Below are 72089 nucleotides of genomic sequence, written 5' to 3'. Positions count from 1 at the left end.
TTCTTAATCACATATTTTAATCCCTTGGTTATATCAAGCAAAACTGTCTCAAAATGTGCATCTGCATGTAGATGCAATTATATGTCATGTTGTTCTCTTTGGTTTTCACTAACACATATAAGATCTCATCATCTTATATGCCTAGTATTTTTAATTGAGGGCTGAACATGGTACAAGAAAAAAAAATTGAAATAATTTGAGGCTCTCAATGATGTAATCTTTCTCTAGAGAGGAACAAAATTTGCTTCTGGTTGACTGGTACTTGAGGGACAGTTGCAACATAATCTTAATCCAATCAATACTTGAAGTGATTCAAAACTAGCTTTAAATTTCTGCTTATTGAATTTCCAGATCAGTTTTTCTTAAACATCTGCCTTGTTGGGTTTACCAAATCTTTTTGGTGACTCTGAAATTTACTTTTTCTTCTTATAGTTCCATGGGTCTTCTGAAACCTAAGGTCAGTGTCTAGTCTCTTGGTATCTGCTTCAAATTCAATAAAACTATCTGGAGGAAAAACAGCTCCAAATGCTGGGTTAACTGCTCTGGGTTATCTATTCTAATGCCTGATTTGTTCAAAATATAGTGTCTGTACTAGTTACAACAGGAAGGTTAGCCCGAACCGTTTCATCTGTCAATGCTCGATATCTTAGAAAATCCTGCCTTTTCATCTTCAAAAAAAATAATTTTTGTGTCTGTCACTTACTTGGTTAAAGGTTTCACATCTCGCAGCCAAAAAATAACTAATGTACTTTACTTAAAAAAAGGGGAAAAAAAAGTCAATTGTTTCAGACTTTATTCTTTAGCAGCAAGACTTTGATATTTCAGGTTTCTCTTTATCACACCATCGAAGTGGAAGGAAGACATACAGGGCTTTATATATTCCACTGATACAAATTATGCTATCTGGCAGGAAGCACAAAGAACCGCAGTTTATTGGTTTTGCTGCTAATAGAGAAACCATTTCTGCATAACCGCCCCCCGCCCCCCATATATCAATGGTAAATTTATCAAGGGCAACGGTTGTTTCTTATTGCTTCTTTTTATGTTAACCATCTGATAAGTGGCTGTTGAATAAATAAACAAATGAAATGAAAACTGAGGCAATGCTACATGCCAAGAGCACCACTGAAATAGTATTTTGGATTCCCAGAGCACAGTGAGTTGGAGATTATTTGATTGCTTTTGAAATGCCACCCATGAAAGGCAACCATTTCCTTCTTTTAGGAAATAAAAGAGAAATCAGGAAAATACTCAATAATCTGATAATTAGATAGTTTGATATTTTTTATGTGGTTAGTTACATCATGTGAGTGATATAACCAGCAAATAATTTTTCTCTTCTTTGGCTCAGTGACAATTATATATAACTTCACATTATGTTAGGTATTTGTTTATTTCCACATCAAGGGTTTCATAAGGCATATAGTTGTAGAAGGAAGAAGAATTTTTAAAAGTTTTGGGTAGGTTAATACATAACTTTATGTATATAGAGTTATGCAAACTTGGTTAAATACAATCTTGCTGTGTGTACTTCAGGAATAAGTAGGAATACCTAACATCTAAATTGAGGCAAATAAATATGTGAAAGTACACAAAAAGAATAAATCTCAGACATTAGCCTGAGCAGAATTTACTCTGCTAATGTCGTACATATAGGTTGCTAAGGCATGCTCTAATGCAATCAAATAAAAGAACACTATTTCAAACCTACTCACAATGCCAATTCATTTGTTATTTGAAAGTCTTTAAATCAGAATTTGGGTGCATTGACAGGCTTAGGGATAAAATTATGGTGTTCTATCATTTCTTAGAGAACAGAAAAAATTTTAGAACATGACAGCATTTAGTTAAATGACATAGTATCCCACTTAAGCTTAGGCTTGGATATGTTAAGTCTGTAATTAAAGCTTGGTTTATGATAAGTATGCCTCCCCACATACCCAAATTATCTTATGGTGTTTTTCAACTTTGTTTCTACTGTGATATGGAAGTTGAAGTTTATTAGTGACAAGAGAAATACAAGGAGAGAAAAACAGCATACATAGTATCATGATGTGATGAAAAGACGACCTGAGATCTTCTCTAGGATTATTTCTAACTTAAATGTGGTAACTGAAGCAAAGGACAAGTATTGGGCGTTCAGATCAGATCAGTCGCTCAGTCGTGTCCGACTCTTTGGGTGTTAGGACCTCAAATTAAAGAAAAGCCAGATGATAATATTCTTGCCACTTTTGCTTTTCTAATATCCAAATCTATTATCCACAATAAAATCCCTTCCCTAAGTAAAAATGTCATCTACTCAAATTTAAAAAAATTTTCTTTTTCTGTAAGTTCTATAATGATGCATATTCTACAAAAATTTTATTTAAAAAGCATTTCACTTGCTGATCTTATTTTGATTATTTTTAAGAGTGAAGAACACAAATAAATGAGAATCTGTCTCTAAAACTTCTTGTCCATATTTATTTAACCTTGGTTAAATGAATTTAACCAATAGTCCACATTCATTTAACCTGGGTTATTAATAAAAATGTCAAATCTATCAAGAAACATACCCTCATTTCTTTACATAAAAATTATATTTGAGGTAATTATAATTATCTCTTCAGTGTTTCCACATGAGGAATAGAACAGTAGCAGACTTTACACAAAGTAGGAACTTATTCAAGCAATTATTTATTTGATTTTAAAATGCAACAAACCATTATTTATTTTTTAGCCAATTTCTTCTATTTATGGACCGTGCCCATTTTCACAGATTAGTTTTTCAAATACCCACCAAATGATAAAAGATAAAAATATTCTGGAAGGATATAAGCTGCCAAATAAAGCTGGTGTACAAAATTTCTTAATTTCATAGGAAGTTATTTTATACTGTGGTATTAAAAGTAAGTCTTCTAGATAGTAACATTTGCTGAAAAAATTATCTGAAGAACTGTTGAAGACCTTTTAAGGCAAAAGGAACTTTTGAACTTTTGTATCTATATCTGTAAAGATGGCCACAAATGCTCTTAAGATTGAGGGAGCAATCTTTTAGTTCTTTCTTTTGTGACTAAAATTCTGCTCTTGCATTTTTGAGGGACTGTAAATATTGGCTACATTGGTTGTATTGTATAATACATCCTCCTAGCCTACCTCTTACTCCCCTGTGCCTATGTTGCCCCTCCAATCCCTCTCCCCATGGCAACCACTGGTTTGTTCTCAATATATGTGAGAGTCCGCTTCTTTTTATTATCCTCACTGGTTTCTTGTATTTTGTAGATTCCACATATAAGTGATATCACCGTATTTGTCTTTCTCTGTCTGACTTCACTTAGCACAACGCCCTCCAAGTCCATCGCCGGTGGCAAGATTTTGTTCTTTTTTATGGCTGAGAAGCATCCATTGTATGTATATGATTGGTTGGTTCCTTATCTTGGCAATTGTAAATAATGCTGCTCTGAACACAGAGGTGCACATACCTTTTCAAATTAGTGAAGTTTTTAAAAAGATATATACCCAGGAGTGAAATAAGAAACATCTCTTTTTAATATTGACTTCTGCCCTGCTTTAGATTTCTAATTCCACAGCTATTGAACACAGCACCTGTGTGGATTCATGTTGATGTATGGCAAAACCAATACAATATTGTAAAGTAAAACAAAAGAAAACAAATCACCATTTAATAGAAAAAAATTATAATAATTTGTAAATTATTCTTTACTCTCTGCTTGTTTATACCTTTCCATAAACTTCCACTCTCAAAGTACTTAAGGGGTGATTAAGTACATGTAATATGTATTTGTAAAAATTCTTTTTTTCTGGGATAATTACCTAGCAAATGGCTCTGTTAAGGTATAATATTAAAAGGTGGTGCTTCATTGGAACATTTATTTAAAAACAAAAAACTTTGTCCTCAAAACTGTGCTCTACCATAAAGCTCTCATAGCTCATTTGGACAGCCTCTACCTTGCTTAGTTTGCAAGATTTGTTCTTACACACTAAAACATTAATAACACATAGTAAATTTCCACTCATTTGCAAGCCTTTCTCGTAGGTAATAATGTTTTTGCTCTATGATTTTAATTGCAAATTGTGTCCTTAGAGCCTCTCTGTAAATATTTTCTTAATGAAGTACTGCAAGAGAATATGCATCTATCTTACCAGTCAGTATAATATTTGCATTTAAGTAATATTATATGTGATAGAAGCAAGCAAATTTGTGCACTGAAATTTTTTTGTTGTCACTATTTTTCTAGGAAGCCCAGTCATACTAGGAGTCTTGATAATTTAATTCAAAGAGAAACTGCTCTTCTAAGGAAAAAGACCTGTGCCAGATGTGATACATGACTAGGTAACTAGATATTTAAGTTTACTCAAGACAGTTGTGGTTGTTGCCAGATGTCTTGGCATAATTATTAATAGTCCTCTTTCGACTCCCCAGAGCTCATCCGCGGCAGCCCGCACCCGTCCGCGGCAGCCCGCACCCGTTGGGCCTCACGTCGCGAGCGTAGCGGGAGCTCGAGGCCCTGTAATTAGAAGAAAAAAAAAATAGTCCTCTTTCATTCATAAAGTATCTAGAGCTTGCACAGTAACTTATATAATCATCCTGTACACAACTACAGTATTTGAACAAGATTAATGACAAATCATATATGAAGGTCTACTTTCAAATAGATCTCAGGCTTAAATCATAATAAGTTTATCTAGAGCTAAGCATTTCTTGGAAGAAAAAATTTGTAAACCATATATCTGACAAAGGGTTAAAGTCCAAAACATATAAAGAAATAGTAAAACACCCAGTCAAAAAATAAAAACAGGCAAAGGAGATGAATAGGCTTTTTTTTCTTTCCAAAAAGACATACAAATAGCCAAAAAGACATAAAAAAGATGTTCAACATTACAAATCATCAAGGAAATGCAAATCAAAATAACAATAAGATATTACCTCCTCCTGTTAAGATAGTTATTATCAAAAATCAAAAGAAAAATGTTGGTAAGTATGTGGAGTAGAGGGAACATTTGTGCATTGTTGGAGGAAATGTAACTTGGTACAGCCATTATGGAAAATAGTATGGAATTTCCTCCAAAAATTAAAAGTAGAATTACTATATTGTCAAACAATAATACAAAAAGAAAATAAAATTTGTATATCAGAGATATCTATATTCTCATGTTCACTGCAAAATTATTCATAGTTGCCAGACAATCTAAAGGATCAGTTAACAAATGAATGGATGAAAAAAATGTGATCTACATATACAACATATAAATTGCATATATATGCATATATACATGGGCTTCCCCTGTGGCTCAGTGGATAAAGAATTCACCTTCATTCAATACATTATATGCAGGAGACACGGGTTCCATTCCTGGGTTGGGCAGATCCCCTGGAGGAGGGCATGGCAACCCACTCCAGTATTTTTGCCTGGAGAAGCCTGAGGGGCTACAGTCCATGGGGTTGCAAAAAGTTAGACACAACTGAAGTGACAGCACACACGCATGCATATATACATACATATATGCATATTTACAACTGAATACATATGTGATGAAATACACACACACACACACACACACACACACATATATATATGGCTTCCCTGATAGCTCAGTTGGTAAAAAATCTGCCTACAATGCAGGAGACTGTGGTTTGATTCCTGGGTCGGAAAGATCAGCTGGAGAAGGGATAGGCTACCCACTCCAGTATCTTGGGCTTCCCTTGTGGCTCAGCTGATAAAGAGTCTGTCTGCAATGCAGGAGACCTGGGTTTGATCCCTGGGTTGGGAAGATCACCTGGAGAGGGAAAAGGATACCCACTGCAGTATTCTGGCCTGGAGAATTCCATGGACTGTATAGTCCATGGGGTCACAAAGAGTTGGACATGACTGAACGACTTTCACTTGCAGCTTTAATAATTATATATATATATATATATAAAAATATTATTCAGCCTTAAAAAAGAAATCAGTTTGTTGAAAATATTATCCTTTCCCCATTGAATGGCCTTGATATCCTAGTTGAAAATCAACTGGCCTTAAATATGAGGTTTATTTTGGGGATTCTGTTTTATTCTATTGATGTATTTGTTTGTCCTTATGCTATATACAGTTTTTGTTTATTACTTTTGTAACCTTTGAAATCAGAAAATGTGAGTTTTCTGATTTTGTTCTTTTTCAAGGTTGTTTGACTATTTGGAATCCTTTGAGATTCCACATGAAGATTAGGGTAGGATTTTCTTTTCTTTTTTTTAAAATTTATTTAATTGGAGGCTAATTACTTTACAATATTGTAGTGGTTTTTGGCCATACATTCACATGAATCAGCCATGGGTGTACACGTGTTATCTATCCCAAACCCCTCTCCCACCTCCCTCCCCATCCCATCTCTCAGGGTCATCCCAGTGCACCAGCCCTGAGCACTCTGTCTCATGCATTGAACCTGGACTGGCAATCTATTTCACATATGGTAATATACATGTTTCAATGCTATTCTCTCAAATCATCCCACCCTCTCCCTCTCCCACAGAGTCCAAAAGTCTGTTCTTTACATCTGTGTCTCTTTTGTTGTCTCACATATAGGGTCATCATTACCATCTTTCTAAATTCCATATATATGCATTAATATATTGTATTGGTGTTTTTCTTTTTGACTTACTTCACTCTGTATAATAGGCTCGTTTCATCCACTTCATTAGAACTGATTCAAATGCATTCTTTTTAATAGCTGAGTAATACTCCATTGTGTATATGTACCACAGCTTTCTTATCCATTCATCTGCCAATGGACATCTAGGTTGCTTCCATGTCCTGGCTGCTCTAAACAGTGCTGGACTGAGATGAACACTGGGGTACACGTGTCTCTTTCAATTCTGGTTTAGGATGGGTTTTTCTATTTCTGTAAAAAAATGCCACTGGCAGTCTGGATGGGACGGGAGTTTGGGGGGACAGTGGACACGTGTATAGGTATAGCTGAGTCCCTTTGCCGTTCACTTGAAGTCATCACAGCATTGTTAATCTGCTATACCCAAATACAAAATAAAAAGTTTATAAAATAAATAGATGCCATTTGGATTTTGACAGGAATTTCATGGAATCTGTAGATTGATTTGGGTAATATTGTCATCTTAACAATATTAGGTCTTCCCCTACATACACACAGGATGTCTTTCCACTTATTTATGTTTCCTTTATTTCAGCAATGTTTGTATTTTTCAGTGCAACAGGTTTTTGCCTCCTGGTTAAATTTATTCTTTTGGATACCATTGTATGGGGAGTTGTTATCTTAATTTTTTAGGGGCTTGGCCATCTTACTGCACACACTGAGTAGTTTGTCAAACAATGAACAATTGAGAAAATATTTTCTCTATGTCATTGGACTGTCATAAAACAGAATCCCAAATGGTCATCATTTGAATTAATGGATGAAGTCAACCACAGTTCTTTTGATTTTTAAAAAAAATAAGCTGTTTTTGCCAAGGTAAGAAAACACTAAAAAGACCAGACATTTTATGCATGATTTTATCTTCAACAGATAAATGCATCTTTGAAGAAATTATTCTTGCTGTATATAACCACCAAATTAAAGGAGCTATTTTTTATATGACTCCAGTTAATTTTTTTCAGCTTCATGCATGCAATGAGAAGACTAAAGAATTAAATACACTTTATGAATTAAATAAAAATAAGTTCAAGCCAAAAAAAAAAAATCTATGTTTAAATGTTCGAATGTTGAAGAAGCAATTTATCATTGTGTGGAAGGTTAAACCAGACGACCTCTTCAAATCATTCCAATTCTAAATTCTGCAATTTGAGAAATTGCCATTGTGTTTAACTGTTTGGGAGGATCCAATTATCCATCCTGTCAGGACCTTTGTGAACCCAACAAAAATTACGCAAACTTGTAATGAGCATTAATAAGGAGTTGGGTAACCCCTTTATCGGGCATGAGGAAATTCATTTTAATAACACTAGGGTGATGCAGTCGCCTTAATTGCCTGAGCAATGTCATTTAAAGTTAACCAAGTATGTATGAACCCATAAGACACTGCACAGAAAATAAAGATGAACGAACTACATCCTACACTTACATTATTCACAGCAGGCTAAATATAGACCACCAGTTTCATGGATTTACTGCTTAGTTTTCAGTATAACTAAATGTCAGAAACAAGATGAAAATAATTACACTTTTAGCAAATATGATTCTAGGATGTCTATTTTATGCAATCCATGCAGTTTTCTTGGCACATTATGTGCATGTTTGCATATAAAGCAATTGGTTACAATAGTTTTTTTATTAACCTTATGTACACAAATATAGTTCTGTTTATATAACACAGATGCATAAATTAGTTATCAATCTCTAAAATCTGATTATTGCATGACAATGGCACCCCACTCCAGTACTCTTGCCTGGAAAATCCCATGGGCAGAGGAGCCTGGAAGGCTGCAGTCCATGGGGTCGATAAGAGTCGGACGCGACTGAGCGACTTCACTTTCACTTTTCACTTTCATGCGTTGGAGAAGGAAATGGCAACCCACTCCAGTGTTCTTACCTGGAGAATCCCAGGGACGAGGGAGCCTGGTGGGCTGCCGTCTATGGGGTCGCACAGAGTCGGACACGACTGAAGTGACTTAGCAGCAGCAGCAGTATATTAGAATAACCATGTCAGGTTTGGTATAATGAAATAATACTTTGTCAAAAATGATAACCCGTTAAGAGTAAATATAAAGTGAAGTCTATCTCATGTAAAAGCTTAAGTATCCTTTGAAATCAACACCAAGTAGGTGGTGGAGGCGGTGGTTTAGTTACTAAGTTGTGTCCGACTCTTGCGACCCCACGGACTGTAACCCGCCAGGCTCCTTTGTCCACGGGATTCTTCAGGTAAGAATACTGGAGTGGATTGCCATCCCTTCTCCAACACCAAGTAGAGAAAGATGGAAAAAAATAGCAACGTATGTTGCTGTTCTTACAAATTAGAAAATTCTAATTCTAATGAAGGCCAATTTTGTAATTCTTTCTTTCATGGATTATGTCTTTGGTGTTTTATCCATAGAGGCCCAAGGTAATATAGGTTTTCACTTATGTTATCTTGCAAGAAGTTTTATTCCTGTGTTTGACATTTAGGTATAAGATACACATTGAGTTGCTTTTTGTGAAGGATGTAAGGTTTAAATTCATTTTTTGCCTGGGGATGACCTATTGTCACAGAGCTGTTTGTTGAAGAGACTTTGCTTCATTGTGTTTTCTTGGCTCCTTTGCCAAAGATCAGTTGACTATATTCATGGGCTTCTGGGTTCTTTATTCTTTTCAATTCAATTCTGATCAACTATTACCTGATGTAAACCTGAATTTTTTTCTTTTTTATACATTGTGTCTGTTTAGGACCACAGTGTTATGGACTTAACCATGATATATGATTGGAATTTAGATTTCTTTCATGGTTATAACTTTAAAATTTTCTTTAAATTATGAAAGTATGCTAACATATTTACAGGAGACTTGGAAAATACAGAACAAGGTTACAAATAGTTCCACTATATATTACATATTTTAAGTAGATAAATTAAGTTTCAATATCAAACTCTCAAAAATTAATTGAATATACAGAGAAGTAGAAGGATATAGTGGGTTTTCCCAGGTAGCGTTAGTGGTAAAGAACCTGCCTGCCAATGCAGGAGACATAAGAGATGTAGGTTCAATCTCTGGCTTGGGAAGATCCCCTGGAGGAGGGAACGGCAACCCACTCCAGTATTCTTGCCTGGAGAATCCCATGGACAGAGGAGTCTGGCTGGCTACAGTCCATGGGGTCACAAAAGGGTCAGATATGACTGAAATAACTTAGAATGCACACACATACAGAAGGATATAGTAGATATTTAAAGATGTAAAATATTTAGAGTAAGAGTGGCAGTCTCGGTCAATTGTGTGCTGATCAGCAAGACTGGCCAAATTTAAGCTTATAGAAAAGGTCTTTCAGAAAGTTGAGAAAGCTTTTAATTATAGAAAGCATTCTAAAGAAACTACAATGCAAAAGAGGAGATTTAAAGCCAAAATGGGAGCTGTCTTCAAATAAGAGAAGAGCTATTCTTTGGGAAAACAGAAGAGACTTTATCTACAATGCCTCAAGGGCAGAACTCAAGCCCCTGTGTGAAGCCACCAGTGTGGCTGATGGATTGTTTCAACAAGAGGAAGAGTCAAAATATCTGAAAATAGAATAGGCTGCTTTGCAAGATAGTGAATTGAAGGGATTTAAGAAGCAGACAGGAAATAGGATTAGATCGACTCTAACATTTATTCAAACTCGGAGAATCTGTGCTTCTGTGAAGTTTAAGACCTGTACATTATCTGGTACATATTGTATTAATGAAACAGAGTATTGAGACCAGCAACTGGCAGTATTTTCTTTATCCACATCCACAGGAATAAGTTAATAAGGTTATCACAGTGTAGTTATATTACTGCAATTTATTATGACTTTCTATATTGATGATTTGGGAAAAAAGTTAAGTCCTAAGTCACAGACCGAGAGGGGAATGAGGACGGTCATGCATATATTGTTTGGAGAGATGACACTGTCAAAAAAGGCAGCTATAACTAGGTCATTTTATAAAGAATGCAAATCCTCATTAATCTCATCCTCTCCTGTCTTTTCCTTTATTTTTATAACCCATTATCATTTCCTACCTTCCTAGTCCCAATAACACAGCAGAATGGAAGGAATGCTTTGCTTTTCTCTTGTTATCTGCCCTTTCCTATTAAGCATATAACATCTGATGTTTTAATCAAGCTTTGTTTTATTCAACACATATTTCTTGAGCACATACTATGGGTCCAGAACTCTACCAGGAATTCAGGATACAGCAATGAATGAAACAAACACTTGGCAGTTCTTATATTTAGGGGATGAGAGACAGATAACACACTAAGAAAACAGAATCAATAGGTAACTGATTTATATACTAGAAGGTGTAAGTGCTTTATAAGACAAAGTTAATCAGGGTTAAGGCAGTCAGGAGGACAAGTACATTCTTGTGGGTGGTTTGCTGGGCAGCGGGTAGTAAGTAGAAAGCAGGCTTTTTCCCACTGAAAAGATGAATTTTGAACAAAGACTTAAGGAGAAAGATTTAACCAAGCAGACATCTAAGGGAAGAATACCCTGGGTGGAAGAAACAGTGGGGTCAAATGTTCTTAAAAATAGCCATTTTTGAAACTATAAATTTAATGTCCATTAAATTTACCATGAAATCTATAATGAAATCTCTGCAATGAGAGTAGGAAGGGATCTCTGACTTTGCAGCCTTGGACAACCAAGAAGTTCTTAAACTGATTCACAATATTACCAGCTCTTACTATATTTGGGTGGGTTCTTTGTTCTGACTTGGTCTGAGAGATGGCTTTTTCCTCTGATTCATTGGCCTACATGGTTAATGTTGATCATTTTTGTAAAGATAAATGAATTGACAGATAATTAAACTATAGACATGGGCAAAATAAACCCATACAAACATAGTTAAAGGCATGATTACGTGCATGAGTGCCCATCGGTTCAGTCGTGTCTGATTCTGTGACCCTGTGGACTGTAGCCTGCTAGGCTCCTCTGCCCTTAATCATTGTAAACATGTCAAGTGGTCAAATGGGAAATTTAAATAAATGTAGAGCTACAGATCGAAGAAGGCGATGGCACTCTACTCCAGTACTCTTGCCTGGAAAATCCCATGGACAGAGGAACCTGATGGGCTGCAGTCCATGGGGTCGCGAAGAGTCGGACAGGACTGGGCGACTTCACTTTCACTTTTCACTTTTATGCATTGGAGAAAGAAATGGCAACCCACTCCAGTGTTCTTGCCTGGAGAATCCCGGGGACGGGGGCGCCTGGTGGGCTGCCGTCTATTGGGTCGCACAGAGTTGGGCACGACTGAAGCGACATAGCAGCAGCAGAGCTAAAGATTTAAGAGGAAAAATATACTAATGACTAAGTCATTAGTTAGTCACTAAGTCATGTCCAACTGTTTAGGACCCCATGGACTACAGCCCGCCAGGCTTCTCTGTCCATGGAATACTCCCGGCAAGCATACTGGAATGGATTGCCATTTCCTTCTCCAGGGGATCTTTCTGAGCAAGGGATCGAACTCAGGTCTCCTACGTTGCAGGCAGACTCTTTATCTTCTGAGCCACCAGGTAAGCCCCCAGAAGACACTGTGCTGTGCTGTGCTGTGCTGTGCTTAGTTACTCAGTCATGTCTGACTCTGTGACCCCATAGACTGTAGCCCACCAGGCTCCTCTGTCCACGGGGATTCTCCAGGCAAGAATACTGGAGTGGGTTGCCATGTCCTCCCCCAGGGGATCCCCCAACTGAGGGATCGAACCCAGGTCTCCTGCATTGCAGGCAGGTTCTTTACTATCTGAGTCACCAAGGAAGTCCAAGAATACTGGAGTGGGTAGCCTATCCCTTCTTCAGGGGATCTTCCTGACCGAGGAATCGAACCAGGGTCTTCCGCACTGCAGGTGGATTCTTTACAGCCAAGCTACCAGGGAAGCCCACAATTCTGGGAATATCTGACAATGCACAGATATACATAAGAACCTAGCGGTTATAAAATGAAGAACATAAAACTACAGTGAATAACTCATAGCTAAGAAAACTAGCAAGAGAACTGAGTATGGGAAAACTGTAATTTTGAATTTAAATATATTGTGGTGACCTTTCTTATTATGTATTGGATTTTACAATGAATAAGAACCATGAAAAGCTTGCTATGGCTTGGATTTCATCCACATACAGTTTGGAGTAACTTCTTATCTTTCCACTCTAATTTTCTCAGAGGCTATATATTATAGCTCTGCAGTTGAGTGCCAAAAAGGTGATTAAAATTCAACTAATAAAAAAAGAAAGAAATTTGGAAAATTTGGCCTGAAGAAAGAAGGCTGGGGAATGATTTGATTGCTCTTTATCAGATAATAGTAACTAGATTATTTCTATTTCCTCATACTATACAGTAAGTGGAAGTCTATATATTTTCTCTGTAATATTTTAAAGCAATACATACCTAATGCATTTTCAGATGTAGGCTGAAAGTGAAAGTCACTCAGTCGTGTCCCACTCTTTGTGACCCCAAAGACTATAGCCCATGGAATTCTTTAGGCCAAATACTTAAGTGGTAGCCTTTCTCTTCTCCAGGGGATCTTCCCAACCCAGGAAATGAACTGGGGTCTCCTGCATTGCAGGCAGATTCTTTACCAACTGAGCTATCAGGGAAGCCCGATCTAGGCTGGGTTCAGTTCAGTTCAGTCGCTCAGTTGTGTCCAACTCTTTGCAACCCCATGAATCGCAGCTTGCCAGGTCTCCCTGTCCATCATCAACTCCCGGAGTTCACTCAAACTCATGTCCATTGAGTTGGTGATGCCATCCAGCCATCTCATCCTCTGTCATCCCCTTCTCCTCCTGCCCCAATCCCTCCCAGCATCAGGGTCTTTTCCAATGAGTCAACTCTTTGCATCAGGTGGCCAAAGTATTGGAGTTTCAGCTTTAGCATCAGTCCTTCCAATGAACACCCAGGACTGATCTCCTTTAGGATGGATAGGCTGGGTTGGAGTCTATTAAAAGTTGGGTGGAGAGGAATTTATTAAATGGTCTCTAAATATACCACCCATTTCTGTGACAGAGAGCTACTTTTTCTTAAATCTTTTAAAATATATTGAGTCTGTTCAGTTTTTCAAGATATATTCTTTTTGGTGAAGTTAGTTTTTTGCTCATGTTACTTTAAAATTAAGTTTACCAATATTGAGGTAAAAGTCTCTGACTTAATACTAATACATCAATTTTCAGGTTTCAGCATTATTCCTCTCATGAAATCTTATGACAATAGAAGATTATCCAAAGTTACACAAAATCAATAGTTTCAGAGGACAAGTCTTAACTTTTCAAGTTAATTATCATAAAATAGTTATTTTTAATAATACAGATTGGCACACACGTGGTTGTGTGCACGTGCGTGTGTGCTCAGTCGTGTCTGACTTTTTGTGACCCCCATGGATTGTAGCCTTCCAGGTTCCTCTGCCCTTGGAGTTTTGCAGACAAGAATACCAGAGAGGGTTACCATTTTCTTCTCCAGGGCATAGACATCTGGCAAGCCCTCTAATCTGGTTACCAATGACTTAAGGAAAAATATCCTGAATAAGAAAATAGCTGTCTATATCTATACTTGTATCTATATTTATACAGCCATACATACATTTTACTTGTATGTATATATATTTATATATGTGTGTTACTGTGTACATGTACATATACTTAAAGATAGAAAGAAATGGAGTAATATAAAATGTATCTTTCCAATCAATAGCTTAAGAAAAAATGTATTTTCAAATCCATTCATAGTCTTTTAAAGTCAAATACCAAGAGCATGGAGATACATAGAGTTCACAACAGTAAAAATCTACTTCTGAGTAATAAACATACAAAAGCTGAATATTCACTGGATTAATGACATAAAAGTTAAAGGAAGAGGAGAGATATTTGGAAACACTCCATTTTTAAAATATATGCTTGTTTTCTTCTTATTCCAAGGGAAATAGAGATCTGTATGTTTAAAAGAAGATGATAGCATTCAGATAATGTGAATTATAATCCTAATGGGATTCTGGAATGGTATATAAATATAAAAGTAGTGAAGACCTTATTATTTAGGCTTAAGCTTGAATGGAAAAGAACTGACAGGGTAAGAGCTATTCCTAGAAGACTGTAGTCAAGGAAATAATTTTGTCTAGGTCAATCTCTTATGCTGATAAATAACCTGATCTAAAGAAGGGGAAAAAAGTATACAGTACTACCTACAAGTTGAATACAAACTATGATAGTTAAATTTTATTGTTTATGACTATCCAATATTATATTTAAAATAATGGAAAGTGATCTTTTGAGAAAATCCACTTAAAAGAGTTTTATAAGAAAGAACATTGGCAAGGCTAAATTTTTAAGACTAGTTAACTTAATCTGTGAAGCCCATAATTAAAAAACACTCAAAGACTAGGTATTTGCTTTTATTTTCTTACTATGAGCAAGAGGTCAAATATTTTAAAAAGTGAACAATAATGCTAAAAATAGGTAATCTGAAGAGAGTAAAATCATATGTGAGTAGACAATATTCTTATTTTTTAAAGTAAGTTAATTATTCATATATAAGTGAGCTTCTAACTTTATTATCCAGATTTACAACACTTATTCATTATCAGGTGATATTTTTTCCTCTTTTCTTCCTTCTCTCCTTCCTTCTCTCCTTCCTTCTATAATTTATAATTTGCAATGGGTTGACTGTGTTCCTCCAAAATTCATATATTAAAATCTTAATCTTTAATGGGATGATATTTGGGAGTGTAGACTTCTGGAAGTTATTAGATTATGAGGGTGGAACTTTCATGAATGGGATTAGTACCCTCATCAAAGGGACACCAGAGAGCTAGCTCACTCTCTTCCTGCCATGTGAAAACACAACACGAAGTCCATGGCGTGCAACCAGAAGACTCTCGTCAGAACCTGACCATGCTGGCATCCTGATCAGACTTCCAGTCTCCAGAGCTATGAGGAATAAATTTCCATTGTTTATAAACCATCCAGTTTATGGCATTTGGTTGTGGTGGCTTGAACTGAAAAAGATGTATTCGTATTGAATGATTCCATTTACTAAAGATCAAAAACAAACATAGTCAGTCTATGGTGTTAGAACTCAAGATAGTGGTCATCTTTGCAGGTCATGGGGGTTATGACTGAGAAGCCATGAGCGGAGCTTCTTGGATGTTGACATATTCCTGTTCAATTGAACCTTTTAATATAATTTTATAGGCAGAGGTTACAATAATGGATTATTTTCATGTAATTACTTCAGCTATATAACTTTGACTCAACACTTTTCTTTTTCTTGAGAACCTACTATGTACCATACATTGAACCAGAATTTGGATTTAGGACATCACAGGTGATAGACACTGTCCCTATCATCAGGGATGGTACAACCTGGTAGTTAGAATGTCAACTAAACAGGTCACTACAAAACAGTAGGATCTGTGTACACGAGAAGCTATAGGAGTGGTCCCAGATTTGAATATCGTATGGAATTTAGCAAAAACTTTATGTTAAAACTTGAAATAGTCATAAGATTTTCCCTTGAAAAGCAGATTGTAACCATGTTCCAATAACAGGAAATAACATGCACATAGGCCTAGAAATGAGAGACTGTGTTGGTCTTTTAGCTAAATGAAATTTGTACAGACTTGCTTAAGACTTTAAGTGTTCAAGATACAGAAATACTCATCTTTTTTTTTTCATTTGCAAGTACGTTTGCAATTTCTTCTTAATGTATTTTATACCTTGGAAATGTATAAGCCTTTTCTCTTCAACTGCTCTATTGATTAAATTGCAGGCTAAGATAGTATAACAAAAAGACTCAAAATACAATGGCTTAAAGAGATTAAAATGTATTTATTTCATATTTATTAGTCTGGAATTTGGTGGTGATTTAGAGCAAGGAGCATCTCTTTTTCTTGCTGTACCTCATGGCTTGTAGGATCTCAGTTTCCTGACCAGGGATTGAAACTGTGTCCCCTGCAGTGGAATGGCAGAGTCTTAACCACTGGACCTCCAGGGAAGTCCAAGAAAGTAGCTCTGATTCCACAAGCTTTTCAGTGATCTAGTTTCTTCCACCTTATTAGTCTCAGAATACTGTCTTTATCTGCCTGTTTACCACTGATTCAGCTCCTTCTAGTTCACAGGAAGAAAGATAAAGATTGTGGCAAACAATTTTCTTTGGAGGAAATGATGAAGAGGTTTTATGCACCATTTTCCATTAGTAATCTCATGGTCAGATGGTTACACTTAGCTGCAAGGGAGGCTCGAATGTGTTGCCTCTCTGACGATGGCTCTGTGCTCAGCTAAAACTCTGAGAATAGAAGAACAGAGTAACAGAAGAAGGGCAGAAGGGACTGGGGATTAACTAGCAGCCTATCACAACTAGTCATTGTAAAGCCCCTTTGTGACTGTGAGACAATATCATGAATCAAACATGAGTCAATAGGTGGGAGATCCCGAGAGAACTTTTATATAAAGATTAAATGTTTCTATTTTATTTTAAGATTGTTTGGAGTCATTTATGGTTCATGAAGGTGTGCACATTTTCATTTTAGAAAAGTATGCTATGGATGCAGGTTAGGGAAACCACCAGAGGAAAGGAGACCGATTTTGAACACTGACAGAAGTCTAGTTGGTATATTATGGTGACCTGAGCTAAAGAAATTAGTAGGGAATACAGGGGGTCAAATGGAGGAGAAATATCCAGGGTGAAATGATTAAACACATGCTCATCAATAAGATTCGAAGGTAGAAAGTTTAGGGATAAACAGTAATGACAAGGCTATCTAGGCTGGAAGAGTTGTGACCCAGAAGGAGAGTGAAAAAGATGAGTTTAATGCTGAGCATGGAGCACTACAGTCACTGTGCTAATTACACAGAACTGTGGAAATGGATTTAGCCCAAAGGCATCTGTTCAGGACCTTGTTCTTGAGTGAAGAAGGGAGCCTAGAATGCGATCCCGAGGCAAGTCATCACGTAAGGGTAGATAGAGAAAGCGGAAGCTGTGTTCACTGACAACTATTTGCCAATAATTGATCAAATTCACCTAGACCCATTTACCAAATATCACTTCACAGAAAGTCATTGATTCTATACATACAATTCTCTGTTTGCCACTTTGTCAAACTGAGTTTGCTAAAAATGTTGTCTTTGATGTACCCACGTTTCATAACTGTTTCATTCTGTTGGAGACATCCAGAGAATCAGTGTTTAATTGCTAAAAAAGGATATTGCTACTATGTGGTTTAAAATTATGTAAATTAGAAGGGAAGAAAACTAGGAGCATCCTGTCATGTATTCAAATGGAGAGAGTGTTTCATAGGGAAGTCAAAGCTCAGTGTTCGTAATGACCTTGCGTGATGATGTAGCCTACCAGGCTCTTCTGTCCATGGGATTTTCCAGGCAATAGTACTGGAGTGGATTGCCATTTCCTTCTCCAATCATGGAGAATAGGGATTACTTAATTCCTATCTACATTCTGGTATAGTCTCCGAGGCTACAATGAGATTTCCCTAAAAGTGACTTAGTTTGAGGACAAATGATGGATCTGGCTGTGGGAGCTCACCACCCTTTAATCTTTTGCCAACCACCTTGGTCTATTGCCACTCTCTGTGCCAGGTCTCTCTGATTTGGAGTGAAATGGAATTCTGGGGAGGCAGTCATTTTATCCACTTACATTAGGTGGTATTTGCAGCATTATATGAGTCTATGGGCTTCTGTCTTATAGATATTTGTCAATTTTCAAATAAAACTTCCTACTTTTCACTACCTTCACATTAAAAAACATTCTTTCATCATTTCCATGGGATTATATTTCCAGCATGCCTCATTCTTTTTTCTAAATCTAGTTTTCTGTCTGATATCAGTTTACTTGTGCCTGAAGGACTTCCTTGAACAGTTCTTACAGTGTAGTCTGAGGATGGCACATCCTTGCAGGAAGCTTTTAAATGTCTGAAAATATCTTATTATGATTTTATTATAGAAATATACTTTCACTGAGTTTAAAATTCTAGGTTGAAAACTTTTTCTTCCAGTTCTTTAAAGATGTTTTCTATTCTTTTAGGCACTTTTTTTCCCCAAAAGAAATCTATGCTGTCATTATCTTTGTTTTTCCCTACATAATATGTCTTTTTCTTTTATATGCTTTAGAGAATTCTTGGTTTTGAGCAATTTGATGTTGATTCATCTTGGTATCTTAATCTTCATATTTCTTTCACTAAAGGGCTGAGCTTCTTAGATCCATCTGTACAGGTTAATTTTTACTTTGCATAACAAGACAATGAGGAAGTCCTTATCTGATTGTTGCCTCTTTTGTGAAATAAGATGTTCTTCATCTATTGTGAATGAGCTATAGTTGTGTGTCAGAAGTTTGAAGAGATGAAAAATACTTACTGTGAAAAATGTGAGGGTCTTGTGGATATTAACAACTGCTAATGTGTAGTTTTCATTAGTTTCAAGCTTTTGTTATGTTCACAAGCAGTTTCCCCCTTTTTTGATGTGGGCATCAAGGAGACAGTTGGAAAAATGAAGGTACAAAATTTGCCAGTTGAATGATGTTCTATGCAATTTATATTACAAAGGGAAGAAGGTGAACAGAAAAGGCAGTTGAATAATGAGGAGAAATTTAAGGAGGTTAAAAATGATAGATTCAGAGGTGGTGAAGGAATGAGTATAGATGCACAATTTAGAGACCTGCAAGATTAGGAATCTAGGGACAAAATGTGGAATTTAGCACTTCACAGTTGCTACAGTTCTGTGAGATGGCATGATCCAGAATGCAGCCATGAGTGAGCAATGCTAAAGGTGAGTGGAGATGGGCTGTCCAAGAAGTTAAAAGGCAGAGAATAGAAGAGATGACCCATATGAGGGGTGATAGCACCCCCATGTATTCACTGGTGCTTTGGGGTGAACAGAAAGTCAGAGAACCAGGTGCTGCGTTGTCATAAATGAGGTGGAGTTCTAGGAGTTTAGTAGTTGGTCATGAAGGAAGAGAAGTAGAGTGTGGTAGGGAGAGATGGAGAGGCCCTGAGGGGCCCTGAGGGGCATACTGGTTTTACAGGGTGGTGGGGAAGTAACAGGAGGAGAAATGGGAAGATGAGAGCACTAACGCTCAACATCTCCAGCTAGGGATGTGAGACAAGGCTGAATGAGCAGACTCGCTGGAGGGCGGATCATCACTCAAATTTATGGAAAATGAAGCCAAAAGAATCAGCATTGTTTATCCGTCAATATATATTCTGGGTGGATTGGGTCATAGCACAAATGAATGAAAAAAAGAATGAAAAGGAAAATAAATCATATGGAGAAAAGTACTACTGAACATGGAAGAACTTATTATCGTGCGTAGTTAAGAGGATGGCTATAATTTGGAAAATAATCAAGGTACTATTCTATGAGAAAACATTTGATGTTTTAAAGTGTGATAAGACATGGCTTCTATTAGATAGTAAGGGAAACATTTCAAGGATGCTCCATCCAAATATGAAAACAATTGAAACCCACATTGGAATCAGTAAATTGAATGTATATAAAACATGGAACAGAGAAAGGAGAAAAAATGGTAATAAATGTGAAAGAATACTAATTTCTTCATTTAGGTTGAAAGGGGTCTCTCTGCTCTAGAGGAAAAAAAAAAAAAGTACCAGTAAAAACATCTTTAAAAAGCCTTGAATTACAAGGATATAAGCACCTAAGCAAACTTTCCTTGAAGCTTAGTCGGTAAACAACCCTTCCTGCAATGCAGGAGACCAGAGTTTGATCCCTGGGTCAGGAAGATTCCCTGGAGAAGGAAATGTCAACCCACTCCAGTATTCTTGCCTGGAGAATCCCATGGACAGAGGAGGCTGGCAGGCTACAGTCCATGGGGCTGCAAGAGTCAGACACGACTTAGGACTAAACCACCGCTGCCAAGCACCTAAGCAGAGAATCTGGTCACCCAGATTCTGCGTGTATTCCCAATGTATGCAGGTTTGGCATTTTGGATGATTTTTTTTTTTTTTATGCATGCATTTTTGTATTTTAAAAATCCTGGTTAAAAAACAAACACTTAGTTTACAATTTAAAAACTCACTATTTAAAAAATGAGTTGAGAAAATGTCAAAATTGTAAGTAGGTTTCTACATAAATACTGGAAAAAAATTCTAGAAAACTGCATGTTTATTGTAGGTTTTGTTCAGTGAAGAAAAAAAATGTTTTCTAAACAGTTTAGAGTTGCTGTCGGGTAGCTGTTGAAAGTTCCCTTTTTGAAATAAAAAAGAACAAACACAGCACAAGTTATTAAGTGATGAAGTGGATATGATTGAATAGTCTGTGAAAAGACCTCTTAGTGTTATGGGAAAGTATCTTTACCTAATAGAAATGTTAGCACTTCCTGGGCTCATTTATTGTTTGGGAGTGCACCAAAGTTTACTTCATTCCTATCAGATATCAAGGTCAATACTATTATTTTCGGTTAAATCCTACGGCGTTCTCATTGAACGTTAAGTAAAAGTCACCTTGTTTCACTGTAGCTACCATGGTGATACTAAGAAGGTGGAAAAGTCTAAAACTGAAGCCTTTAAAAAGGTTTGTTTATTTTACTGTATCTGATACAGAACAGCATTAACTTCCAAATTGAGACTTAGGGTGGTCTGAAGACTGGGAATCCAACTCATATGTAAATAAACACTCTTCCGTAAATATCAGAACGGTGCCCTCCTCAGAAAGAAGCTCTTCACAAAGAGCATTGAAAGCATTAGATAAGGGAAAATGTTTTGTATTGTTTAAAACAGAGTAGAAAAATATGCTGGAGGACAGGAGTCTACAGGATCAGTTGGAAATATTTATCCCTACAAAAAATTCAGGTATTTTGGGAAAAGAACCTAAGAATAGAATATAATTGCATCAGACTTGCATGCTGTTAGTGGATAAACTAGATGACCTAAAGCTCTTTTCACATCAGTTGTCATTTCTTGTAAGATTCTTTTGTTTATAAAAATGGCAAGAGCAGAGTTTCCTGTCATTGTTTTCAATGATTTTATTCTATGAGTGAGAAATAACTATCCAAAAAGTGTTTGTAGGAGGAATTTAGAAGGGCTTCTAAATTCCTAAAACACCTAAAATTTCTAAAACACCCCCTCCCAACATACAATCCTCCTTTTTCAGTCAAGAATGTGGCAAAGTACTATGTCAGAAGGGTCTGGAGGTTCCTACCTACCATTTGCTGGAATGTCAGATTTAATGTGGTCTGGCTGTCTTTCTCCTGAGAGGTTCAACTCTCCTTTTTTTTTTTTTTAAACAGTTATATAATCTCATTAATTTTCCCCAAATCCCTGTGAGCTATGATACTGGTATTATTCTCTTAAAAGTGAAAGAATTTGAGGCAGAATGACTGATGATGAAGTGGGAAAGAAAAAAAAATGCTTATGCAACCTCAGACAATTGGTGTGGACACTCAATTAAGGAAACTCAACTTGCTCTTCTTTTTGAATGAGTCCCCTGGTGCTATCTCCAGTCTGTTTTAAAGGTCTCTGGAAATCCAGAGAAGCAAGCAATAACTGGAGATGTAGGTCGGCTCAGGAAAGAAAATGTTATTTACATGATTTCTTTCTCCATATTTCTGTGAAGCTCTTTCTTCTTCCTAAATTTTAGCATGCTATAATTTATAGAGACGAGGTAAAGACCAAACAGGAATGTGTAGATGGGCAGTATAGATAGGCAACTGGAAAGTTACCTATTTTCAGAAAAATTGGTTTTTAGTCTTGTTTTAGAGATAGAACAACTGAAGCTCAGAAGGAGATACCTTTCTTTCCTGGATCCCTAGTTTTACTGGATAGCATTTCATACGGAGGGAAGACATATGAGCTGAAGCCTAGATTAGGAAAAATAAAAAGAGAGGAAAGGAGTATAAGATTCAAAATAGAGTGACTGAAATTCTATTTAGAAACTTTTTCCTATTTTTACTGAAATTCATTTTAACAAATGATAGCTACTACTATTCATTATGTCGCAGGCACTATATTAAGAGCTTTACCCATATCAACTCATGTAATCTGCTTAAATTCCAGGAGGTAGCCATTGTAATTTCCCCCCACTTTACAGATGAGACAACTGAGGGACATGAAACTATGCATCTTGCCTGAGGCTGAATGTGGAGCTACTTAGGCAACCTGACTCCAGGGCTTGCACTCTTAATGACTATGACATCTCTTTAACTCTCAAAGATTATTTCTCTATATTGCAATTAATATTGCTTCTAGTTCTGTGAGCAATGCACCAAAAAACACTGTGATACTTTCTCTGACAGCTCACAGGTTAAAGTATAACTTGGCAGAAATCAAAGGCATTCTCTGGGTGGTATCACCGATGTGGTTAGACTCGACCACTCCACGTGAACCACAGAGAAGAGGATCCAAAAGCATCTTGCCTGTGGCAAATCAGCAGCTGTGATAATTTAATGGGGAAAGATTTTATCAACTATTTGGGCTTCTGGGACATAATGTGAGATGGATATAGATAGATGGATAGACAGATAAATGAAAAATAGATAGGTAAATCGATTTTGTCCCCCAAATTTATTTGGCAGGCATTCACATGAAAGCTCAAATCTTTCTATGCTGAGTGAAAATGCTTTCTTTTATCCATTCACCATTTTCTGAGCCAACTGACCTTGGTTCAGACAAAACAGTATTTGAACAAAACAATAGGGCACCGCTTGCTCCTGGAGCCCCACAGATGTGTGGGGGCCACTTCTACTGGGAGAGGGAGTCAGAGGGCTTGAAGGGTCCACCCACTTGGCCGCTCCTGCTGAGGGACTGAAAGGCATCTTTGTATATTGTCTGTATACAAGTATACTGTATACAAGTATACTTTTTATACTGATCCCCCACTGTCTTTGTGTTCATGGTTCCTGGGGGTCTCGTGGAGTTGCTTCTACTCTTGTGGGCTCTACTTTCTGGAGTCTTATTACAGGCATCTTACTGTTTTCCTCTTTATTACTCTCTGCTCTTAGTATTGTGTGTAGTTCAGGTGCTTTCTGGACCCCAGAAATTTAACTATTATAACTATTTTTTAAAACTATCTTTAAATTATTTTCAGGATTTTGTGCTGAGGAAAGAGAACTCAGTATGCACTAGTTTCTCATATTAAAAGTGTAAACTGGTATCTTCACTATTGAAAAATATTTTTGAAAAATCTGACTTTGACACTGTGTTCAGACCCTGAAATGTTTTCCTTGGAATTTGTGTGTGTTAGTCAGTCAGTTGTGTCCCAATCTTTGTGAACCCATGGACTATAGCCCTCCAGGCTCCTTTGTTCATGGAATTCTCCAAGTGAGATTACTGGAGTGGGTTGCCATTCCCTTCTCTAGAGAGTCTTCTAGAGAAGACTCTAGAACTCAGGGATCAAACCTGGGTCTCCTGCAATGCAGGCAGATTATTTACCAACTGATTCACCAGGGAAGCCCTTGGAATCTATCAGGGTACTTTCTTTTTCACCCTTTGAATTGGTCACAAGAAATTTGAAGTCAATCTTGAGTACAATACATGACTAAATGGAATAAAAACATTTTGAGCAAAATACAAAGTTAACGAGTGGCATGGCTTGTATAGTCATGAAACCAATATTGTTTTTGAAGGCAGAGTTAATGCTCAGCATACCAGAATCCTCTCTTATTTATCTGCTCATTTATTATATTTGTTTAATAAGCATTTTATTATGTGCCAAATATTTGCATGCATTCTTTAAGCATGCATGTTCCCTGATCATTTTGGAAAAATATTGCAATTGAATGTACAATCCCAAACAGAGAGTCTTTATGTGTTCAAAATGTTTACAGATTACTTCTATCTGCCAGAAGCACCTGCATTCAAGGATAGTTTTTAGTTGCAATATTATCTCCAGACAGAACACACTGAGACATTTGTATTAACCTATTATTAACAAACTTACTTTCACAAAGCTATAATGAAATGATATACTTTGTAATTCCAAGACATTTTTCTTAATGCTACCAAAATCTTCAACCACATCTAGATTACAAGAATTATATAAATTTTGCTTCTTTGAAGTTGTCTCAGCTAAACATTAAACTGTTAAATTACTTATCCATGATGTCCAGTTGTTAAGTTGTGACTGTAGAGCTTCTTCTTTTATCTCTCACAGAATCTTTACTGGTGGGTTTGACAAATGCAGAGCTAAGACCTCAACAGTTTCTATTCCATTTTTCTCAAGTGCTAAAATGGCATTTGTGGCCCTAATAGCCTGAAAATTCTGATAGCTGAGTTTTCTGCAGGAAAAAAATTATTCTGCTAAAAATGTTCCCTATCTCACATGCTAGATATGGAATCCAGATGTACAGTACATGCAATAAATAAAGTAGTGTCTTAATAAGTTGATATTTAAGGACATTATTTCTAAAGATACTGTCTTCTAAGAAAGTTTTATAAAGAATATTCTCACTCATATTTCAAGTGATTTGCTAATAGAATTATGCATATATGTATGAATATGTTATGTGTGTATAGTGTTTATATAAACTGTGATTAATTAGCTCTGTACTAGAGTTTAATATGTAAACATTTTACTCCTATTTTCACTATGGTTTGCTACAGAAAGTTGTTTAAAATATACATTAATTGGCTTTCTGTGATAATTTTGTACAAGTTTTCTTTTACACTGTTAACAAAACAGCTTACTCTTGATAAATGACTTACTCTTTATTTGATAAAGAATGACCTAAAAATAATAATGTACAGTTTTAACCACCTACCCATGGCGAAAAATTGAAAGGAAAGAAGTTCAATCTTAATCGTCAATATAATAAGTAGAGTTAAACAATGCCGAAATCAAAGAAATTATTTAGAAAAGTCACATCTTATATGCACTTTCAGAGTAAAAACAGAACAAACAAAAACATTTAGTAGCCAATCTGGACAAGCACAGTAATTCCCTACTTTGCTAGTTCAGGTTTAAGATTCAGCAATCTCTTAACTTTAAAATAATTCTTAAATGTTGTACTTTAAAATCTCCAAGGACACTTCCAAGGATACATTTACATTCAACCACTCAAATTCATGGTTTCAATGTAAATTTGAAGTTACTAATCTATTTCATAATATTTGCAACAATTTGAAGATCAATTTTTATCTTGTTCTTGGCTTGCATTATTTTTAATTTGCTTATGATATTAAACATTTACAGATAGTATTGCTAGCCAAAGGCCAATAGTGTAAATGGGGTATTTCTCTTATTTCAGTGCAGCTATTAACCTATGGCCAACTTTAGCGAACATTTCCAAGGAACTGTATGTAACAGAAAGTACTACTTGGATTCTTTCTTTTCCCTAGTGTTCGTGGACAGTGTCAAGATGTGTAGGGGTTTTGACACTCAGTTACTAGATTTTCTTAATTTGCATCGAAAGAGCACCCTTTTCTCAATACAAGACCTCCATTCCCCATGGGGGCTGAGATAGACTCTTCCGGAATAACGGAATGGCACCTTTTACCATTTAGAGTCAGAGAGAAGGACATAGAGCAAGGAGAGAGTGCAGTGCTCGTGGGGACAGCCTGTCTCCTCGCCTTCCCTCCTGGTGGTGGCGGGGGTCGGGGGTGGGGGTCCAGGGGCGTCCGGGGGTAGGGGTGATGAGAGGATGAGAGACGCAATCACCTGGTTTTCTTCCCTCGAGTTAAGGGATTGAGGCATCAAAGAATTATTCTTCAAGGGGTATGTTGTCATCCCTGCTGGAAAGCTGCTCAGCCCCAAGGCTGCTGGTTTGCCCTGCAGGAGGAGTGACGGATGCAGAGAGATGGCACAGCGGGACGCCCAGTCAGAGAGGAACGAAAGGACTACCCTTGAGTTCTCAGGCTCTGAGGCAGGTGGAAGATGGCTTCTGCTTGTGACACAGGCCCCAGCATGATGAAATCGGGGGCTGGAATTCTGCACGGGAACACTATAGGAAGGGAATACTATTTTGCACGGGAACACTATAAGCCCACCTGGGGCTTCCCAGGTGGCACTAGTGATGAAGAATCCCGCCTGCCAAGGCAGGAGAGGCAAGATACGCAGGTTCATTCCCTCGCTTGGGCGGGAAGATCCCCTGGAGTAGGAAGTGGCAACTATTCCAGTATTCTCTACTCCAGTATCCTAGGGTTAGGGTTAGGGTTAGGAAAATTCCATGGACAGAGGACCCTGGCAGGCAACAGTCCATGGGGCCACAAAGGCAGGACATGACTGAGCGACTAAGCACTGTAGGATGAGAAGGACACTGCCCCCTCAAAAGAATGGGCCGCCCAAAGAGGGTCAGCCTGAGACCTCCTGGGCACTCTCAAGATCTGGGGATGCTGATGAAGATTGAGTCCCTGGCTGAACAACAGGGCCTCTTGAGTCCCCTGCTCTTCCTCAATGGACACGAATTAATCAAAGGGACAGCGATGTAACCATGGACAGTCTCCCAAGGAGAAATCTCTCTGCTCCAATGCCACATGGGTGAGTGCAGGGAAGAGTGTGTGTGAGGGGTGGGGTGAAGGCAGAAGAGCAGACCAAGAAAAGAACTTTGCTTTAAATCTCACAAGCTTGAGATTTTTATATAAAAGAAGCAAAATCTTTAAAGCTAAAAATGAGAAACATTTAAGAAGTGGATTGATTTGTCTCTAAGGAAGTTCAATACCCAGGGAAAGAGAGAATAAAACCAAAGTGGTAACGATTGTTAAAAAAATAAAAATAAAAAACCTACTCCAAATCATGTAGTTATTTTCAAGCGTAGACTGCTAAAGCTGAGAGGCTCTTAGAGACAACACCCTTCTCCTCTTTGAATGACTGCCCCATAGTATCTGCTCAATAGATATTGCTGAACACATGAATCCTCCTAATTTACCAACAAATTAAGTATTTTCTCTAAATTCAGTTAGTAGGATGTGTCAGAATAAACACTGGAGCCATAATACTTGATTTTCAATTCAGTACTTCCCTGGTGGCTCTGAGGGTAAAGCGTCTGCCTATAATGCGGGAGACCTGGGTTCAATCCCTGGGTTGGGAAGATCCCCTGGAGAAGGCAATGGCAACCCACTCCAGTACTCTTGCCTGGAAAATCCCATGGACTGAGAAGCCTGGTAGGCTACAGTCCATGGGGCCACAAAGAGTCAGACACGACTGAGCAACTTCACTTTGCTTACAATTAAGTTGTATCAAAATTTGGATATAAACATTGTTTAACTTACTTTTTCGATCTGAATGAAAATTCTACTTTAAAGACTTAAACTGTGACAATTTTTTAAATGACAGAGTCTTCTGGACTTTGTTTTTCAATCATTGTTAACTTGCATGGTTTAGTTAGAAAAACCCGGGGACCAAATATGTATATTTGTATACATATTTGTATTGTATATTATACAATAGTATAATTCTGAAGAAAATCCTGTGCGTTGTTCAGGGCTTCTCTGACCCCCTGGCTTGTGTATGATCAATGTCTTCTTAAGAAATAGCATCAGTTAACATGACAATGTGAAGATATAGAAATTTTTGGATGGTTCATGTTTAGAAACGTTAGTTAGCATTAAGAGTTCCTAAATGTCCATCACAGAACCTCGATCAAATTCAAAGCTTACAGAGTGCAAAATAACTTTTCATTATATGGGGGGAATAGTTTTGCAGTTCCTTGTTATGTTTTTGAAGAAAGGTAAGTAAACATATTAAGTAAATGGGACTTAAGTATCATCCTGTCGGTGAAGAGAACAAGTTGGGAAGACAACAATATAACCGAACAGTCCTTGATGATATTAGCAAAAATATTTGCCAAGCCAAACTTTCAGGGCCCTAGAGATACTGATGATGAATGATTAATTGACACGTCAAAATATTGCCTTCTGCACTTGCATTTTTGCAGAAAACCACATCCATGGACACTACAAACCCCTTATATGGATACTGACAAACCCCTTATATGTATCCAGCAAAACAAATGGTGTGATATGTCTGTCATGATCGTGGCTACTACCCACTTTCTTAGTCCTAGAAGGAGTTCATGATATGGCAAATTCGAAATGATGGCATATTGTGTGATCTCCTTAGCATGCCTTCTGCTGATAACAACCTGTGCAGAGGTCTACATGCTGTTCTCCTTGCAACGGTGAGTTGATTGCAGTTGTAGCAAAGGTTATACCATGGATAGTTAACAATATAAATGATGCATACACTTATGAATTTTATAGATTCAATTCTACCTTTTAGGAAGCATACAAATAAAATTAAAGTGATAATAAATTTCAGTAATAGATGATTTTGACAATTTTAACCAATTTGCTAGAATGATTTAATTGCAAATGTCCCCAAGGCCATTCTCAAAGCTATATTATGTAAGAGGATGGAGGAAATTTTTCCAATATAAAAAATATATTTTCTTGTAAATGGAAACCCTCAGAAGGAAGAGTCGATTTAAAAAATAAATTTCTAGAACATATAATACAAAATAAAATTTCATGCAATTTGTTCTCATGACTGATTTAAATACTTAGAGTTCCAATCCAGCCACTTTATTTATGAGCCTTCTGCTCTATGGAAACCCCAGGAGAGAGCAGATGTTATTTGGGAAAAAAGGCAAAGACAAAGCTTTCTCCAGCTATATGAAATTCCTTCAAATAAAATTTTGGTCTAGTTCTCTCATTCCTATTTCTTCCAACTTTAAATGTATAGCATTAGGAATGGCATCACTGCTCGTTGTGTGTCTGACACGAGTATCTGAGGACCTTTCCCTTGGAGAATAGGTTTCAAGCATTTATCAAAAAGTTGGAGAAGGAAACGGCAACCCACTCCAGTGTTCTTGCCTGGAGAATCCCAGGGACGGGGGAGCCTGGTGGGCTGCTATCTATGGGGTCGCACAGAGTCGGACACGACTGAAGCAACTTAGCAGCAGCAGCAGCAGCAGCAGCAGAGAGTGAATAATAAAATGTTAGCATTTACTCTGTGCCATATATTTTATTACTTGTGGCGCTTTACCTTTCAGGAAGCACAAGAGAAGTCAGAGATAAGTTGGTGGCAAATACATACGACTATTCACTATGAAAGCATCACTGTTGGGATGGTTATCAAGTACTTTCCAGGTGGAGAGCTGTGTGCTAAAGAGTAGACATGGTTTCATTACTACAAGAAGCTGTATCATCCAAAAAGCAATATAAGTAAGTTAAGTGGTAAGTGTCAGTCATTCATTCATGCCCAATTCTTTGTGACCCCATGGACTGTAGCCCACCAGGCTTCTCTGTCCATGGAATTCTCCAGGCGAGAATGCTGGAGTGGGTTGCCATTTTCTTCTCAAGGGGATCTTCCCAGCCCAGGGATTGAACCCCGGTCTTCTGCATTGCCAGCAAATTCTTTACTGTCTGAGCCACTAGGGAAGCCCCAATATAAGTAAATGGATCAGAAAATTAGTAACAGGTGATTGAGGGACTTCTTTGGCGGTCCAATGGTTAAGACTCAGTGCTTTCACTGCAGGGGGGCATGGGTTCCATCCCTGGGTGGAGAACTAAGTTCCCACATGCCACAAGGCATGGCCACATAATAATAATAATAATAATAAATTTAAAAAACTCTTTCAAAAAATAAAATAACAGATTATTGAAGTGTAGGTCTTATGAACAGACTGCATTGTTAGCTGAATCTATTCTGAAAGAAAGCAAGCATGTCCTCCCTTCATACCACAGTTGAGGGACAAAGCAAGGACTGGTCTGAATAAGATACAGTTGCAACGATCTTTTGTCACTATGTACTGAATGAAGATAGCACGTAATGACAAATTCAACTTTAATGGTTTTAATCATTTGATTAGATATTTGAAAAACTGATATTGAGTACAGTTTACATAGCCAGCACTATGTTAGGTGCTAAGGATAGAATAATAAGGCTGACAAAGCTTAAAACCTAGTGTGTGAGATAGAAAAATAAGTAAATAAATAAACGGTAAAACGTCAGGTACTAAGAAGGGCTCTGCAGAGAAGTAACAGAACGTAATGAAGTAAACAGTGACCAGGAGGCAGCTTTAAGACTGAGTCGTCATGATCCTGAAACATGCTTAATTTGACACCTGAACAGTAGAGAGGACAGCGGTGAATGGGACTTCCTGGAGGACTGGATGGTGTGAAGATCCTAGAAAGTGAAAGTGAAGTCGCTCAGTTGTGTCTGACTCTTTGTGACCCCATGGACTGTAGCCTACTAGACTTCTCAGTCCATGGAATTTTTCAGACAAGAGTACTGGAGTGGGTTGCCATTTCCTTCTCCAGGGGATCTTCCTGACCCAGGGATCAAACCCAGGTCTCCCGCATTGCAGGCAGATGCTTTACCATCTGACCCACCAGGGAAGCCCAAAATTTAAAAAGGAGAGCTGATAATTGATATTTGGACACTTTGATCTGTATCAAACTCAGAGGTAGTTATTACTAACATCAGTTCATAATACTTACATAAAGGTCTAAGTTATTTGGTTTGTTTTGAGTAAGCAGGACTGTAAAGAAACAATTATTATACAGTATGTTCCCCAAGTGAAGCTCTTTGTCCTGGGTATGTTTATATAATAGTGATAATATTCTTATATAAAAAAATAAACCCCAACTTTTCATCAAAGATAGGTTTGGTATATGCTTAGTTCAGTCTGGTGAGATGCTGAAAAATGATTTCAAATTGCACCCATAAGATCCATAGTTATAAAATGTTTCTTTTTTTAAATCATGATCTCAGCTCTGAACTTTTTATATGTAAACAGGGAATGTCCAATTCTCAAGTCCATAATTTCCTATTTCTAATAAGGTCAAGGAACTTTGGTTTGAATTTTCAAAGTGACTTGTTACACTTTGCATTTTTACTGTTAACCTGTTTATTACACCTGCTAAAAATTAAGCAATGCCACTTTGATTTGTCTACATAATTTAAATAAGCTTACCCTCCTCACATTAGGCAAGGAAGTACTTCTCTATAGTTATTCATCATATTCAATATCATCAAAGGTAAGCTTTGCATCACAGCATACTGATATTTCAGTATATCCCAAACACTGTCAACTCAAGCTGAGTTGGTTGATGGCCAAGCCCCAGGCTCATTTGCTCTCCTTCTGCGTGGCTTGCTTGCTGAAGTGGGGGCAAAACCGTACAACAAATCCCTTGGAAACACCTAGTATGAAGGCAGGGAGTGTGAGTTGTAAGAATTGGATGAGGGGTGAATGGTCATCAATGAGGCTGGGTGTGTCATCAAGGGAACCATCCCTGAGGATTATTCAGGATATGGTAAGGAGTTCTGATTTTATTATTAATTCAAAGGGATTCACTGCAGAGGTTTCATCCCAAGAGAAACGAATTTTGATTTAGGCTTTAAAAAGATTGTTTTGGCTGCTTTGAGAAGAATAGTTTGTTGGGGGGACGAGTGGAAACAGAACCAGAATTGGGATGCTATTGCCATAATCGAGTTGAAATGTGAGGGCAGAAGTAGAGATGTTGTTTTCAGTTGCAGAATAGTTACTAAGTGGGATCTGTGGATGAATTAGATGTGGGTGATACAGGGAGAAGAGGGAAGAGGTATTGAGGACGGTTCCTAGACTCTTGGCTTGAGCAGCTTGGGATGGCTGTGCAAGTTGAGCATAACAGGGAATTCAGGGAAGGAGCAGGATCAAAGGGTGGGTTTTGAAATGGAGATGACAGATATACAGTTGAACATATAAGTAATGAAATGAAGAGGTGATGAAAGAACTGGAGAAATAGCGTTGAGAGCCATGTCCAAATAGACGATACGCAAAGCCTTAGCATTGGATATTATTTAAAGTGAAAGTGATACAGGCAAGCAAAAGTGGCATAGGACCATGACCTGGGTCACTTCAACATTTAGCAGTTAAGTAGAAGTGGATGCAGCCGGCAAAGAAGTTGAGTAGAATCACCCCTTCTCTCTTCACTTTTTCCCAATTGCCTTGTGATATCACTTTGGGTCTTGGCCCAGGAGTGGGAAGACCCTACTTCTAATTGCAACTTATCAAGGTTCAAGCTCACTCACAAGATCACCCCTCATGAATTTCCCACCATTTTCATAATGTTTTAGCTCTTGGTTTCTCTCCATTGCTAATGCTTTTCATGTTATCTTCTAGTTTGTCTCCCCGCCTACCTGGTCATGATCACAATACCTTTATCAGAAATGGAGACTTCCTGACTCCCAAATTTCTCTTGTGCAGCCCTGGAGTCCTCAGCTTTGGATGAGTTTTATCACTTGATATCACTGTTCCTAAACTGATGAGCATCCCTGCAGTAATTCATAAAAGCATCTTGGAGCATCCATACCAATGCATGGTATCTGAACATAACTGATTAACTTGAGGTGTGAGCTCTGTCCATTTCTAGGCAGTGTTCTATTTCCGTCTTATCAGTTGTCAACACTACCAATCAATGTCATTTTCCAAAGATATATCCCACTGTTTTTTAGCTCCATCTCAATTACCTGTTCTCTCACTCTCAGAAGATATTGCTTCTGTTTTAATCTGATCATGACAACATTACTTCTGACTCTTATAACTTTATGTGTCTTCCATTCAAATCCTTCCATTCTTTTGGTATTCTATCTTTTTGACCAGTTTCAACCCATGCACTTATATTTCCAATCTTTTATTTTTTCTTAGTAATGTGCTTTGTGAATGACTCTTGCAGATCTCATTTCTAGTGTGTGTGTGTGTATATATATATATGTATTGTTTTGTACAAGTATTGCCACCCTCTGCCTGCAGACACAAGTAGTCCTCTCTCTTGAAATACTCTCTCCTTCAAGGCACCCTTCTGCACCGCTTGTCTTCCTTGCCACACATCTTGAAAAAGGAGCTTACCCTTGCTGCCTGTACTTCATTGCCACCTTTCCAGCTCCTGTCACTTCAATGTCTCCCTCGTCTCCCCAAATCTACCCTAGTTTTCCATGTTTTCCTCCTCCTTCCTTGGTGAGCCTGGTGACCACCTTCGCCTTCCTTCTTGCTGCTGCTGCTGCTGCTAAGTCGCTTCAGTCGTGTCCGACTCTGTGCGACCCCAGAGACGGCAGCCCACCAGGCTCCCCTGTCCTTGGGATTCTCCAGGCAAGAGTACTGGAGTGGGGTGCCATTGCCTTCTCCGTCACCTTCCTTCTTAAGTTTCCCTTGTTTCCAGAACAGTAACCTGTATTTTCCACTTTCTGTTTCTTGTGCTTGATCTTACTTTTGCTACATCCTATTATGTTTTGCTTAAGTTTTTAACTGTGACTGTTGTTGTCATCATCATCACTTCTTTTCTCTGTTCACGATCTGTTCACCCTCAAGTCTCCTCTTCTCAGACCTGTTCTCTGTGGACTGCTTATCTTGCATTTCCAGCTGTCAGATCTATTTCTATATTCTGCTGGATTTTTTTTTCTAGTACGTTAAACTGAACAGATATAAAAGTGACCTCATTCTATTTTCCCCAAACTAATTCTTTCTCTTGACTTTGAAATTTTGATTTATGACAGCATCATTCTTTCAGTGATTGGGGCCAGAAACTGTCGGAGACACAGTTGTGTTTTTTGCTGTTGCTCACACTTCCCAGTCATTTCACCAACAAGTGGCCACTTTTTAAGATTCACAATCCTTTCATCTTTATCTGTGAATGTTGTCTTGCCTGTCTATTATCTTTGCCAATTGCTAGTCCCTCTAGCTTGAATGTGGGCACTGCTTCCTGGGATATATTTGATATTCCCATAGCTTCATGATATAATTTTTATATCCATTCCAATTTTTTGCACATAACATAATTCTCCAAATCAAAATGGTTTTCTATTTCACAATAAATTAAATTAAATACATCCAATCCAAATTATGATTTCAATTTTCCTTTCCAAGCTTACTTCCCATTACTTATTTTGTGTGTGTGTGTGTGTATTTTCCATTCACATTACAATTTGCATCAAACTCTAAATACTCTTTCATTTCTTGAAACATACTCATTTGTTAATTTCTTATACAATTTCCTCTGTCTGGTACATTTTGTTTTCTGTCTCTATTTACTGAAACTTTAAAAATGCCCTTCTGTGTGGGCCCTCCCTGATTTCTCCTGACTTCTGAAACTGTAAGTGTTTGTCTGTCTTGAAAAAGCCACTTTCTAATGAAAAGCAAGGCAGAAACTAGAGATATGCTAACCGGTAAACTGGGTGATCATCTGCTCTGGAAGGATAAATGGTAAAGTCAAGGTCAGTATCCACTGGATTGTCGAAAAAGCAAGAGAGTTCCAGAAAAACATCTATTTTTGCTTTACTGACTATGCCAAAGCCTTTGACTGTGTGGATCACAATAAACTGTGGAAAATTCTTCAAGAGATGGGAATACCAGACCACCTGATCTGCCTCTTGAGAAACCTATATGCAGGTCAGGAAGCAACAGTTAGAACTGGACATGGAACAACAGACTGGTTCCAAATAGGAAAAGGAGTACGTCAAGGCTGTATATTGTCACCCTGCTTATTTAACTTATACACAGAGTACATCATGAGAAACGCTGGGCTGGAAGAAGCACAAGCTGGAATCAAGCTTGCTGGGAGAAATATCACTAACCTCAGATATGCAGATGACACCACCCTTATGGCAGAAAGTGAAGAGGAACTAAAAAGCCTCTTGATGAAAGTGAAAGAAGACAGTGAAAAAGTTGGCTTAAAGCTCAACATTCAGAAAACGAAATCATGGCATCTGGTCCCATCACTTCATGGCAAATAGATGGGGAAAGAGTGGAAACAGTGTCAGACTTTATTTTTTTGGGCTCCAAAATCACTGCCGATAGTGATTGCAGCCATGAAATTAAAAGACGCTTACTCCTTGGAAGGAGGGTTATGACCAACTGGCAACCCACTCCAGTGTTCTTGCCTGGAGAATCCCAGGGACGGAGGAGCCTGGTGGGCTGCCGTCTATGGGGTCGCACAGAGTCAGACACGACTGAAGCAACTTAGCAGCAGCAGCAGCATATAGCATGTTAAAAAGCAGAGACATTACTTTGCCAACAAAGGTCTGTCTAGTCAAGGCTACGGTTTTTCCAGTAGTCATGTATGGATGTGAGAGTTGGACTGTGAAGAAAGCTGAGTGCCAAAGAATTGATGCTTTTGAACTGTGGTGTTGGAGAAGACTCTTGAGAGTCCCTTGGACTGCAAGGAGATCCAACCAGTCCATTCTGAAGGAGATCAGCCCTAGGATTTCTTTCAAAGGAATGATGCTAAAGCTGAAACTCCAATACTTTGGCCACCTGATGGGAAGAGTTGACTCATTGGAAAAGACTCTGATGCTGGGAGGGATTGGGGGCAGGAGGAGAAGGGGATGACAGAGGATGAGATGGCTGGATGGCATCACTGACTCGATGGACGTGAATTTGAGTGAACTCCGGTAGTTGGTGATGGACAGGGAGGCCTGGTATGCTGCAATTCATGGGGTGGCAAAGAGTCAGACACAACTGAGTGACTGAACTGAACTGAACTGAACTGAAGGTCAATTACTGATCTCGAAAACATAAGATGAGTGAGTGAAAGTCACTCTGTTGTGTCTGACTCTTTGTCATCCCATGGACTATACAGTCCATGGAATTCTCCAGGCCAGAATACTGGAGTGGGTAGCCTTTCCCTCCTCCAGGGGATCTTTCCAACCCAGGGATCAAACTCAAGTCTCCTGCATTGCAGGTGGATTCTTTACCAGGTGAGTTACAAGGGGAGCCCAAACATTAGAAACTAAATACTAAATGGGGGCAGTTACTTCTATTGTATTGGGAATAAATATGAGAAAGCAGTAAACTAAATAATGCACCAGAGATGATGTTGATGTCTTGTCTTGAATCCTGGTTAACTGTGTCATCCTTGTTTTCATCCCCCCGCCTCCCATTTTTACAATAATAAAGTAAAAAATTCTGATATCTTAATCTACCATCAGTGACCCATCATGGCAGGGATTCTCACTGGTTGAGACAGGAATGGGTCAGTAGCATCTTCACAGCAGGGAACATATTCAAATCTTAGTGAAGGTGTCATGGTCATAGATTAAAAGTGTGCAACCCCCTCTCCCCACACACACTCAATTCTACCCCCACCCCTCAAAAGTCAAAATACTCCCTAGGGCACATTATCTTTTATACAAAATGAAAAACTTTGTTTGTTTTGGCTGGGCCACAAGGTATATGGGATCTTGGTTTCCCAACCAGGTATGAAACCTGAGTTCACTTTTAACCACTGACCCACCAGGGAAGTCCTTGATAAACGTTTTGAAGGCAGGTATTATTCATTATTGCGTCTCCCAGATCACATCATATAGCATACATATGTGAGTGCTCAGTTGCTCAGTTGTGTCTAACTCTTTGTGACCCCATGGGCTGTAGCCCTCCGGGTTCCTCTGTTCACGAATTTTCCACTCAAGAATACTAAAGCGGGTTTCATTTCCCACTTCGAGGTATCTTCCTGACTCAGGGATCAATCCAGCATCTCCTGTGTTTCTTGCATTGGCAGCAATTTTTACCATGGTGCCACCTGGGAAGCCCGTATGGTACATGCTATGCTAAGTCGCTTCAGTCGTGTCCGACTCTGTGCGACCCCAGAGACGGCAGCCCACCAGGCTCCCCGGTCCCTGGGATTCTCCAGGCAAGAACACTGGAGTGGGTTGCCATTTCCTTCTCCAATGCATGAAAGGGAAAAGTGAAAGTGAAGTCGCTCAGTCGTGTCTGACTCTTAGCGACCCCATGGACTGCAGCCTACCAGGCTCCTCCGTCCATGGGATTTTCCAGGCATATGGTACATAGTTGAGACTAAAGAAATTTTTTATGATTGAATGAATAGGCAATTTGGATAAAAAATAAAGTTCCACATAGTCTCCTTAATTACAGAATTAGGGTAATTTTTCCTACTTGAATATAAAGTAAGATCCTCTTCATTTATAAGGCTTGGGGGCTGATACCATGATTTCATACTTCATTCTGAGAATTATTTAATGAAATATCGTATCCTTCTCTCTTACTTATTAGAATATTGAAGCCTGGAAAATCATAATTTTAATCATCAACAATGGAGTGTAGTTTTATTCCAGACACTAGAGTGCTCTAACTTTTAAATTACTTTTCTTTGGTGAATATAATGAGACCTTAAGGAGGGAAATGAAGAAAATATGAGTAAGTATAGCTGGTTGCTTAAAATTCTTATTAAAGGAAAATTTATGCCTTATAAGGGTTGTTTTGTTAACAGACAAAATGACATATTTGACAAAATACCTCAGCCAATATTTCATTTTCTTTTTTAAAAAATTGATATCCATCAAAAGGCAAGTCTAGGAAAAATATAAAAGAGACTTATTTTAAGTGACACGTTATTAAGGAAATATTAATAAAAGTATCTATGAGCTTGTTTCAAGCCCCAAGATTTAATAAAAATATCCCTTTTGACAAGCAAAATTTTATATTATTTCTAATCTCAGTTTAGACACATGCTAAAAAGTAATACTTCCTTGGTAGCTCAGTGGTTAAAAAAAAAAAAAAAAAATCTACCTGCCAACACAGAAGACACAGGAGACTCAGGTTCAATCCCTGGGTTGGGAAGATCCCCTGGAGACGGAATTGGCTACTCATTTCAGTATTCCTGCCTGAAGAATCCCATAGATAGAACAGCCTGGCAGGTTACAGTCCATGGGGTCGCAAAAGGGTTGGACACTACTTAGCGACTGAACAACAACAAAACAACAAAGAGCAATACTAAAATAATATGAAATATTTGAGGTTCTACTCTGTATCAGGCACTTTTCTTAGTATTTTATATTGCATACTTTATATTAATGGGTTATAAATGCCACCAAATGCTTTACTTATCTTACCGCTAATATCTCTTTCCAATGAAACTTTCCAATGAAAATATTGTCATCTTCATTAGACATAATAAGACACTAAAACTCATACAAATTAGTGCCAGATTAGATATGAATATAAGTGTGCCTAAACTCTAAAGATTTTTATGTCATCACACAGACAGTATTTTCCAATCATACTGCAAGATGTGGTAAAGAATGTTGTGATAAGTCTTAAGTATTTTATTTCCTCTTTTGTTTTTCTCCATGTTTCAGTATAAGCCAAGTAAAAGTAGGGTCAATAAGAGATGACTTATGGCCCACCAATGAAGAAGCTTTCCTGTATAAACATTATCCTGCTATTCACTTGAATCTGAATACTTTTTAAAAAATGCTTCATACTCTCTCACAGACATACCATGTACAAGTGCACATGAAAAGTGTGTTTTGCATAGTTAGAATTCCAAAAAGAGGGACAAGAAAACTGGACATCAGTGTTTCTTAAAGAGACAGGAATGCAAAATTTAAAATCTCCAGCATAAAACAAAAGTAGAATTTTTACAATTCAAGTGCTCTAAAATAAGAACATTCGAGAAGCTACCAAGTTTTACAAAACCACTTGAAGAAAACACTTGCTATGTGCTATCGCCTTATACACTGCATCTGAGTGAATCCATCTGGTATTAACAGATGTTTAGTTGCCAAAGAGAGGAATTATGGCTCATGATTTATGGTGAAATGATATTACATAAAGCCATACTTTATGTCATCATTCCTGGACTGATAATTATAACCATAAATTGGCCAAAGTCAAACAATGACTCTTCTGGAGAGGTCAATAAAGGAATCAATGCAGCAGATGTTTGCAGGGTTTGTCAAAAGAAGGCAAGGGATATTTTATGTGTCTTGGTCAACAGAAGTCATTCAGTAAATCATGTTGTTCATTTAAATGATGTCTGCTCATCTGTCTTTGTATGTGTTACATCATAAAATGGAACAAACTATTGGGGTCTATTGATGGGCCCCTCTGTATTGTAGAGACCTAAAATTAGAGAATCCACTGTTTACACACATGTAAGACCACCCTGGATGGATCCATTTAAGCGTACGGATCTTATGGTCTTGCCTTTCTTCATTAGATTTTAGCACTAAATCTGTCACTATAACCCTATCTTAGTCCATTTGGGATGCTGAAACAAAAACAGTATAAACTGGGAGGTTTACAAGTAACAGAAACTTTTTTCTCACAGTTCTGAAGGACAGGAAATCCAAGAGCAAGCCACCAGTAGACCTGATATCAGTGATGACCATCTTCTTACTATAATGTCCCATGGTAGGAATGAGGGATCTCTTTGAAACCTCTGTTTCAAGGGAATACATGCCATCATGAGGGATTCACCTTCACGACCAGATCACCTCCCAATTCCTAGTATCATTACATTGGGATTAAGATTTCAACATATTAATTTTGGGAGGACACAAACGCTCAGACCGTTAGTAGTCTCCACATAAATAAGATTCATATAACATGATTAAATGAGTCAGGTGGAGGTTGTACATTAAATCTGTAGAAGTAGCACAGAGAGATAAATAATTAATGATCCTACATCCACTGTGAGTTTAGAAAATGAGGATAATAATAAGTGGCTCATAGATAAATGACATGCAGTGTTGGGATGCAAATACATCCTCTATCTGAAGGCATTACTTTGCTAAACACAGAAAGAACAGAATATGTGGATAATGTCACATGATCTCTATGTATTTATTTTATCAGCCATTAAGCAAAAGACAACTATTGATAGTTTATGGATTTAAAAAAAGGTATTAGTCTATTTCAGAACAATGGTTTTGAAAATGTATTCTTGAGGAATAATGATTCTGTAAGTTGTTATTCTAGTAAACATTAGGTGAGAACTGGATTCTGAGGATAAATATGTTTGTGAAAACATGGGTTAAAAAAGTGAAAGTGGTCTCTTGCATGACTTAGAACTTTTAAAATGCTAGTGAGCGGGTGTGCGGGTTCTGGGTATGAATGTGAGCACTCCCATCCTGTCTCTCTTTGCTGAATGTAGCTTCAACAATAGGGCAGAATGCATGGAGCAGCTACTGGAGATTTCTTGAAAGTAAATAGTACCAGATGGATTGGGGAAGAAGGCCAGACTCAAAGTACCACTGAACTAGCTGGGAGTTTACCATTTTCATTCATTCTGTGACTATTGGCCTGAACAAGGCACGTGGACCCCTTAAGGGGACTCCTGTGTGGACTAAAGGAGTTCTAAGTGAAGTCCTCTAGTTTACATTTGAGGAGCAGGAAAGGGGTCCTCTGGCCATGACAACGGGGGCAGCAGGGCAGCAGTCATCTACGATTCCGAAGGAAAGGAAGCAGCCACTCCATTCAGAGAAGCTGCGGTCCAAGATGACAGGAATGAAATTATTCTTGTTTCCTCTGTCCTGCTCCTTGGCTTCAGACATGAGTACATTTAAGCTAAGTACATAGCAGAGCAAGGGAAATCAAGTCCCAGCTTTTGGACCAAAGGCCCAAAAGGGGAGCCCTAAGGGAAACAAAAGTACCAGGGTGATCACAGAGCTCAGAGAAGTGACCCAATAAAGTTGTTAATGAACTTTTGTGCTCAGTCAGAGCTCCACATGCATGGATCTAATTGCACACAGTGTACCAAAGCCTTTGAGAACTGTAATAAGCAATAGACTCACACTCAAGCCTCAGAATGGCCACAGGTGGTGCACACAGGGGGCAGATTGTAAAACAGTTCAAAGACATCCAAAATAGAAATGACACGGAAACAATAAGCCACAGAAAGGACTGGTTTGAATCTGTGGCTGGAACCAAACTGCGTTTATGGTTGGCTTAAACAAAAACATCAACATTCTCTAGAGGATTAAAGCAAGTCTCAAAACATAATGTTTAGAATGTCCAGGATACAGTCCAAACTTACTTGGCATACAATACCTACAAACCTTTTGATATGAATAGGGGAGGTTTTGGGGTTGGTAAAAAGAGTAGGCGGACTTTTTGCATTCTTATAAAGGCTCAATTTGTAAGTCAAGTTGTACTAATTCTCCTTGATTTGTAGGTCAGCTGTTTTCAAATCCTTAAAGAATTGGGTTGTAGCCTGAATAATATTAATGCACTGACCCATCCATCCAACTACATTATCTTCAATTTGCTTTTTTATATCAAGAGAGTTCTTCAACTAAGACTGAAATCAAGATTCCTACATTCTAGAATTAGAGCTGTTAGTAAACATTTTCTTTTTCTCTGGGTACATGACTTCATTTAGCTTGGGGTGAAGACCCACAGACACGTTCCTATCAGGTTCTGAATATCACCTTTCAAAATGGCCAACTCTGACCATAGAGCTGCTTTAAAAAAATGCTTTTAAGTATCTTGTTAGGTTTTAGCCAGTACAAATAGTAGATATTCATGGAAGCACTGAATGAGCTTATTGGCCAAAGAGGCATTCCTCAAAAGAATTCAAAAGACACTACTCTCCTAAGATCCAGAGCTATTCCCCCAAACAGGGAAAAGAAAGACTTAGATGATTTCCCGGAGAGCTGGTAGGACCCTAACCACAAATGGAGTGGAGCCCACACTTCTATCCAACCAAATTTTTGGACCCCCAACATGACAGGTGAGCTACCTGTATACATAAAGACATGACATGCATGACAACCTGCATGTCCCAGGCAGGTAGAAAGCCAAACCAAGCTCTCAGGACACAAAAGGAGCTAAACAAAAAGGCAACAGCCGTCCCTAGGAAAGAAAGGATCAGCAACCTTCTCAAAGGATTGGGTGGCCCAAAACCAAGTGCACAGGCGTCTGGATTGAGAAGGAGGAAATGATGTGAAATTTTACCTTCCTGTCTTAATGGGACACCACAGATATCTGGGAGAGCTGACTTTGGTAAGAATTCTTACCCTTTGCCAGCTTCTGCCAGTTTTCCCAGGATCCTGTGTAGACTCTGAAGAGAGTGGGGTGTAAAGTGACAGTGTAACTCTGGAACCTTCCAGAATAAGATATTCCTTTAATACTAATTTCAGTTTCCCTTTGACTATTTAACCAGTTGCTAGGGGATCACATGTAGTTCCATCAACCCTGGGAGGAGCTCATATGGGGGCATTCAAGCTGATGGGGAAGAATTTGACAAAACCTTTGAGGACAATCTTTTTTCCTGTGTCCTGGCCAGTTGAAGCTGAAAGACCAATTTCTGGTCCAGTGTTTTAATGATGGAGCCCTGAAAGGGTGAACAGGGGTGGCAAGGTTTCTAGGCTTGGAGCTATTGCGGTTCTTCCGGCCACTAAAGGGGGGCCCTTGTTTCAATCTATGGTCTCTTCAAAGTGGGAGGGCAATTCAGATAGAGGATCAGTAGGATGAACATCAAGTAAAGGAGGAGAGAGTGAGAACTAGGAGTCAGGTTGCTCTTAAGAGTTTTTTGTTTTAGATCCCTCTTGCATCTTTCTCATTAGTCTTCGTAATAAAACTTTCAATGAAACTATTTTGGAATCTTGACGCCTACTGGAAGCTTCTGCATGACAAGTGAAATATTCTCTTTGTTTACTTTGGGCAAACTCACTTTCAAGTGTACTTTTTAAATGAATAATCTTATCTAATTGGGATGTTTCCCATAATGGCTGTTGTAATTCTGGACTGTCTCAGTAAAATTTTGCCATTTTTGTTGTTGATGTTATCTATAGCTTCCTGGACCACAGTTCTTTGGCATAAATAAGCATGTGTGCCAGAAGGTGGCACAGTCACCTCTTTGAAACCCGAGATTCCTATTTCTTTGGCTAAGTGTTGAGTCTTGGAGCCAAATTAATACTTGAAAGGGATGTACCACTGGGTTGGGGATTTTTGTGGGGCTTTACAGTATAAGTCGTTGCATGAAATTTCCTTAAGGTTGGAGGGTGACCATCCCGTTGATCTAACCCATTCTGTGGCCAACTTATTTGAGTGTGAGAGGCTTGGATTCAGGTGCTGAGCCCTCCAACAGCTTTAAGTGTTCAATCCATGTTCCCCAATTTTACAGCTTTGGTTTTCAAGATTCCCATTAGCAGGACATCTAATATTTATTTCAGGGGATTTATTTATGATGGTGGATGCCCTGATGGCTTTTATAGACTGACGTGTATGTACTTAGGATTTGACCATCAAAACAGTCTGAATTTCTTATTTTCCCAATTTCCCAGCAGTTTATGTTACAGACCTAACTCTGAGGCTTTGTGAGTCCCCTAAGGACTGACACCTATTGTGAACTTCCCATACAACTCTCCCAGAACTTTGCTGGATATTTTAACAAACCCTAGGATTTTTTTCAGAGCCCCAGAAACTTCCTGAGAAATAAGTAGATAAATAATTTTTTTTAAATAAAGATTTTTGGATAAGAGAACATGATAAAAGGAGCAGAACTCAAATCTGAGTGACTTACCCCAGCCCTCCAAAATGATGAGAGGAACTGTGAACTCAAAGACATCTTGCCCAGGTGCCATAGGCTGTTAACAGTCAGATCTGAACGCCATTCTTCAAAACATTTGCCAAAAACTGTTTTTAAAAAAATGGAAAAAATTTAGGTGATACAAACATTAACACTTCCTGGACAGTCTCCTATGGAAAACTGAAAAATGAAGTGGAAGGCAGGATACTCTTATAGGGTAAAGAACCAAGGAAAAGAAAGAGACAAATAGTAAATATCCAACGGGCTGGGATCACAGAGTCAACCTTGTTTCGGGTGAGAAGGCCCAGCGTTGGTTTGGCGTTGGGGGATTAGCTACCTGGACATGTGTTTCTGATCAAGGGGAGCATTTACAGGGACACAAAAGTTTTCTAAGTTCTGGTTGGCTGACCTGCCACCCCAAGCAGGAGCAGCTTTATCTTGGACTCAGAAAGTTATTTCAACACAGGTGAGTTGTCATAATCTCATTTGAAATGTGTGCCGAAGCTGTCAGGTAACTTGATCATCTGTTTTTCTAGGTGAATAAGGGTTTAAGCGGAATTCAACATTTGTTCAGGCATTAGTTTTACTGTCCATAAATAACAGAAAGAAACTGAGAAAAGGCAGGCCATGACTGGGCCATAAATCTCCTGTTGGCTTTATGCCTGGGACTAATGAAGGAAAAAGAAGGTGGGCCAAAATGAACAATAATTCAAAAGGGGCAATTGCATGTCCTTTAATTGATTTTATTCATAGTGTTCATAACCCTGAGATATCAGAACTTGAGACCGAAATTGGGGTGGGTCAAGTCCAAAGCAGAGGTGTCACCTTGGGTATTATCCACTTCAGCAACTTAGATAGAAAATAAATTACACACACACACACACACACACACACACAGTAATTTCTTCATAGTGACATTGGCCTAGCCTAGCTGCAGCCAACTTCCTGTCTCTTACTAGCATATTGGCCCAAGAGTTGCAATCCAAGATTGATTGCACTTTCCTTTTTATGAGTCATGGTAGAAAAAAAGACATTTGAAAAACTACTCAATTTTTCTTGACACTCTCAAATAATTAGTTACTTCTCTACAGGAAAAAAAAAAAAATTAAATCAAGCAGAGGCAAATAATTGTATTTACTAACTCAACTAACTTACTTAGCTTTTAATCTAAAAATGTATATTACTCCTTCATAATCTCCGATAATCTCGTAATACTTGCATATGGTAGGGAAATAAAAGAAACTAAGAGATATGTTTTTAGGAGCAGGTTTTCAGTTAGGGGCCACAACAGTAATTCTGTAAAGGACCTTTTAAGCATATGTTTACTAGAAGAGGAAATGAAATGCACAACATTATTTTTAACTCTTTATTTCCTTTTTTACAAAAGGTTTATAAATATTTTGTTCTATTTGTCACATACAGCATTTTGTGTTTCCTTCCTCTGTAGGTCTCCACAGAGTCTTCCTTCTGTTTACACAACACTGTGTAAAAGCAGATTTCAGGGCAGTCTGGCTTGGCAGTCGTATTTCCTTCTTTCCTAATTTTAGTTCCCTTGTCTGTAAGGGTGTATACATTTATATTTGTTGTTGTTCTTCAGTTGCTCAGCTGTGTCCAACTCTTTACAACCCTATGGATGCAGTGTGCGAGGCTTCCCTGTCCTTCACTATCTCCCAGAGTCTGCTCAAACTCATGTCCATTGAGTTGATGATGCCAGCCAACCATCTCATCCTCTGTTGCCCTTTCTCCTGCTGCCCTCAACCTTACCCAGCACTGGGGGCTTTTCCTGTGAATTGGCTCTTTGCATCAGGTGGCCAAAGTACTGGAGCTTAAGATTCAGCATCTGTCCTCCAATGAATATTTAGGGGTGATTTCCTTTAGGACTGACTGGTTGGATCTCTTTGCAGTCCAAGGGACTCTCAAGAGTCTTCTCCAGCACCACTGTTCGAAAGTATCAATTCTTTGGTGCTCAGCCTTCTTTATGGTCCAACTCTCACATTGGTACATGACTACTGGAAAAACCTTAGCTTTAACTGTACCGACCAGGAGTGTGTGTGTGTGTGTGTGTGTGTGTGTGTGTGTGTGTGTGTATACAAATATACATACAAATATAGCACTCCATGGGGTCTCAAAGAGTTGGATACAACTTAGCTGCTGAACAACAACAATGCAAGGGAACATATATGTGCTACACATATACAATGCAATATTACTCACCCAAAAAAGGAACAAAAGCACATTTGTATAGATGTGGATAGACCTAGAGAGTGGCATACAGAGTGAGGTAAGTCAAAAAGAGAAAAATAAATATCATATGTTAATGCATATATATGAAATCTAGAAAACTTGTGTGCTGCTGCTGCTGCTAAGTCGTGTCTGACTCCGTGTGACCCCATAGACGGAAGCCCACCAGGCTCCTCTGTCCCTGGGATTCTCCAGGCAAGAACACTGGAGTGGGTCTTATTTGCAAAGCAAAAATAGAGCCACAGACATAGAGAACAAATGTATGGATAGGAAGGCAAAAGGGGAGGAAGTGGGAGGAACTGGGAGATTGGGATTGTCACACATATACAATTGATACTATGAATAAAAGAGATAACTAATGAGAACCTATTGCATGGCACAAGGAACTCTACTTAATGCTCTGTGGTGATCTGAATGGGAAGGAACTCCAAAAGGGAGGGGGTATATGTATATGTATGGCTGATTCACTTTGCTGTTCAATAGAAACTATCATGACATAGTAAAGAAACTACACTCCAGGAAAAGTTAATTTTAAAATAAGGTAGAAACAATCCCTGTCTTGCCTGACTACATCACTGAGATATTGTGAGGATCCAATGAAATTATTGCACTTTGTAAATTAAGATACTATGAAAATGTGGCTTCATAGTGTCATTATGGTTTTACAACTCTTTCATAGTCTTGACCATTCCATGCCTATCCAAATACCACTTTAATTATAACTGCTTTGTCACAGTTTATTTCTATGTAAACTTTACATTTATGCATTGTCCCTTTAATCTTGGTGTCTGGATGATTTCTTTAAGGGTTCACACTGATAGAATAAGGTGTGCAAATGGACATATACGATATCAAAACATATATTACAGTTTTGTACACTACCTGTTCAATAAATGTTCTTTACAGGAACACATAACCCCAGTGCAAGAGTGGATATGTCCATTGCCTGCTCCAAGCCTTCACTGGTTGTTTGACGCCCAGTCTAGAGTTCAGAGACCTGGAGCGAGACCACTTGGGTCATATCCCAACTTGCACCTGAGAAGGTGTAATCTTGGACAAATGACCTAACCTTCTTTGCACTCTATTCACCCGGTAAAATAAGGATGGGTATGCAGTAAGTGCTTAAAAAGCATTGTTGTTAAGCGGACACAGTGGAAATCCATGCAAGATTTTGCATGATTTGGCCACTACTTAACTCATCTTGATTTTTCTGTAACCCCTACTCCTCCAGATTCTTTACACACACACACACACACAATTTTTAGCTCAGCCATAACTGCTTTCATTAAATTCTTGGATCATGGAACTTGGACTACTTTACCCTGTCTTAAGGCATTCATATTTGCCTTGTCATCTACTTGGACTGGTCTTTCCACTTCCTAATTCCTACTTGTCTTTCAGAGTTCCTATAAAACACCACTTCCCTGGGGATGTCTTCCTTAATTTATAAGATTGTGTAAAGTCTTCCTGTTAGTTATTAACTCAACTCCTTCTTTTTCAGAGAACTTATCATAATTATCATGAACTAATTAATTTGCAAGTCACTATCATCTGTCCTACTAAAATTCTGTCTTATCTACTTCTGTGTTCCTAGAACTTAGCATAGTGTCCAATAAAATATTGTGGAAGATATGAGTAAAAGACTAAGTAATCAAACCACTGGACAATCTCAAAGGCTCAACTTTCATTAAAAAGGCACATTTTAAAATGTCAAAGAAACATGGTTTAAAGCATATTTAAATTGTAAATACCAACTGAGATAATACATGAAAAAGTACCTTGTATCTAGTTAATACTATGCAAATTTAAAGGATTATTGTGATTACTATTATCCAGTATTCAATTTCCTTCAGACCAAAAGAAAAAGTTTGCAGCCTATAAAATTTCCTATATAATTCACGCTACCCAGAAATAATGGAGTCTGGGGAAAGGCTATTCTAAAGATGTCAACATACAAGTATAGTCTTAGAAAACGAGATTATTGTTCAGAATATTACTATAGCACACTTTGGAGGGAGCTTATTGGATAATTATTAAATAATGTAACTTTAAGCTAAATTAGACTTGAATAAACTGATCAATCTCCTTTTCAAGGCAGAGATTTGAACAAGTTTTCATTAACATATGCTATTTCGCAACTCACTTTTCTCATTATTAAAGCCAATAAATGGCTCAGGTTGAGATTATTCTCCAAGGGTCTTTAGACAGGAATGGACCAGATCTGTTTATTACTTGACTTTCCAAATGTCGCCAAAAATATCCTTTGGTAATCAATGCATGACTAGCATTCTAGAACCTATTAAGAACAAAGAATTTGGAATCTGCTCTGCTCTAGGCTTCATTCCTAGTGGAAACTCTGTTAATTAATTTGCTAAGAAACCTTTTATATAAGGGACCTATTTAACATATTCATTTCTCCTTGAAATTCAGCTCAAGTAAGAAGTTTGCCCTTCTAGATAAACCAAATTTCTCTGATTAGTCACGAAAGTGAAAGAAAGTGAAGTCGCTCAGTCGTGTCTGACTCTTTGCAACCCCATGGACAGTAGCCTGCACCAAGCTCCTCCATCCATGGGATTTTCTAGGCAAGAGTACTGGAGTGGGTTGCCATTTCTTTTTCCAGGGAATCTTCCCGACCCAGGGATGGAACCCAGGTCTCCCGCATTGTAGACAGACGCTTTACCATCTGAGCCACCAGGGAAGTCCATTAGATTAGTCATGAGTTCTGTACAATTCAACATACTTTCACTAGTTCTTTTTCTTTTGATGCAATCTTGACTGACTATATCCACTAACTTACACAAATTTTCCATGAATATCTATATAATTACCACTTGCTGAAATGTTTGCTCTATGCCCAGGGTAATTGCTCTGTGTCATAAACTGTCAAACCTTATATGGGGCCTCAGAATCAAGCAGACATATATCTATTCTAATTGAAAAACAAGGAAACAGAGAAACTGACATAAACTCTGTACAATGCATTTTGTACATAGGTGGTAGGTCCAAGCTACAGACACCTGCCAAGTCTGCTTGAGGTTTAACAAAGCTTTAAGGAAACATAGTAGTTACTTTTTCTGACATGTAATAACCATTATATAAAATTATATGTTGTGATTTTTTTTTCTGAAGCATCAGGAAAGGGACATCACGGCGGTTTACTAGCTCTCAACTCCAGCAAGATTCTTCCCTTGTCCTCTTTTACATGGACTTGTCCTCAAAGATATGCCTCATTTCCAAGATGTGTGGTATGCAACCAGCCAACTAGGTGGCAACTGACACTGCAGAGCCCAGCAGATGCTGTCTGGAGGCAGAGCACCGAACTTTCCCCTTTCCCTTGCTTACAAATTCAAGAAAAATGGCAGGCGATCCTGGCAGAACAGAAAGACAAGGTGATTCGGGGTCAGTCGGTGGTAGACTTGGATCGTAATTGCTCCACTCGTAGTGTGCTCACTCAGTTGTATCTGACTCTTTGCAACCCTATGGACTGTAGCTTGCCAGGCTCCTCTGTTCATGGAATTTTCCAGGCAAGAATACTGGAGTGGGTTGCCATTTCCTGCTCCAGGGGATCTTCCGGATCCCCTAGGGATCGAACCCACACCTCTAGCATCTCCTACATCAGTAGGCAGCTTCTTTACCATGGTGCCATCTGGGAAGCCATAATTACTCCACTAAGTACCATGAAATTACTTCTCTGTGCCTCAGAATCTTCTCATGTGAAATCCTGGTCATGCTGCTATGGGCATTACATGAAATCATGTCTGTGAATAGACAGCCAGAGAGTAGGTGATTTCAAGGAGTAGGTATAGGTGTTGGTGCTGTTGCTAAGCATGCTGGTGACCTCTGATATTCTCTTTACTCTTAGTGAGGTGAAATAAGTATGTAGGGGATTTTGTGACTCCAACATGGAATAAGCTAAAATAAAATCCTAATTCAAAACAAACCAATAAGCCAATCAGTAAGAACCCTAGTATCTTTTCAGTTATATGCCCTAAACTGGAGACTTAAAAATTATCATAAACTTAGACAGAGTATTAAAAAGCAGAGACATCACTTTGCTGACAAAGGGCCATACAGTCAAAGCTATGGTTTCTCTAGTAGTCATGTATGGATGTGAGAGTTGGACCATAAAGAAGGCTGAGCACCAAAGAATCGATGCTTTCACATTGTGGTGCTGGTGAAGACTCTTGAGAGTCCCTTGGACAGCAAGAAAATGAAACCAGTCACTCCTAAAGAAAATCAACCCTGAATATTCACTGAAAGAACTGATGGGGAAGCTGAAGCTCTGATACTTTGGCCACCTGATATGAAGCATGGACACATTGGAAAAGACCCCAATGCTGGGAAAAACTGAAGGGAAAAGGAGAAGGGGGCAAAAGAGGATGAGATGTTTAGACAGCATCACCGACTCAGTGGACATGAGTCTGAGCAAACCCCGGGAGATAGTGAAAGACAAGGAAGCCTGGCATGCTGCAGCCCATGGGGTCGCAAAGAGTTGGAAACAACTTAGCAACTGAACAACAACAACAATGCTGCTAAGTCCCTCTCTGCCTCCTGCCATGACCTGAGAGGACGGCTAAAATACCCATCTCAGAAATGGAGGCACAGACATAGAAAACATACTTGTGGACACAGTGGGGAGAGCAGAGGGTGAGAAGGATTGAGAGAGTCGCGCTGACGTATATACACTTGCTGGAGTTGTTCATTTCCTCAGGTGTGTCTGATACTTTTGTAACCCCATGGACTGTAGTCTGCCAGGCTTCCCTGTCCATGGGATTTCCCAAGCAAGAGTACTGCAGTGGGTTGCCATTTCCTTCTCCAGAAGATCTTCCTGACCCATGGATCTCCTCCTTCTCCAATGTGTCTCCTACATTGGAAGGCAGATTCTTTATCACTGAGTCACCTGGGAAGCCCGTATATATTACCATGCGTAAAACAGATAGCTAGTGGGAAGTTGCCAGCACAGGGAGCTCAGCTTGATGCTCTGTGATCCCCTAGAGGGGTGGGGTGGCATGGGGGACTGAGAGGGAGGCCCAAAAGGGAGGGAATATATGTATGGCTGATTCATGTTGTTGTAGAGCAGAAATAGCAACATTGTAAAGCAATTATATTTCAATAAAATAAAAGAGAGACGTTAGATTTTTAAAAAGAGCCAGACAGAATGTCTAGTACATGTAGATACTCAGAACCTGTTACTTTCTTTTCACTCTCTCACTTTTAAAATCATTTAGATAGAAAACATTTAGTGCTTAGTGGTATATATCTGCATTGTTTACCAGTTTCTACTACTAAGTATTACTGCTAACACTGTTCATGTTGTAATCACTTAATGCTATTATTAATAAAATCTGGTTTTATACTAGCAGTATCAGGGAGAGCAAAGTAAGCATAAAAGCTATAAGATGCATAAATACCATAATGAAAGATAAACTCTTTTTTCCCCCCACCAAATGGCATCCTAAGAAAATCACCACTGGGCTCAGATAAAATTCTAGAGTAACATACATATTTTTTTCCTGGAAATTTAGTTTTAACCATATAGACATGTATTAGTAAACATAGAGGACATTCTAGACATAATTATAGAATATCACTTGGTCTGTTAATTCTATAGAAAGAAATATGATCCTAGGTTATCTAAATTAGATTGACTTTCTTACTTAACAAAAGTAAAGATTATTAATCTTTCAATGTGTTCAAGAAGAAAATGTTAGGTTAACTTTTTTAGTGACTCATTTTCCACAGATGGAGAGAAAAAAAAAAACCTTAGAAATGGAGTAGATTTTAAACATGAACAGAAAATTATCTGTCAAAACAAAGACTTTCACATGACTTAGAAGGGACCTATTTAAAGGAATCATAAAGATTTCTGTCTAAAAGATTTTAATCTTAAACATACAGTATTAACATGTTTCACACCTTTTATTTCCATTATTACAAGCACCTTAGAGGTAAAATAAGATTATGCCTAAGTAATTTGTTTTCATCTTTGCTGCCACAGAATTCATATGGGGATTTTTGATGGGCAAATTAGTCAAATACAGAAAAATGAGTAAAATGGAAATTAAGGGCTAGTGCAATAAAGCAAAGTTGTAAAATGACTAAAGCTTTTACAAAGTAAAATAGTGCATGCTCATCATTTAAAAACAACACAGTACAGAAATATAGAAAGGGAAAAATCTTCCACAGTCCCACATCCCCTTGCACTGCTTTGCGGGGGACAGTCATTATTAAGAGCATATTTATAATGCTTCAAAACATTTGACATGCAAGCAAGTATACAAAATATCTTTTACACAAATAGGTGTACATAATATTCCTTACCTTTTTTAACTTTTCAATGTTTTGGAAAATGTTTCTGTCAGACATAGACTCTAGCGTCTATTAATTATGCCTAGTTTTCTATTTAATAGATTTGTCATAATTTGTTTAGCTAATCTCCAATTACAGTGAGCATTTAATTGTGTCTATTATTGACTGCAATGCAGGAGACTTGGGTTCGATCCCTGGATCAGGAAGATCCCCTGGCGAAGGAAATGGCAACCCACTCCATTATTCTTGTCAGGAGATTCCCAGTGACCGAAGAGCCTGGTGGGCTGCAGTCTGTGGGGTCACAAGAGTCGGACACAACTTAGCAACTAACACCTTATTGACTCCACAAACAATGCTGCTCTGAAATTACATTTGCAAGTCCTACCATGTTGTCTGTTGGTTGCTTCTGGTCCTAACATCTGCCCAGCTGTATGCAGAACCAGGCAGGGCAGTCTGCAGAAGTGGCCAGAACACCCCTCCATGAAAACAGCTGCAACTGAGTGGGTCAGGCAGTAAAACGCAGGAGAGGAATGAGGATGCTGGCTTTGCCATGCCCTCCATACTACTTACGAAATTCTATAAAGCTGTCATGCTTGGAGTACTTTTACTGTTTGCATACTTTTTCACTTGCAAGTCCTTTGACATGCTTTGGAAGTAATTTTGCACCATCAGAACACTGAAGATAAACCGTAAACTATAGGACATTGGATAAACACGTTTAAAGTGTTTCTACCCTTTTTCTTTGAGACACACATACCCCACAATCATCAAAACCTCCATTGCCATCACCCATCACTTGGTATACCTCAGTGCATACTAAGTCGCTTCATACCTCAGAGGCTAGTCTATTATAACAACTTTCTGTGGAAGTGTCTTTCTACAGACTTTTCAGCACCTCTTTTTTGAGACACCATCCCCATTCGCACGTCTTTTAGTCCCGCTTCTCAAGATGACAGCTATCTAACTTGCTCCATTCAAGGATGAATTGTTTTAGTGGGTATTAGAATGACATGCCTCCTGAGCAGTGTCTGTGTTGTACATACAATTCCACAACTATAAATTATGCAGCAACTATATAGGAAACAAATGAGTAAGACAGATATATCCCACCTTGATATACTAGAAAAGCTTACAGTATAAAGATAAGGTGGGTGTAAACGGAGATGAGATAAAACAAGTTCAGAATTCACTAAAATAACGAAAAGGGAAGGGGAAAGCTGCTTAACGAATTGCCAGAAAATTTGGTAGGGATACACAGGAGACAGTGATGCCTCTCATTGTTGGCATTAGAAACAATTGATGAATAATCTAGCATTTTATCTAGGTCCTGAAGACTACTTAAATACATATTTTTAGGAAAGACATTAGAGGGAGGTCCTTCTAAATTGAGGAATACTGTGAGTCAAAGGTCGGAGAAGGCAATGGCACCCCGCTCTAATACTCTTGCCTGGAAAATCCCATGGAAGGAGGAGCCTGGTAGGCTGCAGTCCATGGGGTCGCTGAGGGTCAGACACGACAGAGCGACTTCACTTTCACTCTTCACTTTCATGCACTGGAGAAGGAATTGGCAACCCACTCCAGCGTTCTTGCCTTGAGAATCCCAGGGACACGGGAGCCTGGTGGGCTGCCATCTATGGGATCGCACAGAGCTGGACACGACTGAAGCGACTTAGCAGCAGCAGCAGTGAGTCAAAGGTGGGTATCAGGAAAAGTGCAGAGCAATGAGCACTCCAGTTCTGTGGGAGTATAGGATGCCAGAGTGGTGGGAGACTGGGTAGTAAGAAATTTGGACTCCAGAGAGAAGTGTGATCTTTATCATGGCTCCTGGAGGTAATCTCTAACCCTTGAATAGGAGTGTCTTTATTATTCATGGTGGGTCCCGTAGATCATTTTTGATAGTTTATGCTAAGAGTTAACTTATAGTAGGTCCCTGGATAGTTTATGCTCAGAAATAGACTTAGGATGGGGCTTGCCACACCAGAAAAACCAACAGTGAGATTAGAGGGTTGAGACTTGGTTGCTATCACTGTTCAGTTGCTAAATCGTGTCTGACTCTTGGAACTCCTGGACTGTAGCTGGCCAGGCTCCTCTGTCCATGGGAGTTTCCAGGCAAGAATACTGGAGTGGATTGTTATTTCTTTCTCCAGGTGATCTTCTCTACATGGGGGCACATGTTATTGGCCTGACCTCCAGAGAGAGGGGGGGGTTAGAGATGGAGTTCAATGACATGGGCAATGATTCAGTCAATTGTGCCTGCATTATGAAGCCTGAATAAAAACCCTGGACACTAAAGTTCTTGGGAGCTCTCTGGTTTGCTAGTCCTCTGAGTGTATTCTCACATCTCAATGCCAGAAAATAACTCACCCTAAGGCTGACTGGAGCTTTGCACTTGGAACGCTTCTAGATTCGGCTCTATATGTCTCTTCCTTTAGCTGGTTCTAATGTATATTCTTGGCAGAGAGAAATGTAAAAAGAAGAGTTTTTGTCATTTCGTTGATGGCCTTATTTGAGGCTGAGAATAATAAATATGATAAGCAATAAAAATATTTAAAGTTTTAAGAAGAATAGCAGTATGTTATGATGTTTAGTGTGTGTGTCTGTGTGTGTGTGTGTGTGTGTGTATGTTTAATCTTGAACTGGTGGAGAAAATTGACTTAAAGGCAGAAGAGCATAAAAATAAGAAAAGTTGGGAGATTTAGCTTAATTTTGCTGCTGTAACAAATACAGCAAATGTATTTATCAGCCTAAAACAACATTAATCTGTTATCCCACGATTTTGTAGGTCAGAAATTCCATCGATCAAAATCAAGGTGTCATCAAGGCTTCATTCTTTTCACAGGCTCCAGTGAAAAGTCTGCTTCTGGGCTCATTCTGGTTGTTGGCAAGAATTGTAGTTCTTGGGGTTATAAGACTGAGGTCTCTGTTTCCTTGCTGGCTGCTGCTCAGGCAGTCATTCTCATCTTTTAGAACCCAACTTCATTTCCTGACTTTATCTTCAAAGATAGTAATAGTGGATCAAGTTTTTTCATGGTTTGAATCCCTCCTGCTTCTTATCTGTGACATCTTTTTGATCGACTCTTATGCTTTTTTGTCCTGCTTTTAAGTGCCCATGTGATTATATTGGGTCCATTCAGATAATCAAGGCCATTTCTTTAAGGATGGCACATTAACCACCTTAATTCCATCTGCAAAGTCTATTTTGTCACAAAATGTAAACAGTGCAACACCAAGGGATGAAGATTATTGAGTTAAACCTTGCCTACAGCAGAGATGAAATGAGAATTTAAATAAGTGATGGCCATGGAAATATGAAGGAATAGATAGCAAAAGAGATATTGTAGAATTATACAGCAAGAGCTTGTTATCTGATTGGATGTGAAGAACAAATGGGGGGAAGCTCAGACTGACGCTCAGGGGTCAACGCTGGGTGATTGGAAGACTCATGACTAATACTGATTAGTTACAGTGAAGTTGGATCAGCTGTGCTTAAGTTTTTAGGAGGCTTTAACTCCTGTTTAAAATCCTTTTATATATACAGTATGTGTGTGTGTATATATATATATATATACACACACACACTATTTCCTAGAGATTTACTTTTATCAAAAAATTATTAGTTTTAGTATCAACTATTAATTAAAATTTCTAACATAATTTTATCAGTGTTTTCACTTACTGATGTTGTTTTAGTCTCTATTATCCCTCTGGGCTTACATTATTAAAAATTATTTGAATGAGGATCTGTGAGCTGTAAACTCTTACTTATATTCATGTATTTGAAATGCCTTTATTTTGCCTTTTGCTCTAAAATGACTATTTAGATGAGTGTAACACTGTGTTCTTTCTCTTCGTACTTTGAAAATATTGTTCTATTATTTTTTAGCTTTTATTACTACTGTTAAGAAGTCAGCTTCAGGCTAATTTGCAATCCTTTGTAGGTAATCTTTTTCCCCCGGTAAGTTTTAAGAATTTTTTTAATGAAAATCTTTGACAATTTGAAGCTTTACAAGGTTGTGCCTAAGTCTGAATTTATGTTTCTATGCCGTTCAGTTCCTGTAGCAAACGTTTGATCTGAGATGTTATATTTTTTAAAAATTCTGGAAATTTTCAATTCTGCTCTTGACAGGTACAGTTTCTCTGCCATTCTCTTTTTTCCTTCTGAAGCTGGTTGAACATACTTTGCAGTCTTTCAGTCTTGTAACCTATGTATCCTAATTGTACCTTTCATATTTATTACCTATTTATCTGTGTATTGATTTGGGAGTACATATATTATTACTGTTTTTCTTCTCTCTTCAATCAAGTCTAGTTTGGAGATTTTTTTCTTACATAGTCCTTTAATTCAAAGATTATTATTCATATTTAAGACTTCTAAATTTTTATACCCATTTTTGTTTCTTCATTAAAGTTGATCTTTTAAGTATTTTGGCTTAATTTTATCTTGTTGAGCTTTATGTACATATTTGAAATTTTTTAAAAGTAATTAATGTTTTAAATTGAAGGATAATTGCTTTACAAAATGGTGTTGGTTTCTGCCAAACATCAACATGAATCAGCCAAGGTACACATATGTCCCCTCCCCCCTGAACCTCCCTCTCAACCCCCTTTCCACCCCACCCCTCTAGGTTGTTACAGATCCCTGGTTTGAGTTCCCTGAGTCAAACAGCAAGTTCCCACTGGCTATCTATTTTACATATGGTAATGTACATTTCCATTTCAGTTGAGCAGAATTCATGATCTGATTTTTAAATTCTGTTACCTATCTTTATCAGGTTATGATTGTATAACGTTTTGAAGTTTTCATTTGTTGAATCATTTTGAGTGTTCATTTTCTTCTCTCCCGTCTTCTCAGCTATCTAGCTGTTTTTTAGTTTTGTATGTGCTTCCTGTCCTCCCTTCCCCTCTGACCCTCAAGCCAGAGTCACAACTTATAAATGCTGTTTTCTGGCTCTGGGTATATCATAGATACAGTCACCAAACTCTCAGCTGTCCTGGCTAGGTTTCTGATCAATAGACTATGTCTTTGTCTTCCAAATTCAGTCATTTATTTGTGTCTGACTCTTTGTGACCTCATGGACTGCAGCACGCCAGGCTTCTTTGTCCATCACCAACTTCTGGAGCTTGCTCAAACTCACGTCCATGAGTAGGTGATGGCATCCAACTGTCTCATCTTCTGTCGTCCCCTCCTCCTCCTGCCTTTAATCTTTCCCAGCATCAGGATCGTGGCCAAATTATTGGAACTTCAGCTTCAGCATCAGTCCTTTCAATGAATATTCAGGGCTGATTTCCTTTAGGATTGACTGGTTTGATCTCCTTGCAGTCCAAGGGACTCTCAAGAGTGTTCTCCAACACCATAGTTCAAAAGCATCAATTCTTTGGTGCTCAGCTTTCTTTACAGCATAACTCTTAGCATCCGTACACGACTACTACTGGGAAAACCATAGCTTTGACTATATGGACTTTTGTCAGCAAAGTAATGTCTCTGCTTTTTAATACACTGTCTAGGTTTGTTGTAGCTTTCCTTTTGAGGATCAAGTGTCTTTTAATTTCATGGTTGCAGTCACCATCCACAGTGATTATGGAGCCCAACAAAATATAATCTGTCATTGTTTCCACTTTTTCCCCTTCTATTTGTCATGAAGTAATCAGACCAGATGCCATGAACTTAGTTTTCTGAATGTTGAGTTTTAAGCCCACTTTTTCACTCTCCTCTTTCACCTTCATCAGGAGGCTCTTTAGTTCCTCTTTGATTTCTGCCATCAGAGTGGTATCATCTTCATATCTGAGGTTGTTGATATTTCTCCTGGCAATCTTGATTCCAGCTTGCGCTTCATCCAGCTTGGCATTTCACATGATGTACTCTGCATAGAAGTTAAATGAACAGGGTGACAATATATAGCCTTGACATACTCCTTTCCAAATTTTGAACCAGTCTGTTGTCCCATGTCCAGTTCTAACTGTTGCTTCTTGACCTGCACACATATTTATCAGGAGGCAGATCAGGTGGTCTGGTATTCCCATTTCTTGAAGAATTTTCCACAGTTTGTTGTGATCCACACAGTCAAAGGCTTTGGCGTAGTCATAAAAGCAGAAGTAGATGTTTTTCTGGAACTCTCTTGCTTTTTCAGTGATCCAACAGATGTTGGCAATTTGATCTCTAGCTCCTCTGCCTTTTGAAATCCAGCTTGAACATCTGGAAGTTGACAGTTCATGTACTGTTGAAGCCTGGCTTGGAGAATTTTGAGCATTACTTTGCTAGCATGTGAGACAAGTGCAATCGTGCGGTATCTTGAACATTCTTTGGCCATTACCTTTCTTTGGGACTGGAATGAAAATTGACCTTTTCTAGTCCTGTGGCCACTGCTGAGTTTTCCAAATTTGCTGGCATATTATCATCTTTTAGGACTTGAAACAGCTCAACTGGAATTCCCTCATCTCCACTAGCTTTGTTCATTTGTTCTATATCACAGCGTATTTGTTTGCTAGGGCTGCCTAAGAAAAGTACTACAGATTAGGTGAAGTAAACAGAGATTTATTGTCTCACAGGTCTGGGTTCTAGAAGTCGGAGACCAAGGTGCTGACAGTGATGATTCTTTAGGAAGGTTCTAGGGAAGAATCTGTTCCATGCCTCTTTCCTAGCTTCTTGTGGTTTCCTGGAAATCTTTGGCATTTCTTGAATTTTACAAGCATCAGATCATCACTGCTTTTATCTGCACAAGGTGCTCTCCCCATGTGCATGTGTCTCCAAAATCTGCCCTTTTTCAGTGGGGATACCAATCAGATTAGGGACACCCCACTTTGACCTCACTTTAACTTGACTGCTTCTTTAAAGGTCATAGGGCTTAGCACCTCAATGTATGCGTTTTGTGGTAGGGGACACAGCTCAATCCATAACACTTACCCACAGAAAATTTCCTGGAAGACATCCTCCTTTTATCTTTTTTAATGTCCCTATTTTAACTTCAAACTACAGACCTAACTTCAGACCCTCATCTCAAATGGAACATTTTGGTTACCTTCAACTCACAAGAGCTGACCCTGGGTCCAAAGTGGAGCAAGTTCTTAGCTCCAACTATTTTTTTTTTTTAATGTATTTTCAGTTGTCTTTCCATTTTTTTCCCCAGTAGTTACATGTTGAGTGTAAAGAAGACATTGAAATACGAATACCAAGTGAATGCATATTCCCAGTTCAATTGCACTAAAAATATTAAATGAATTACACTTTTGAAACTAAAGTTCACATACAACACATATAATCAAAGTAACTTTGAAAAAATAAAAACAGAAAAATGGAATTAACATAAATAGCTAGATATTAAAATGTATTTCAAAATCTAGTTGTTATAATAATGTAGTGCTGACAAAAAGACAAATTAGTAGAACAAATTGCAAAACTCAGACATAGACTCATGTCCATGGAAATATTTTGGAAATATTCTTGGGTTGCAGTTACAGTTAGCAGAACAAATATGGGTTACTTATAGGTGAATATATTTGGTTAACTATTTGAGAAGACGAAGTTAGAACTCTGCTTCATGCCTCTCAACACAATGATAATTCAACATTAAAAATGAATAGAATTACTTGAAAATATAGCTGAATATTAACTAGAACATGGGCTGAAAGGAAGAGAAAAGAGAGAGAAACTACAAACAGGGAAAAAACATATTAAAATGATTAATAAAGGAAAAAGTAAACTATAAACTAGGAAATTAAATACATAGTGAACATTTACAAAATCCTGAAAGTGGGATCAGAGCAACTATTGGAAAAATGAGTGGTCAGTTTACTAAAGAGAGTTAACACAACTACTAAAACAATACAGAGGAAACCAGAAATTAAAGAAATACAAGCCCAAGTAGACCAAGAATATTCCTACATTTGCTGTTAGGAGTTAAATTGGAACAATCATTCTAAAGGTTAACTTTATAGAATGAAACAAAATATGTATCCCCATCAAATCTGCATATTCTGTGAATTTACAACCAAGGAAAAAGTTCAAACATGTGCACAAGCATTTTATTGTAGGGGGTTATTCATTGTGGCATTAAATATTAGCAAAACAATATACAGCAGAAATGTGAGATATGTGACATATTATTTATGGCACATCTATGAAATATAATGATGAAGCAAAAACATCACATTGGGGACTTCCCTGGTGGTCCAGTGGTTAAGGCTCTGAGGTGCTAAGGCTGGAGGACTGGTTTTGATTCCTGGTCAGGGTACTAGATGCTGCTGCTAAGTTGCTTCAGTCGTGTCCGACTCTGTGCAACCCCATAGACGGTAGCCCACCAGGCTTCCCTGTCCCTGGGATTCTCCAGGCAAGAACACTGGAGTGGGTTGCCATTTCCTTCTCCAATGCATGAAAGTGAAATGTGAAAGTGAAGTCGCTCAGTCTTGTCAGACTCTTAGCAACCCCATGGCTCCTCCTTAGCAACCCCTTCCAGGCTCCTCCACCCATGGGATTTTCCAGGCAAGAGTACTGGAGTGGGCTGCCATTGCCTTCTTCGACTAGATCCTACATGGCACAACTAAAAGATCCCAGGTGCAGCAACTAAGACCCAGCACAGCCAAACACAATTTTTAAAAACAAGAAGCTAAAAAAAAAAAAATCATGTTTTAGAAGCATATTTGGATGTCCTCGGTGGCTCAATGGTAAAGGATCCACCTGCTAATGCAGGAAATGCACGTTCAATCCCTAGGTGGGGACCATCTCGTGGAGAAATGAATGGCAACCAGTATGCTTGCCTGGAGAATCTCACAGACAGAGGAGGCCTGGCAGGCTACAGCCCATGGGGTCACAAAGAGTCAGACATGAAGTAGTGACTGAGCACACACACATGCAGAAGCATATTTATAGATTTGAAGATACTTCCCATGAAAAAAATCACAACCAAAATATCACAAATGTGTGTAAACATAGGTATATAGCTGAAAAAATATACACCAATGTTTCATCTTATCAGGGTTAAAGTGAAGTGAAAGTCTCTCAGTCGTGTCCAACTCTTTGTGACCCCATGGACTGTACAGTCCATTGAATTCTCCAGGCCAGAATACTGGAGTGGGTAGCCGTTCCCTTCTCCAGGGTATCTTCCCAACCCAGGGATCGAACCCAGGTCTCCCACATTGCAGGTGGATTCTTTACCAGCTGAGCGAAAAGGGAAGGGTTATCTTCAGGTAATAAGATTACGTGTGATTTTTATTCCTTGATTTTATTTTTCCACTTTAAAAACCTTTCTGCATAGACTATATATATCTTTTTTGATGAGAAGAAAATAATAACAGCTTCACGAAAACACTGTCAAGATATTTTTTCCTTATTTTTAAACCAAACCCCTCATATTACTGTCAAGATTTTTTTTCCTTTTTCTATCCACAGTGGAGATAAAGAACAGCTAATTACTATTTCTGTGCAGAATATCGCCTATACATTACAACCTCAGGTATTTCAGGACTGTCCTAAAATTGCCTTCAACATTCTTATCTTTTGAGTAAATTGATCAATTCTTCTAGAATTTTATCTATTATTTTCAACTCTTTCCATCATTATGGATTCCCTGAACTTTCTGAACTCTTAGATGACCAAAAGTCTTTATTACATAATCAGATAAAATATAACACATGAAAAACTGTCAACATGGAAAATTGAACATTTGCTTCAGAAAAATACCATAATGGAAAGATAGTGGTTAACGGTGATAATCAGTGTGTCCCCTAGCACTTTTTGTATCCAGGTTATCCTGTATGGATGTCCCCAGGCAACAAATGGTACTCCTGAGTGCAGAAAGAGTTAATGTAGCTTCCCGATGCACCTAATTTATTTCCAGAGACTGTTATATTCACTTAGAGCATTTGGCTCATCATAACACAGGTCCCTTTGCTAATAGCATTAAAAATGGAAAAAAGAAACCAAACCTATTTTCCTTGTTTTATAGTTTACTTACATAATTGTTTTTCTACTACACACAAATTCAGTTTGATTAGTGCACAAATTCTCATTTTGTGAGATTTTGAGGATTGTCAGTTTGGGTGTGTCATAAACTGCTCTGTGAACATAGCCTGGTTAAACTAATATACTCCTACAGCCCTGAAATCTGAGTGATGTTATAGAGAAAATCAGGTTGGTTTGTTTCAAAAATATATTGACCTTGACATACACTTCTGGTAACTTTATAAAGTCAGAACCAATCTATCATTGGATTATGGGACTATAGTTAGATTAGGAAAATAAATTTATATATTATATTAATCTCTAATATTGAACTGAACTGAATATATTTTTAAGAAACAATGGATTTGAAATTCATCCAGTTTTCATTTAATGCCTTGTTTCATTTTATGCCATATTGCAATCATATGAAGGATTTCTAGATTTTGTTTACTTAAGGACATCATAACAGATATTTAGTAAATATCTATTATCAGTCAGGTTTCAAGTTCTCCAACTAGTTAGCAGTTCACACAGAAATATCTCAATTAACCTTATCTTTCATGCCAGTCTGTGATACTTTACATTTCTGAAACAGATTCTTTCAAACCAGAAAATAATCCCTGATTAGAAATTAAGCCCTTTTCAAAGCAGCATGTAATTTTTGAGAACACAGTATTTCTATTAAGAAACAGAAATAGCAGTTTGGATCCTGTGACTAAGAAGGTAACCCTCATTTTTATGAAACAGATACAGTGTTTTCCTGTGTACTCTAAGTACATTGCCTATTGACTCTTAAAAATATTTTTTCTGCAAGTATAAGTTTCAACGCATAGACACTGATCCACAGTGAAACGTTTGGTGCTAGAAAGGTGGACAAAGAATTATTTTATACCTTCAGCACTTTAGCTCTTGGATGCTGTGCTTCTACGTATCCACTCTTCTGTAACTTTAAGTCATTATGTTGGTTAAAGGCAATTTAAGGGTAGTCTTTCTTTAAGAAGAAATCGTCCTGAGTTTTTGTGTAAGAGTTTTTTTTTTTCCCCTTTCTTCATGTTTTATGTAATCTGGAGCATGGACACTGAGTATTATATTCTTTCTTTTAAGAAATGGGGCCAGGGCTCTAAAATTGCCGGCGGTGTTGGAGGAGGTCATTAAGAGGGCAGCACGTGACTGCCCGTCGACCCCTGAACTAACCCCCCAACCCCCACTCGTGTCGTTGGAAAGCACACTCTACCCATCCTTGCCACACCTGGAGCCATTTTCCAGGATGCAGGCTAGGGAGAGTGGTGTGTTATTGAGAGCACCTGCACAGTCTACCAGACTGAACACTGAAAAGACCGCCCTGGAAAGTTTGAGGATTTTGGCGGTGGTTCTGAGACCTAAAAGGCTTGTGGCGCCAGGACGAGCCTCTTTTGTACGTGTCCTCTTTCATTAAAATGGCCATCTGCCAGCCTGGCGCGGTTTGTGTCTTTCTTTGGTCCTTCCTTGCCCTCCTGGAGCGGGGCGGGGGCATTTTCAGATTTTACCTGATAAGCTTGTGAGTTTTGGAACCAAAAGGCAGTATATACATTTGAAATGTTCTTGATGTCTTTGAGCTTTGCGGTTTCTTGCTGCCAGGAACTTTGGAGTATAACCCTGCATATCTGAAAAATGTCTTAAAGACTGCTGCTGCTGCTAAATTGCTTCAGTCATGTCCGACTTTGTGCGACCCCATAGACGGCAGCCCACCAGGCTCCCCTGCCCCTGGGATTCTCCAGGCAAGAACACTGGAGTGGGTTGCCATTTCCTTCTCCAATGGATGAAAGTGAAAAGTGATAGTGAAGTCGCTCAGTCGTGTCCGACTCTTCGTGACCCCATGGCCTGCAGCCCACCAGGCTCCTCTGTCCATGGGATTTTCCAGGCAAGAGTACAAAGGATTGCCATTGCCTTCTCCGGTCTTAAAGACTAAAAGATTTGTAAAAGACTAAAGTCTAAAAGACTCCCGTGTTGGAGTCTTACCATCCCGTGGAGATGCCAGTAAACTTCCTTCCCGTCTTCCTTTGAAGCCCGAGCGCAGACCCTCCTGTCCACTAGGAGCGTCAGCTGGAGATTCCAACTTGGAAGTAAGTGGTCTCAGGAAGGACATGCTGGGCAGAGTTCATTCTGCACGGAGGGGATGGCAGGTGCCCCTGGCTTGGGTGACGGTGGTGGGTGTCTGGTCTGGATCCTGGTCAGGAGTCCATTCTGGCAAGCGTCTGGAGCCTTGCAGGAGACGCCGGCTATATGCACCAAATTGAAAACACCCGTGGTCCCTTCAGATCGTAAGTAGCAGTGCAGGGGCCGTGATGTTCTTGTGATGGTTTCAGCGGAGGAGCTCAGAGCACTCCCTGCTTTTGGAAGTTTAGTGCTAAACGTGGTTCTCCAACCCTCTCCACTAATTTTTGGCCACTGAACTTTTTCTTCCTTCCTTCCTTCTTTTCTTCCTTTCTCTTCCTTCTTTCCTTCTTCCCTCCCCCTCTCTCTTTTTCTCTGTTTCCTAAACAGTTAGCTTCTATATTTCAACTGAGAGTCCTATTGAAATATAGATCATTATTTTAAGATGATAGCTTCTTTTTTTTTATTGAAGGATAATTGCTTTATAGAATTTTGTTGTTTTCTGTCAAACCTCAACATGAATCAGCCATAGATATACATATATCCCCTCCCTCTTGAATCTCCTTCCCATCTCCCTCCCCATCCCACCCCTCTAGGTTGATACAGAGCCCCTGTTTGAGTTCTCTGAGCCATACAGCAAATTCCCATTTGCTATCTATTTTACACATGGTAATGTAAGTTTCCATGTTACTCTTTCCATACATCTCACCCGCACCTCCCCTCTCCCCATGTCCATAAGTCTATTCTCTGTGTCTGTTTCTCTATTGCTGTCCTATAAGTGAATTCTTAAGAACCATTTTTCTAGATTCTGTATATGTTCATTAGAATATGATATTTATCTTTCTTTTTCTGACTCCACTCTGTATAATAGGTTCTAGGTTCATCCGCCTCATCAGAATTGATTCAAATGCATTCCTTTTTATGGCTGAGTACTCTTGCCTGGAAAATCCCATGGATGGAGAAGCCTGGTAGGCTGCAGTCCATGGGGTCGCTAAGAATCGGATATGACTGAGCGGCTTCACTTTCACTTTTCACTTTTGTGCGTGGGAGAAGGAAATGGCAACCCACTCCAGTGTTCTTGCCTGGAGAATCCCAGGGATGGTGGAGCCTGGTGGGCTACCGTCTATGGGGTCGCACAGAGTCAGACACGACTGAAGTGACTTAGCAGCTTAGCAGCAACATTCCACTGTGTATATGTACCACAACTTATTTATCCATTCATCTTTGGATGGGCATCTAGTTTGCTTCCATGTTCTAGCTATTGTAAATAGTGCTGCAATGAATAATGGGATCAGTTCAGTTTCAGTTCAGTCGCTCAGTCATGTCTGACTCTGCGACCGCATGAATCGAAGCATGCCAGGCCTCCCTGTCCATCACCAACTCCCAGAGTTCACCCAAACTCATGTGCATCGAGTCGGTGATGCCATCCAGCCATCTCATCCTCTGTTGTCCCCTTCTCCTCCTTTCCCTCCTAGCATCAGAGTCCTTTCCAATGAGTCAACTCTTCGCATGAGGTGGCCAAAGTACTGGAGTTTCAGCTTTAGCATCAGTCCTTCCAAAGAACACCCAGGACTGATCTCCTTTAGAATGGACTGGTTGGATCTCCTTGCAGTCCAAGGGAATAATGGGATACATGTGTCTTTTTCAACCCTGGTTTCCTCAGGGTATATGCCTAGGAGTGGGATTGCTGGGTCATATGGTGTTTTTATTCCTAGTTTTTTAAGGAATTTCCATACCATCTTCCATAGTGGCTGTACAATTTACATTCCCAACAGTGCAAGAGTGTTCCCTTTTCTCCATGCCCTCTCCAGCATTTATTTTTTGTAGACTTTTTGATGATGGCCATTCTGACCTGTTTGAGGTGATATCTCATTGCGGTTTTGATTTGCGTTTCTCTCTCACAAAGAGTCAGACACGACTGAGCGACTTCACTTTTACTTTTCACTTTCATGCATTGGGGAAGGAAATGGCAACCCACTCCAGTGTTCTTGCCTGGAGAATCCCAGGGACGGGGAGCCTGGTGGGCTGCCATCTACGGGGTCGCACATAGTCAGACACAGCTGAAGTGACTTAGCAGCAGCAGCAGCAGTAATGAGCAATGTTGAACATCTTTTCATGTGTTTGTTAGCCATCTGTATGTCTTCTTTGAAGAAATGTCTGTTTAGGTTTTTTCCCCACTGTTTGATTGGGTTGTTCGTTTTCCTGGTATTGAGTTGTATCAGATGTTTATATATTTTGGAAATTAATCCTTTGTCAGTTGTTTCATTTGCTATTATTTTCTCCCATTCCGAGGGTTGTTTTTTCACCTTGCTTATAGTTTCCTTTGCTGCGTAAAAGCTTGTAAGTTTAATCAGGTCCCACTTGTTTACTTTTATTTTTATTTCCATTACTCTAGGAGGTGGGTCATAGAGGATCTTGCTTTGATTTATGTCACTGAGTGTTCTGCCTATGTTTTCCTCTAAGAGTTTTATAGTTTCTGGTTTTACATTTAGGTTTTTAATCCATTTTGAGTTTATCTTTGTGTATGGTGTTAGGAAGTGTTCTAATTCATTCTTTTACATGTAGCTGTCCAGTTTTCCCAGCACCATTTATTGAAGAGACTGTCTTTGTCCCATTGTATATTCTTGTCTCCTTTGTCACAAGTAAGGTACCCATAGGAACATGGGTTTATTTCTGGGTTTTCTATCTTGTTTCATTGGTCTATATTTCTGTTTTTGTGCCAGTACTGTACTGTCTTGATAACTGTAGCTTTGTAGTATAATCTGAAGTCAGGAAGATTGATTCCTCCATTCTTCTTTCTCAGGACTGCTTTGGCTATTTAGGGTCTTTTGTGTTCCCATATAAATCGTGAATTTTTTCGTTCTAGTTCTGTGAAAAATGCCATTGGTAATTTGATAGGGATTGCGGTGAATCTGTAGATTGCATTTGGTAGTATAGTCATTTTCACAATATTGATTCTTCCTACTCAGGAACATGGAATATCTCTCCATCTGTTTATGTTGTCTTTGATTTCTTTCATCAGTGTCTTATAATTTTCTGTGTATAGTTCTTTTGTCTCCTTAGGTAAGTTTACTCCTGGATATTTAATTCTTTTTTTTTGCAGTGGTGAATGGGATTGATTCCTTAATTGCTCTTTCTGATTTTTCATTGCTAGTATATAGAAATGCAAGTGATTTCTGTGTATTGATTTTGTATCTGGCAACTTTGCTAAATTCACAGATTAGCTCTAGTAATTTTCTAATACTATCTTTAGAATTTTCTATGTACAGTATCATGTCATCTGCAAACACTGAGAGCTTTACTTCTTCTTTTCTGATCTGGATTCCTTTTATTTCTTTTTCTTCTCTGATTGCTGTCACTAGGACTTCCAGGGCTATGTTGAATAATAGTGGTGAAAGTGGACACCCTTGTCTTGTTCCTGATTTTAGGGGGAATGCTTTCAGTTTCTCACCATTGAAAATAATGTTTGCTGTAGGCTTATCATATATGGCCTTTACTATGTTGAGGTAGGTTCCTTCTCTGCCCATTTTTTGAAGAGTTTTAATCATAAAAGGGTGCTGAATTTTGTCAAAGACTTTTTATGCATCTATTGAGATTATCATGTGGTTTTTATATTTCAGTTTGTTAATATGGTGTATCACATTGATTGATTTGCGTATATTGAAGAATCCTTGCCTTCCTGGAAAAACCCAGCTTGATCATGGTGTATGAGCTTTGTGATGTGTTGCTGAATTCTGTTTGCTAAAATTTTGTTGAGGATTTTTGCATCTATGTTCATCAGTGATATTGGCCCCTAGTTTTCTTTTTTTGTGTTGTCTTTGGTTTTGGTATCAGGCTGATGGAGGCCTCAGAGAATGAGTTTGGAAGTGTTCCTTCCTCTGCAATTTTTTGAGTTTTAGAAGAATAGGCATTAGCTCTTCTCTAAATGTTTGATAGAATTCTCCTGTGAGGCCATCTAGTCATGGGCTTTTGGTTTTGGGGATATTTTTGATCACAGCTTCAATTTCAGTGCTTGTAATTGGGTTGTTCATAATTTCTATTTCTTCCTGGTTCAGTCCTGGAAGATTGAATGTTTCTACGAATCTGTCCATTTCTTCCAGGTTATCCATTTTATTGCCATATAGTTGTTCATAATAGTCTCTTATAATCCTTTGTATTTCTGCATTGTCTGTTGTAACCTCTCCTTTTTCATTTCTAATTTTGTTGATTTGATTCTTCTCTCTTTTTTTCTTGATGAGTCTGGTTAAAGGTTTGTCAATTTTGTTTATCTTCTCAAAGAACAAGCTTTTAGTTTTATTAATCTTTACTATTGTTTCTTTCTTTTTCATTTATTTCTGCTCAGATCTTTATGATTTTTTTCCTTCTACTAATTTTTGGATTTTTTTATTCTTTTTCCAGTTGTTTTAGGTGTAAAGTTAGGCTGTCTATTTGATGTTTTTTCTGGTTTGTTGAGGTAGGATTGTATTGCTATAAACTTCCCTCTTAGGATGGCTTTTGCTGCATGCCATAGGTTTTGAGTTGTCATGTTTTCATTGTCATTTGTTTCTAGAAATGTTTTTATTTCCCTTTTTTTGATTTCTTCAGTAACCTGTTTATTATTTAGAAATGTGTTGTTTAATCTCCATGTGTTTGTGTTTCTTACAGTTTTTTACTTGTAATTGATATCTAGCCTCATAGCACTGTGGTCAGAGAAGATGCCTGATACAATTTCAATTTTCTTAAATTACCGAGGTTTGATTTGTGACCCAAGATGTGGTCTATGTGCACTTGAGAAGAAGGTGTATTCTACATCTGGATGGAATGTCCTGAAGATATCAGTGAGATCCACCTCATCTAATTATCATTTAATACTTGTGTTTCCTTATTAATTTTCTGTTTTGATGATCTGTCCATCAGTGTGAGTGGGGTGTTAAAGTCTCCTACCATTATTGTGTTTCTGTCAGTTTTTCCTTTTATGTCTGTTAGTGTTTGTCTTATGTATTGAGGTGCTCCTATTTTGGGTGCATAGATATTTACAATTGTTATGTCTTCCTCTTGGATTGATCCTTTGATCATTATGTAGTGTTCTTCCTTATCTCTTGTAATCTTCTTTATTTTAAGGTCTATTTTGTCTGATACGAGGATTGCTACTCCAGCTTTTTTGCTTCCCCATTTGCACGGAATATATTTTTCCATCCTCTCACTTTCAGTCTATATGTGTCTTGAGGTCTAAAGTGGTTTTTTTGTAGACAGCATATATGTGGGTTATGTTTTTGTATCCATTCATCCTGTCTCTGTCTTTTGGTTAGAGCATTTAATCCATTTACATTTAAAGTGATTATTGATATATATGTTCCTATTGCCATTTTCTTAATTGCTCGGGGTTGCTTTTGTAGATCTTTTTTCTTCTATTTCTTGACTATATAAGTCCATTTAACATTTGCTGTAAAGCTGGTTTGATGGTACTGAATTCTCTTAACTTTTGCTTGTCTGAAAAGCTTTTGATTTCTCCATCAATTTTGAATGAGATCCTTGCCGGGTACAGTAATCTTGGCTGTAGATTTCTCCCTTTCAGTACTTTTTAAAGACATATCCTGCCATTCCCTTCTGGCCTGAAGAGTTTCTGCTGAAACATCAGCTGTTAAGCATATGGGGTTTTCCTTGTATGTTACTTGTTGCTTCTCCCTTGCTGCTTTTAATACTCTTTCTTTGTGTTTAGTCTTTGTTAGTTTGATTAGTATGTGTCTTGGCATGTTTCTTCTTGGGTTTATCCTGTATGGGACTCTTTGTGCCTCTTGGACTTGATTGACTATTTCCTTTTCCATTTTGGGAAAAATTTCAACTATAATCTTTTCAAAAATTTTCTCATACCCTTTCCTTTTCTCTTCTTCTTCTGGACCCCTATTATTCAAATGTTGGTGTGTTTGATATTGTCCTAGAGGTCAATATTCTCAGTTCTATTCTCAGATTTTTCAATATTCTCAGTTCTATTCAATATTCTCAGACTATTCTCATTTATTTTCATTCTTTTTACTTTATTCTGCTCTTCAGAAGTTACTTCCACCATTTTATTTTCCAGCTCACTGATTTGTTCATCTGCTTCAGGTATTCTGCTAGAGCAGAATACTTCTAGAGTATTTTTAATATCAGTAATTGTGTTGTTTGTCTCTGCATGTTTATTCTTTAATTCTTCTAGGTCTTTGTTAATTGATTCTTGCATTTTTTCAATTTTGCTTTCAAGGTTTTTGATCATCTTTACTATCATTATTCTGAATTCCTTTTCAGGTAGTTTGCCTATTTCCTTTTCATTTATTTGGACTTCTGTGTTTCTAGTATGTTCCTTCATTTGTGGAGTATTTATCTGTCTTTTCATTATCTATATTTTTTTAAACTTACTCTGTTTGAGGTCTCCTTTTCCCAGGCTTCAAGGTTGAATTCTTTCTTTCTTTTGGTTTCTGCCCTCTGAGGTTGGTCCAGTGGTCTGTGTAAGCTTCTTATAGTATGGGATTTGTGCTAAGTTTTTGTTTGTTTATTTAACTCTGATGGGCAAGGCTGAGTGAGGTGGTAATCCTGTCTGCTGATGATTGGGATTGTATTTTTGCTTTGTTTGTTGTTTAGATGAGGGTGCTATTGGTGGTTGGGTGATGCCCGGTCTTGTATCATAGTGGTTTCCTTTGTGTGAGTTCTCACTATTCGGTACTCCCTAACAGAAGCAGAAGATATTAAGAAGAGATGGCAAGAATACACAGAACTGTACAAAAAAGATCTTCACGACCCAGATAATCACGATGGTGTGATCACTGACCTAGAGCCAGACCTCCTGGAATGTGAAGTCAAGTGGGCCTTAGAAAGCATCACTACGAACAAAGCTAGTGGAGGTAATGGAATTCCAGTTGAGCTATTCCAAATCCTGAAAGATGATGCTGTGAATGTGCTGCACTCAGTATGCCAGCAAATTTGGAAAACTCAGCAGTGGCCACAGGACTGGAAAAGGTCAGTTTTCATTCCAATCCCAAAGAAAGGCAATGCCAAAGAATGCTCAAACTACCACACAATTGCACTCATCTCACACGCTAGTAAAGTAATGCTCAAAATTCTCAGTGAACTCCGAGAGTTGGTGATGGACAGGGAGGCCTGGCGTGCTTCGATTCATGGGGTCGCAAAGAGTCAGACACTACTGAGCAACTGATCTGATCTGATCTGAGGGTTAGTTTCCCAAGAAGACAACGGCAACCCACTCCAGTACTCTTGCCTGGAAAATCCCATGGATGGAGGAACCTGGTGAGCTGCAGTCTATGGGGTCGCTAAGAGTCAGACAGGACGGAGCAACTTCAGTTTCACTTTTCACTTTCATGCACTGGAGAAGGAAATGGCAACCCACTCCAATGTTCTTGCCTTGAGAATCCCAGGGACAGGGGAGCCTGGTGGGCTGCTATCTATGGGGTCACACAGAGTCGGACACGACTGACGCGACTCAGCAGCAGCAACAGCAGCAGGGTTAGTTCTCTGGTCATCTGGGGTTTTGGAGTCAGTGCTCCTACTCCAACAGAGAAGGCAATGGCAACCCATTCCAGTACTCTTGCCTGGAAAATCTCATGGACGGAGGAGTCTGGTAGGCTGCCGTCCATGGGGTCACACAGAGTCGGACATGACT

Source organism: Bos mutus, chromosome 27, assembly GCF_027580195.1.
Source record: "Bos mutus isolate GX-2022 chromosome 27, NWIPB_WYAK_1.1, whole genome shotgun sequence".
In the NCBI taxonomy this organism is placed as follows: Eukaryota; Metazoa; Chordata; class Mammalia; order Artiodactyla; family Bovidae; genus Bos; species Bos mutus.
This window is presented reverse-complemented; position numbering follows the sequence as displayed.